Here is a 60,948-nt window from a genome sequence, read left to right on the forward strand (position 1 = left end):
CATCTACAAGTGGATCACGGACAACTTCTGCTACTTCCGCCACGCTGATCCCACCTGGCAGGTAGGGAGTCACTCCCTCCCACCCTCCGCATGCCCGCGCAGACTCGACTCACATCCCAGATCCGCAGGCCAAGTAGGCGCGGTACGGCCAGGTGCCCGAGAGAGGAAGGCCGTCCAGGAAGGACCTCAAGGGAGCCCAGTGCTTGGAGTGCTGCCCCTTTGACTTCAGAGACGGAGGAGGGAGGATGTTCAGAGGGCTGTAGGGGTGCCGACATAGAGGTTCAAGTGGAAAGAACTTGTCACTCATCCGGCAGGCTCAGCCCAAAGACCAGGGCTGAACTATGCGTGGACACAGCCCCCCAGGGTAGGTTGATGGACTGAGGGACACATTGGTGTCCCAAGTCCTGGAATTCCTCGACACTACCCTCCTCAAGGTCAGTTTGTCAGGGCCTGACTGGAGGCAGAGCATCGTTGCTGCCAGGCTCTGCATCCCGCCTGCTTTCAGTTGGCTGGAGGGGTTCTGGGAGGGGAGAGGGGCATGCTGCGGGGTGTGAACGCCACCTGTGTCCCAGTGGAAGGGCTCCGGGGCCTTCCGAAAGCTGCTGTGCCAGCCCCCACCCCAAGCCCTCCCTAGTTTCCTGCCTACACTCCTCCCCATCTTCTCATCAAACTCCCTGGGGGGACAATTACCTCAGCCACGTGCTTTCCACAGGGGCTCTTTCCTCCCACACTGGCTTCATGTTCCAAGTCTCCGGAACCTGGCACAGAGCAGCCAAGGGGCCCAGGCCAGCATGTAAACATCCCAGTCTTGCCAGGGGGCACTACTCACCTGCCGGCCCCACCCACCAGGCCCCAGACACCTGTGCCCCCGCGTGGTTTGGACTGTGCACCCAGGCATGAACAAAGCAGCATGGTTGTTCAGGCTGGGCACACACTGCCCTGAGCATCTTTGACCATCAGGATCAGGGGCTACTTGGGGACAGAGACCCTGAGGACGCACAGATCCTTCCCTGTGGCACAGGTCACAGGATCACAGTTGCTGTGATCACAGCTATTCCACGTTTGCTTGGGCCCTCAACCTGGGGCAGGTACCATTTGTAACCTTGGTGAGAAAGCAGAGACCCTCCACCACCCTCCACCCTACCCGAAGCCTGAGAGGCCCCAGGAATGAGCGCTCTGCTCTTGGCTGGGTAATAATCAACTGAGGCCTCAGAGCCTGTGGTGGGAGGAGGGGCACATGGTGGGTGAGCGCCCAGGCCAGCAGCCAGCTCTACAAACAAGGAAAGTCATCAGATCCTCCCACACTTCATCCGCCCCCACAAACCCCCTCACACACACTCACTCATTTCACAGAGAAGGCCAGCCAGGCCCAGGCAGAGGGAGATGGCCGTCTAGGCCCTAGGGGAGCCAAGGCCTTTGGTCAGAGGCTGCAAGCGGTGGGGTAAGGGAGGGAGGGCAGGACAGGGTGGCACTGAGAGCCACCCTGCGTCTCAGGGCTCGGATGACTGAGCAGGCAGATATTCTGGCAAAAGGGAACAAAAGACCCCGACAGCACTCCCAGCTCCTGGTGCCCCGTGGCTGGTGTCCCAGAGCCTCCCGGTTGGAGCAGCGCCTCTGTCTCCCTGCCCCCATCAGAGAGAAGGTGGTGGTGGTGCTAGGAACCCCACATCACTGACTCCACCCACTCACCCAGCTGTCTTCCTTCTCTCCTATCTCCCTGTGTCCAGAACTCCATCCGCCACAACCTGTCCCTGAACAAGGGATTCATCAAGGTGCCTCAGGAGAAGGACGAGCCAGGCAAGGGGGGGCTTCTGGCACATCGACCCCCAGTACGCCGAGCGGCTGCTGAGTGGGGCCTTCAAGAAGCGGCGGCTGCCCCCAGTTCACATCCACCCGGCCTTTGCCCGCCAGGCCGCGCCGGAGCCCAGCGCCGCCCCATGGGCTGGGCCACTGACCGTGAACACTGAGGCCCAGCAGCTGCTGCGGGAGTTCAAGGAGGCCACTGGGGAGCCGGGCTGGGTTGCAGGCGAGGGCAGGCTGGGGCATAAGCGTAAACAGTCACTGCCCAAGCAGGTGGCCAAGGTCCCGCGGCCCTCCAGCCCCCTGCTGCGGACCCAGGAGGAGCAGGGTGAGCTAGAACCCCTCAAGGGCAAGTTTGACTGGGAGGCCGTCTTGGACGCTGGCACGCTGGACGGGGAGCTGGGCACGCTGGAGACCTCGGAGCTGAGCCCACCGCTGAGCCCTGCCTCACACGGGGACGTGGACCTCACCATCCATGGCCACCACATCGACTGCCCTGTTACCTGGGGGCCTCCAGTGGAGCAGGCTACCAACAGCCTGGACTCTGATGAGACCTTCCTGGCCACAGCCTTCCTGCAGTACCCCTGGGACGAGAGCACCCATAGCTCCCTGCCCCCCAAGCCCCTCTTTGAGGCCGGGGATGCCACACTGGCCTCTGACCTGCATGACTGGGCCAGCCTGTGTGCCTTCTTGTAAGAATCCAGGCCCTGCCCCACCTCCAGACAGCACCAAAGTCTGGGCCCAGACTGCTCCCCTCCCCACCAGTGCAGGCCCATGGACACCCTACCGCCCAGGCAGGGGCTGGGCCAGGTCACCCCACCAGGCCACACGGCCCCCAGCCCAGGCCATCCTCAGATTCTAGTCCAGGAGGCTGAGAATTGGGGCCCAGGACAAAAATTGCTGCCTCCGCTCCCCAGCCCCCCATACACACAGTGTTTCATTGATCCACTTCTTCCCTGCCCCAGAGACACGCTAAGGGCCCTGCACTATGAGAGATGTGGCTTGGAGGTGTCCTGGCCAAGCTGGAAACATCAGTACAGGGCACGCACCAGAACATCTTAGCTTCGAAGCTTCTCTCTCTCCCGCTCTCCTCCCCAGGTTTCTATCCAGAGAAAGTTCCCAGGTACAACAAATGCTGATTAGGTGACTGCAAATTAACACCCTAGAGGCCTCTCCTGGCAGAGCTTCCCTGGGGCTGGGGCCGGCAGTCTGTGAGGAGCTAGGCGGAGGGGCGAAGAGAGAGGAGACAGAAAGGAGGCCGGGGTGCCGGGTGGAGCCAGGAGATTTTCTAAGGCCTCTGGGATCTTCTGGCTTCATCCCTAGAGGTGGGGCAGAGGGTATGTGTCCCTAATCTTTGAGCCCATCTTGAGGCTGAGAGTAGCGGGGAGTTGGGGATCTGGGGGTTAGGGGTTGGGGCAGCCAAGCTCCAGAAGGAAAGGGGACAGACAGACTAATGTAGTGAGTGTAGCTACAGCTGAGGCTTAACTGGGAGGGACGCAGTGCTTGCTAGAACCACTGGGACCAGGAAGGGGGGATGGCCCCGTGCCCTTGCTTGCACTCCTGCGGGGGAGTGTCTTGCTCCACCTGAGGCTTCCTCCATGGTTGCAGAAGTTTCAGCTTCTCCAAAAGTCTCTGAAAGCTGAGCTGGGGTCTCCTGCTTGCTTGTGGCAGGTATAACTTCTTCTCCAGGATGCTCTGGATACTGAGCTGGGGTCTCCTCTTTTACTGAAGGTTTATTATGTGAACTGGCTTCTGGAGTTTGGGCTGGAGCCTCCTGTTGAACTGGCAAAGGTTCAACCTCCTCAGATGGCTGTGAAGGCAGCGTGCGGGCCTCATGCTGGGTTGTAGAAAATTCTGCATTAGTAAGGGGCACTGAGGGCTGAGCTGAAGGCTTGTGCTGATTTGGACAAGGTCCCACCTCTGGAGTGGGTTCTTCTGTGATGGTAAGCTCCACATCTGCAGGTTTGACAGCGACACTGGATAACTTTGAATGCTGAGCATGAGGGTGACTTGGAGGTGAAACTGTCATTTCCTGATGCTCTGGAGCTTGAGCTGGCTGTTCCTGTTGAGTTGGAGAAGGTTCCACCTCCCCTGAAGAAGGCTCTGGAGGCTGAGCTGGTTGCTCCTGCAGGGTTGCAGAAGGTCCTATCTCCAGAGGAGACAGAGCTGGGATCTCCTGCTGGGTTGGAGAAGATTCTGCCTCATTAGGAGGCTCTAGAGACAGGGCTGAGGTTTCCTCCTTGGTTGCAGAAGTGTCAGCTTCTCCAAAAGACTCTGAAAGCTGAGCTGGGGTCTCCTGCTGGGTTGCTGCTTTCACCTTCTCAGGAGGCTCTGTAGGCTCAGAAGGCTGAGTCGGTTGTTCCTGTTCCCTTGGAGAAGGCTCAGCTTCCACAAGAGGCTCTGGAGGCTGACCTGTGGGCTCCTGCTGGGTTGGAGAAGGTTCAACTTCCCCAGGAGGCTCAGAAGGCTGAGCTGGCTGCTACTGCTCCCTTGAAGTCTCATCCTCTCCAGGAGGCTCTGGAGGCCTAGCTGTGGTCTCTTGTTGGGTTGTAGAAGATTCTGTTTCCTCAGGATGCTCAAGAGGTGGAGCCAGGGCCTCCTGCTGAGCTGTAGGAAACTCAGCTTCCGTAGTGGCCTCTGGATTCATGGTAAATTCCAAATCCAGAGGTTGCAGTGGAACACGGGGCAAGTTTGAAGGAGCATGACGCTGAACGCCAGGTAGAGACGCTACCTCATCAGTCACTGGAATTTGAAGTACATACTCAGTAGGGAAAGCTGGAGCCGCACTTGGGGCCTCTTGGTGGAGTAGAGAAGGATCAATCTCCTCAGGGTGCTCTGGAGGCTGAGATGGGGCCTCCTGCTGGACGGGAGAAGGTTCAACCTCCTCGGGGCTCTCTGGAGCCTGAGTTGGGCCCTATTGTTGGAATAGAGAAGGTTCAATCTCCTCAGGGCACTCTGGAGGCTGAGATGGGGTCTCCTCCTGGACTGGAGAAGGTTCAACCTCTTTAGTGACCTGTGGATTTATGGGAAGTGCCAGAGCCAGAGATTTAACAGTGCCATTGTACAAGTTTGACTGCTGAGCTTCATTTACCCCATGATGTGCTTCTAGTAGAACTACAACATCCTTAAGTGTCTCCAAAGGCCGGGCGAGGGCCTCCTGAGGACTTGAAGTTTCTAGTTCCTCAGGGGCCTCTGAAGGCTGAGATGGATCCTCCTGCGGAAGTGGAGGTGGTTCTACCACTTCAGAGGGCTCTGGATGCTGAGCCTGGGCCTCTGCCTGGGGTGAAAAAGATTCAACGTCCTCAGGGGTCTGTGGATGCTGAGCAGGGGCCTCTTGATGAGGTAAAGATTCAGCCTCCTCAGTGAGCTCTGGATGATGAGTTTGGGCCTCCTGCTGGGATGCAGAAATATCTCATCCTCATCAGAAGACTCCCTGTCGTGTAGCTTTTGGGCCATGTTTTCCTTGTGTGTGGCGCTGAGAGGCCTATACATATCCCTAAGCCAAAGTGGCCGCCTTCTCCCGAAAAAGCCCTCCTAGAACACAGAAAGGGAAATATTAATTCTGCTTCTCCCCTGCTTTCTCTGGCCACAGCACTTTATCCTCCTCACATCTACCTGACTCTCACTTTCCCCTGAGCTTCTCTTATGCAGCAGAAATCGCAAAAAGCCCTTTGGATGAAAACACACACAGTTAGTGTTACATGTCACTTTTCATCTCTCTCACAATGTGTTCTCTCTGCTTTCATTAGGACTAAATGGGGACCTCAGTCCATAATCACAATGAGCAAAATCACCACAGACCCGGGATCATGAAAAGCATTGCATGCATGCTGGCCTTCCAGAAGTTCTCTGTGTCTGTCCAAAATGGACCCCAAGTGTCTCTGGGGAGATGTTTGTATGTGGCTTAGCATGGAGCATAGGCAGGATTTACGGCCCCGTTCACCTTTCTTTACCCATGGCCAACTGCCCTCGTGCAGTGCAAACACTGCACAACGGCACTGGGCAGAAACTTGTTACTCTCTTAGACGCGCTTCACACCAGTCCGCTTCGGACTTAGTCGCACATGCAGCATTTGCTGGGGGTGTGGGTGTGGGGAGAAGGTGATTTTATTTTCCTGGCTGCTCTATCCTATAAGTTGAATCACACCAAGTAAACACCTGAACCCAATGAGCAAAGTCACCTATAGCTCTCTGACTTTCACTCTGCAGGCTGTCACTCAGGTGTCAGTGAATTGTGGAATCCGTTTAAAGGCCATGACCAGCAGGGAAGCACAAAATACTCTTTTGGAATACAAATAGAATAGAAAAAAATCAGAGTGCACAATAAGTTTGTTTCAGAAACTACTTATGTCCATATATGTGTGTCTACTGAACTGTGACATAAACGTAGCTCACAGCCCAAGCACAGTGTGATCAGCAGAGAAGTCCTCAGTGGAAAGGGATCAACTTCTTCTTGGTAATCACTAGCAGTATGACCATGGGGCAAGATAGTTTTCCTTTCTCTTTCTCCAGTTCCTTATTACAAAAGGAAGAGACAAACTACTGTCTAAAGTTTCTCCCGGTTAAAATTCTATGAGGTTTGGAGAAAGGGAATAGAGAGTAGGGGCCTGAAAAACAGTAGGATGAGAAGGGAAGTTTTCTTGCCACTTTCCAGAAGGGACTCATATGTTCTACCTTTCATCAGCTTTGAGTGAGGCCAGCCCCTAAATCCCCAACCATGTGGCCCTCCCTACCCCAGAGCCTCCTAGAAGGCCTCTGGCCTGGCCTGATGCCTAGGAACCAGGCATCAGCCCAGCAGGAAAAGGTACAACCAAAACCTCTGCCCATCCACCCTCTTTCCTGAAAAGACTAGTGAAAGCAGATGAATGTGTGCCAGTCCTGTTCTAACTCAGCTTGGGCTGGGGAGCTAATTCTGCTGATACATAAATTAGGGTAAACCATTAGGGTAATTAAACATGAGGAAATTGAAATAGATGAGCTCTAAGTTCTCCTCTAGTTGTAAAATTCTGCTTTCAAAGACCAATATTTACCTTCTGCTTCTTTTTCTATCTACCTCTTTTGCAATTCTATGAGAATAAATCTGTTTTGAAAGAAATCATGATCATGATTATCCATTACAACTATTTCCAAATACTTATTCATTCCTTTTTACTTTAAATCTTATCTATCCAGGGCTTCCCTGGTGGTGCAGTGGTTGAGAATCTGCCTGCTAATGCAGGGGACACAGGTTCGAGCCCTGGTCTGGGAGGAACCCGCATGCTGCGGAGCGACTGGGCCCGTGAGCCACAACTACTGAGCCTGCGCGTCTGGAGCCTGTGCTCCGCAACAGGAGAGGCCGCGATAGTGAGAGGCCCATGCACCGCGATGAAGAGTGGCCCCCACTTGCCACAACTAGAGAAAGCCCTCGCTCAGAAATGAAGACCCAACACAGCCCTAAATAAATAAATGAATTTTAAAAAATCTTATCTATCCAGTAAGATGATAACTCTTTCAAGGAAAGGAATTCTACACTGTTTAATAATCCTTTGACTCCTCCACAGTGCCTAACTTAGGGTATTGCATGCAGCTGGTGATATATTTTATTGACTGTTTCAGATAATGTTCAACAGATAATTCCTAATAAATACTCTTAGAAGTAGGAAAAGAAAATAAAAGTATCTGGCAGAAACCTAAACATGGTTTTAAAGTCAAGAACAAGAGTAGGATGCCCAATCATTACTGCTACTATAGAGCATTGTGGAGGAGGTCTTAATCAGCACGATAAGAAAAACGAAGTATTGGAAAGAAGAGACAAACATATCTGCATATGAAACAAGGACCTAAAAAGACCAAAACAGTCAACTGAAATTTTATTGGAAGTAACATGAGTAAGATGGCTCCATACAAAATCAAGAGATCAACATATTAGCCTCAATAGCTTTCCCATATAACACAACTAACTAACTAAGAAACAGAAGAAACATCCCATTTACTATATCAATAAAAATGCATAAGGTACCTAGGAATAAATTTAAACACAAATTTGTAAGACCTATGTGATGAAAATATTAAAACGTTTCTGAAGGACATTAAGAAGTACTTACATGGCATGAGATACCATCCTCCTAGAATCTTGTAAAGAGGTCAATTCTCCTCAAATGAAACTAAAAATTCAATGCAATCCATTTATAGCCAAAATAATTTCTAAATAAAACCTGGCCTGCTGACATTTGATAGAGAATATATGTTAGAATAGTTATGAAAGAAGGTCAAAGAGTAGGACCTTGCCCTACCAGATATAAAATATGTTATAGAGCAACTGGAATTAAGCAGTGTGATATCAGTACTGGTACAGGACAAGATAACTGGATCACAGAACAGCATCCAGATGAAGATAGCATATTAGACCAGGGAAGAAAGAATAAACCATTCAGTGAAAGATTTGAAAAGAATCAGATCTTCATGTAGGGGGAAAAAGTTAGATCCCCTACCTCAACCACACGAACAAACAAATACAACAAATTCTGGACAGATTATAAAAGTACTTGAAGAAAATATTAGAGATGATTTTTACGTCACGAGGTGACAAAGGCCTGGCTAACAAAACCCACCCCACATGAGCCATGAGGAGACGACAGGCAGATATGGTGGCAGACTGTCAACACACCTCCTACTCTTCACAGCCCTTGCCCCCTTTTCCCCTGGACTGTTTGTCTTCTTCTTGTTGACTTATAAAACTCTTGGGAGTTCCCTGGTGGTCCACTGGTTAGGGCGTGGCTCTTTCACTGCTGTGGCCCGAGGTTCAATCCCTTGTCAAGGAACTAAGATCCTGCAAGCTGCACAGCATGGCCAAACCCCACCACTTCGAAACAAACAAACAAAAACTCTTTATGGTAAAGAAATACTGGCTTTCATTGAATTTCAGTGTTTCGAATATTTCCAGTGTTTTTGTCTCTAAGGAGACAAGACAAAAGAGTGGAGTAGGGAGCACCAGCTTTGCAGTCGGGTGAAACTGCCTTCTGCTTTTGGTTTGGCCGCTGGGGCCTTACACTGATCTCCTTCATCTATGAGGGAGGGATAGTAATATCATCCTCACAGGACTGTGGGCTTTAAATCAGACAATATATGGAAAACTCTTCATCTTATGCTTGGCATGAATCAGTGCTAAGCTGGTGTCACAGACAAGATGGTGGAATATATCAAAGGCTCTGCTTGTGGCATCAGCCTCTGAAGGCTCTTTCCCACCAGAAGATTATAGAAATATTGCTTTTATTTTCTTCTAATACCTTTATGTGGTCTTTTTTCACATTTATGGATATATGTTTATTTAACATGGGGATCTGCTATTTACCCCCCAAATACTTAGGCAGCTATTCTATCACCATTTATTCATTTTCTTCCCCTGATTGCAATATTAAAACATGACATTTCAAAAGTCTTAAAAGTCTTAAGAACACAGGGGTCTATTGCTGGACTCTATCCTACTTCAAATAAATATTCAGTTGCATTATTCTTCACTGTGGAATTGACATAACGCCTCATCTCTCTTCCGTTGAACACCATTATTGTCTACCATAGGAAGAACACTGCATGGCCCCTGTCCTCCAAAAGTATATGTGGGGAGAGGAAATAACGGTTAGGACTCCTCGCTTTCACTGCCGAGGGAACAGGTCCAATCCCTGCTTGGGAAACTAAGATCACACAGGCCCAAACAAAACAAAACAAAACAAAACAAATGCAAGAAGTTAAAAACAATAAAAAGGGGACTTTACAGAAATTCTAAAAATGCCAAAGGCCATATGCCACCTGAGATGTAGAGGGTACAGTCTGGGCAATGGCCAACGACTAGCAAGCTAGTCCCCAGCCTCCTAGGCTCAGAAATCATACTCTTCCTCACCAAGAGAGAACTCACGTCTTCCTGTTGTGGCAGTCTCACTTTATCAATATCACAGGATTGATCAAACATCAGAATGCCAAATTATTACTTGACAATGAGAAATACATCTGTTCTACACACAGGGCATCTGTGTCTACACAATCAGAGAATTACCTTCCGTGGGCACAGGCCTCTGTGGCACACTGAAGCACAATCACAGAATCGAAGGCTACTTGGTGACAACAGAATTAGAAAAGGAATCAGCTGAATCCAGAATTTAATGGGAAAGCCTGAGGTAACTGGATCCATCCATCTCCTCAACAGGCAGCCTGGCTAGTGGGCCTGACTCTTCAGTTATGCTGCCTAAGGTGCCATCTCTACTCTTGGGCAATGTGAGGATGGGCACTGCCCATGTTGGTCTCTCCTCACCTTTTCTATGCTTTCACTAGTGACCAACCCTCCTGCAGATAGACACATTTCTCTTTAGAAGTTAGTACATCATGCCAGGTTTGATTCAAGTGTGATAGGCCAGGAAGCCATTGGTCCTTACACGTCTCTGCTCAGCTCCATGATGTGCTAACCTTGGTGGCTCTCTCCTGGGGGCCTGCCTTTCAAAACACTGCTTACCACTTTTGTGAGTTCTGAGGGGAGGGGACTGCTTTGCTCTGGCCCCTAAGAAATGGTGACAAACCTCACAGGACTAGGATCAGGAGGGCTGGAGTATTCAGGGAAGGCTTTACGAAGAAAGATATCTGAACTTGAGTTGGCTTTTCAGAGATTCATAGGAGCTCCACAGGCAAAGCAAAATAAAGGAATTTTAGATGGGCAAAGGCACAGACAAAAGTAGGAATGGGGGCTTCCCTGGTGGCGCAGTGTTTGGGATTCCGCCTGCCGATGCAGGGGACACGGGTTCGTGCCCCGGTCCGGGAGGATCCCACATGCCGCGGAGTGGCTGGGCCCGTGAGCCATGGCCGCTGAGCCTGTGCCTCCGGAACCTGCGCTCCGCAGCGGGAGAGGCCACAGCAGTGAGAGGCCCGCAAACCGCTAAAAAAAAATAAAAATAAAAAAAGTAGGAATGGGTATGGTGTAACTAGCGTATAGTGAGGAGCTGCTTTGGCTGGAATGGGGGGCTGCCATTACAGGAGAAAAGATAACTAAAGTAATGTGGAGTGGTAGGGTAGAATCAAGACTGTCAGCCTATTAAAATCACTCTTTTAATGTTAGCAACTGCCTGCTGGGAAAAGTAATCAACCACTATGTAACTGAACAAAAGGTAAACAGGCTAGCTCCAGGAATGGGCTACTATAAATATTTGAGGGTAGCCTGCTGCAAGATTTTACTTGCAGTGTTTTAATGGAACCTATCTACACAATTCCTAATACACTGGAGAAGAAAGCTGCTAAGTAAACCTGAGGAATTGACGAGATCACACTTGTGTCTTTCAGGCATGTCCTTTTAGCCCTCCCAGGGTGACTGATAGCTCCTTGAGTATGGAGATCCTATATCTCTCATCACTTCAGCCAAGAAGGAAAGGAATCAACGGTAGAATGAGAGTGACTGGTGAGGACCTCAAATCAGCATACTTTGTTGAGTTGAAGAAAATTTATTATCATGTCAACTCTGGCCTTCTTATAAACTTCACTTGTCAAAAGAGTCCAATAGCTTGTTATCAGGGATCCAATTCCATAGGGATCTCCTGGGAGTGAAGTTCCTTTTAAAAGTCCTGTGGGGACTTCCCTGGTGGTGCAATGGTTAAGGATCCGCCTGCCAGCACAGGGCACACAGGTTCGATCCCTGGTCTGGGGAGGTCCCACATGCCGCGGAGCAACTAAATCAGTGTGCCACAACTCCTGAGCCCGCGCGTCTAGAGCCCGTACTCCACAACAAGAGATTCCACCTCAATAAGAAGCCCGTGAAACGCAATGAAGACCCAACACAGCCAAACAAACAAACAAAAAAACCACAAAAAAACATCCTGGGTATATACTTTTCAGTAAAAGAACAAAGTGTATGTCAGTCCTCATGGCTAAAGGGAAGAATGAAGTAGTAGTAGGTGGAAAGGTGGATTTGATTCTCAGTTTCTGGGTTCTGAATCTGAATTAATTATTGTCCTTACCTCAATGAGACAGAGAATTGTAACACAAATCATCACTACTACAGGTACAGATACTGCCACGATGAGTTTGTTGTTATAGCCATACCCTGGAACTTCTTTTGTGAGCTAAAAAAATATATAACAATTTTTAAAAACAAGGAGATAGAAGGGATGAAAACTGACGATTCTTAAGCCTATTCTACACGATAGCTAACTATTTTTAAACTACTATGAAACCCAATCCTTTCAGGTGAGTAGCTTCTATAAGAACAAGACAAATTTAATTTTATTAATCATATTATTAGCATTTTCTTCTACAATTTATTTACAACTTATTTATCTTGTGTTATGTCCTTTTTGCGTCTACCCTAGGAATAGTGACACACTCTCTGAATGAGCAAAGTTGGAGATCACTGTCTTAGCACGTTTCATGGCTGAAGATAAGATACTGACTAGGAGCCCGTGGTATTCCCGCTTGGGCACGTTAATGGCATGTCCTAAACTGAGTAAATGTCCAAGTCCCATGTGTCAGGGGTTATCCTCACCTCACTTGACTCCTGCTCTTTCTGCTCACTCTGGGCTTCTGTGCTCTCACTGATATAGTTGTCAGCTTTCCACTGGTCCATATCCCATTCCGCTTTGGACACATTTACTTCTTGCTGCTTGCTGAGAAGCTTCATCAGGAGGCCTGTTCTAGAGATGAGGTTGGCACAGGCCAGCTGCACGTGGGTGTCCGAGCAGTCTATTTTCAAAGTCTGGATAACATGAGAAATGAGCCTTTGCATGTCATTGTTGGGGATGAGGGACCAGAGCTGCTGGTTTAGCTGAGTTTCAACTTGATCACCCGGGGATGCGAGCCCTGGGAAAGTGAAGCCTGTGGGCTTAGAGGATAATTCAGTGACCATGTTGTGGTGCTCCCATTGTGTTTTGTTGGTGTGTTGAACAGCTGGCATACTGTTGTCTGCAGCAACAGTAGAATGTGCAGTGGAGACGTTCCTATGGCTAGTGTTTCCAGGGCCGGTTCCTCCTGGCAGAGTAGCGTTTCCTGTAGAAATAATTGCTTCAGAAACATTTTCTGCAGTATTGTTTTCTGAAGTAGTGTTTTCTGCAGAAGGGTCTGAAAGAGAAAATAATTCTGGAAAAGGATTTTCCTGAGAAGTCACTTCTCCTGAAGATGAAAGAGCCTCTCGTGGAGGGGAATTTATGAGACTCCTCACGACAGAGAACGGAGGGCTTGCAAGCATCATTCTATCAAGTGAACTTTTCTTTCTGAACTTTCGACTCCTTTTTTTTTTTTTTTTGCGGTACACAGGCCTCTCACCTTTGTGGCCTCTCCCGTTGCGGAGCACAGGCTCCGGACGCGCAGGCTCAGCAGCCATGGCTCAAGGGCCCAGCCGCCCCACAGCATGTGGGATCTTCCCGGACCAGGACACGAACCCGTGTCTCCTGCATCGGCAGGCAGACTCCCAACCACTGTGCCACCAGGGAAGCCCCTCGACTCCTTTTAACTTTGGGTTTTCTGTGGACCTGATGAGACCTAATTTTATGGAAGATGCATTTTTTTTCCAGAATGTGAGATTAATGCGAAGTCCTTAATATTTCTAACTCTTGCCTTTGCATCTTCGGAAACATGTATAGCATTGGATAAGTCTTTTGATTTGCTTTTAACCTCAGATGGGGATTTTGGCGGGATGGAGGCACAAGGCCTGCCCTTGAAGTACGGTTTCAGGGAAGAGAAGCCTGCGGCCTTGTGTTCCTTTATGAATGAAGACTCTGCATTGGAGGACTTTCCCACCAGCTTCCTGGGCCTCTGCACCATGAGAAGCTGTTTCAGCTTTCTTAGGGATGGCCTCCTGAGCTTTCATTCTTTGGCAGTGTTCGCCACAGATGGCTGGGCATTCTGTTTCCTCCTGACGCTCTCATCTCCCACTGCTTTGAGGTGCATTTTCTGTATGCCCCTTGAGGACCTTGTTCACTCTCAGCAGCTTTTCCTCTGTACTCTCAATCTTTGCTAGGCTGTCTTTCTGTGGTTGGGCAGTTTCTAATTTCTTTTGAAAGATGTAGCGTGTAAACATGGCACTTAAAAGGTTGGAACGTGTACACGTGGCAGGTTTTTCTTCCTTTTTAACCTCATCAATTTTTTCTTGAGTTTCTGCATCTAACAAATTTTCCACAAAATGGAGTTCCCTCAATTTGTTTTTATTAGTTGAATTGTTGGGTACAGGTTTAACAGAAGGGCTCCTTGTATTGTTTTTCAGAAGGCCCAGCGGCATATCTCCATCTTGTGTATTTGAAAAAAGAAGTTGAATGAATGGTAATAATGTTGATTCCACATCTCCTAGATTTCCCTCTGAGATATAAGGCAGTATGTAACTTAGTGCACTGATAATATCACTTTTATTATTAGAGTCCAGCTGCTCATTCATGAAGCCTGACAAGCTGACAGCACTGTTAGGTGAGGACATCCTCTCTGACGCAATAGTCCGCTCGGTGCTGTTGTTCTTCTTCTGGGCTTGTAACACCTTCATCAACGATCCTCCTGCATTCTCTATAGATGTTTCTTCATCTGTCAAAAGAGAAGGGACTGTTTTTCATCATTGAAGACTGATGGGACAGCCTTTTGTCAGTCCACAGCCAAAGAAATTAGGAATCAGTCAAAGTTTGAGTGCCACTTAGGAGAAAAAGAAACCCACACTTAAGCCTATGACTGGCAACAACAAAATGTGAGAAAGGTCTCTCTTGAAAAAGGGGCTATCTACTCAGAAAATTCTGTAGCGTGAAATATAGGAACTATATTCAGGATTACTCCACTGGTTCCCAGGGGCCAGTACTCAAGAAAAGCCAAGGCTGCAAGACAAATATTCTCCTAATCAGCTGGACTCTCTGCAGATCTACTGTGACTCCTCACATTCATATACCCCATCCTGTCCTGCCTCAGAAGCACAGGAGTGTGAGGCTTCCTCTCTCCACCTCTTCAGTGTGCTTGTGTTCTTGCTGCTATCACAGATCTCCACGACAACCACCACCGCTAACAGGTCGTCATCTGGACATGTCCTTCTCCAACTACCCACTCTGTCCATTGCTTAGTCCCTGCTTCTATATATCCCAGTCCCCATAACAGAAGGCTCTATACAGAAAAAAACACTATGTCCGCCCTGGCTCTTTGCTAAAATTTGGGCAGGAATCTCGGGTATAAGTTTAGAGATTTGCCAGATTGTATGCCCATTGGAATGTTCAACAAATCAATGGAATAATACTTGAGGCCCTAAAATGTAGATGAGAAAAAGCAACTTCTGTCAGATGGCTACTTTGCTTTCAATTCATTTTACTTCTAATGTTTCCAGCACTACTTGGGGAACCATCCAAATCTTCTGACTGTGTGAAGGTAATGTGTACCATTGTGTAGCTGGGCTTGTCTTCCAAAAGGATTAAAAGTATTTTTGGTGAGGGTCAAAGGAGGAGGGAAGGGTCATGAGAAAGGAGGAGCAGAGGCTAGCAGAGAGCCCCAAACTGGGGACAGGAGATCGGGGCACTAGGGTCATAGCACTTAACACCTCTGATCTTGTTTTTCCTCACCTGTAAAAGGAGATTAAAAATGCCTTTTCTGCCCACTTCTGGGGGAGAAGGGAGTAATATAATTAGTAAAAAAAATGTTTGGGGGAGTTCCCAGGTGGTCTAGTGGTTAGGACCCGGCACTTTCCCTGCTGTGGCCCGGGTTCAATCCCTGGTGGGGGAACTAAGATCCCACCAGCTTTGTGGCCAAAGGAAAAAAAAACTGTGTTGAAAAATCAGCAATATTGTCTTTATATAAGTGGCAAAGTGTTATTATTTATGATGTGCTCTAGATCAGTGAAAGAGACCTGTATTCAAGCTACCTGGGCATGAAAGCACATTTTGGAAGTCATCAAGTTAGTGCCCAGAAATCTAATATATAGAAAAATAGTTGAAAGGCCCTGAGTGTTTTGTGGATAGAAAAACTTGCGATTCAGAGCAAGTTCAGAGCTGGACAGTCAGAGAAATAACTAGCTCTCCCATGCATTAGAAGGGCTTGGTAGCAGCTTCTGGTTATGGAACCAGAAACTCTCAGGCTCCAGATAGGACATAAAACAGCATCACTTGTACTCTTTATAAAATTGCAGAAACAAACAAAATAAACAAAAATATATTTACACCTGTCTTATAAGACAAAGGGTACTTGAGACCTAATGTATATAAAATCAGTTTACAAACTGTGATGTACTATGTGAATAAGTTCTCGTTTGCAGAGAGCACAGCATAGGATATGTGGCCATTAATGTGAATTCCCTTCCCCCTTCCATTCCTTTCTCTTGTTCCTTTATATATACAGATCAGTTACATTATGAAGCTAATAATGTAACTGAGCTATTCTTAGATTAATAATGTAACCAAGAATCTGATTTTTAGCAAGGGGGTAATTCTTAGAAATTTAGGGAGCTGGAACTCTGAATGAATGTATTAAAATAATGTAGGGCTTCCCTGATGGCACAGTGATTGAGCGTCCACCTGCCAATGCAGGGGACATGGGTTCGTGCCCCGGTCCGGGAAGATCCCACATGCTACGGAGCGGCTGGGCCCGTGAGCCATGGCCGCTGAGCCTGTGCGTCTGGAGCCTGTGCTCTGCAACGGGAGAGGCCACAACAGTGAGAGTCCCGTGTACCGCAAAAAAATAAAAAAATAAAAAAAATAAAATAATGTAATTACATCATTAGTTTTAAAATGTATAATCCTTGATTAAAAATAAAAAATTAAATTAAAAATTAAAAATGTATTATCCCGCAATTGAGACTCACCACAACGTGTGACGACCCTCAGGCGTTCACTGTCACAACGCAGCTTGACTGTCTCACAGACAACCTCAATAGTATTTTTAAATTGGCAGAGGCAGCAGGCCCTATGGCTGGGTAAGATCCTATAAATGGAAACACAGGTAATTAAATTCGTGGTAAAAGAGTTACCTGAGTAGGTAGAAGAGGTAGGCCAAGGTCACCACAGACCAGTGCAAAAAGGAGTTCTTGGGGCATATGGACTATAGAACTGGATAGGGGCCGGTTGGCCAATTGCTGCCCTAGACTGTTGGAAATAAATATAGAGGAGGAGAGAGGTGCCCAACAGAAGGATTTGGATGGCAGTAGGTATGATATGCCTAGAAAAAAGGGAATAGGGATTAGAATTGGGTGACATTGATCTGTAGTTTAATTCAGAAGTATCTCCTTCCAACCTGAAAGCCTCACTTTGGGTTGAGAGTACACAGGAAGAAGGCAGACTTCTAAGAAGAGTGTGAATAAGACTGCACATTCTGGAGTCACTTTCTCAGTTCCTATTTGTGAGGAGTAATATATTAGAAATTATTCTAGTAATAAAAAAGAATCATGTGCCTAAACAATAACAGAGATCGCATTGACCAAATCTGAACAAAAGGAACATTCCAAAGAATAACATTATCATTATAATAAGGTATAACATAGTTAATTGAAAAAAAAGCATGTGAGTTCATAATGATACTCCAAATGAAAAGTGGGGGAGCTCTTCTTTATAGAATAATGTCAGCTAATAAATGCAAAAGGAAGGATAGAATTAGGAAAGTGTTATTTTGCAACTATCAATGTAATAATCGATTCAGACAAGGATTATCATTGATGCACAGTTGGGTGAAGAGTTGTTTGAAAGTAGGATCTTCACTGATCCCAAGGATCACCCCACATAGTTTTTATCAATTGCCAAGGGGAAAAATAACTTTACAATGGAGAGATATGGAATAGACCACCTTAATCAAGTGATCAAACTTAGCACTGGGCCACCTGAAGTGATGATGTATGAAGAATACATCACCTATATAGTATTCTTCCCCAAAATGTTTACTTTGAATCTAATGAGGAAACAGACAAATACAGATTGTGGGGCAATTTACAAGACAACTGGCTTAGACTCTTCAAAAAAGCCAATGTCATAAAAGACCAAAAAATATAGTAGGGAAAAATTCTAGATTAATGGAAACACAGACATGACATGCAATGCCTAATCTTTAATTGGATCCTGTATCAAAACAAAACAGACTTAAAGAATGTTATTGGCTTCTGGCCAAGATGAAGTACAAGGGCCAACTTAACCTCCCACCTGAAACAAGGAAAAAATCAGATGGAACATATGAAACAACAGTTTTCAAGAAACTGAACCTCACGCAATACATTTCAGTGATTCCCGAGGAGATGGGAAATAAATGAAGTGATCCCTATAATTGCCCTTACTTCTCTGAGAGAGTATCCACGTCATGGTACAGGGAAGAGAAGTCCAGACAGAGACTAGTGGGCTCCCTGACAGACAAAATGGAGATAAGAGTCTGGGAAAACCAAGGTAACTAGAGTTCACAAAGCAGAGTATCAGAGAGAAAAGAAGTGCACAGACAAAGAACTCTGGAGATATGCAGAGGGATCTCTTGAGAATTCAACAAAGTATTGGTCAGTACATTTGTGTGAGGAATAACTTGATGCCAGGAGAAGAACCACATGAAAGGATTAATAAGAAGAATAACTGGATATCACACAGGGTTGTAGGAATAGTACCTGTTCCTACAAGTCAGACTGGAAAACCTCATGATACTCAGAAAGGACTTGTCTCAGTAGTTGCAAATAATGAGCTCCAGACTAAAGGCTACTTGGACTCCTACCCAACGAAACTTAAAAGCTAGACCTAAAAGAATAAAATTGTTTTGAGTAACCTAATTTCACCCAAAACAAAGCCCAGGCATTTTACAGGAATATAAATATACATAGCACAAAATAAACTAAAACTCACAATATCTGGGATCATATGAAAAATTGCATGCAAGCATGCAAAGAAGTAGGACAATATGACCCATACTGAGGAGAAAAGGCAATCAATCAACAATAACCCATAATCTATACAGATGTTAGAATTGGCAGAAAAGAACTTTTAAAAAGTTATTATACATGAAGAAAAGCTATTATAACTGTTATTTCATATGTTGAAAAACCCAGACTAAACACTGAAAATGTTAAGTACAGGCATGGAAAATGTAAAACAGACCTAAATTGAGCTTCTAGAGATTAAAAACAATGTCTAAATGAAAAAGATATTGCAGGAGGTTAAAGGCTAATTAGACACGGCAGAAGGTCAGTGAACATTAAGGCATAGCAACAGAAACTATCCAAAATGAAACAAAAGGAGTAACAAAACAACAACAAAATGAATAGAGCCTCAGTGACTTGTGCAATAACTTCAAGTGGCATAATACATGTGTACTTAGAGTCCATGAAGGAGAGGAGAAATATAAAAATTTGAAGAAATAATAGCCAAAATTTTTCCAAATTGGTAAACACTATAAACCCACAAAGTCAAGAAGATCAATGAACTTTAAGCAGAAGAAACATGGACAAAACTACACCAAGGCACAGAAAATAATCGAATTGCTCAAAACCAGCAATAAAGAGAAGAATTTAAAAGGAGCCAGAGGAAAAAATTATACACTACCTACAGAGGAACAAAGATAACAATGACAGCAGAATTCTTGCTTGAACAATCGTAAATGAGAACTCAGTGGAATAACATCTTTAAAGTAGGGAATTGAATTCTATCAAGCTATAATTTTATACCCAGATCTGTCAAAACAAAAGCAAAATAAAGACTATCTCAGACATACAGAAGCTGAAAGAATTCATTACTAGTAGACTTTCACAATAAGAAATGTTAAAAGAAGTATTTTTAAGCAGAAGGAAAAGGACACCGGATTAGGAATATGGATCTATATAAAAGGTTAAGAATACTGGATACATACAACAATGAAGACCCAATTCAACCAAAAATAAATAAACAAATTAAGAAAAGAAGGGAAAAAGCATATAATCATTGCAATAGATGCAGGAAAAGAATGAAAACATCTAACATACATTCCTGATTAAAGAAAAAACAACAGCCCTCAGTAGACTAGGAATGGAAGGAGACTTCCTCAACTTGATAAATGACTTCTACAAAAAACCTAACATCATACTTAATGGTGAAGGACAAAGTACTTTCTCACCAGGATCAGGAACAAGGCAAGGATATCTGCTCTCATTGCTTCTATTTGACATTGCACTGAAGGTTCTAGCCAGTGCAATAGGGCAACAAAAAGAAAAGACATATTCAGAATGGAAAGGAAGAAGTAAAACTATCTTTATTTGCAGATAACATGATTATGTAGAAAACCTGATAGAAGCTACGAAAATGCTACTGCAACTAATAAATGAGTTTATCAAGTTTGCAGGGTACAAGATCAACATACAAAAAGATGAATTTGTCTCAACAAACAATCAGAGATCAAAGTTTTAAAATGCTACTTATAAAAGAGTCAAATATACAAAATACTTAGAATAAATCTGACAAAAGACTTGCACACTGAAAACTGTAAAATATTGTCAGGGGAAATTAAGAAAGACCTAAATAAATGGAGAGATATAAAGTATTCATGGATCAGAAGATTCAATATTGTTGAGACATCAGTTCTCCCCAAATCGATTTATACATCAAAACCCCAGTAGGCTTTTCTATAGACATTGACAAGCTAATTCTAAAATTCATATGGAAATAAAATTTAGAATAACTAAAACAACTTTGAGAAAGAACAAAGTTGAAGAACTAACAGTAACTGATTTCAAGGATTATGAAGCTACACCTTCAAGGCATTGTGATAGTAGTGTAAAGATAGGCAAAAAGACCAAAGGAACAGAATACAAAGTTCTGAAGTACAGAGATGTGGAGAACTGACTTTCAGGTTCAAAGGCATTTCAGTGGAGAAATGATAGTCTTTTCAACAAATGATGCTGGAACAACTGGATATCCAGGTGCAAAAAGAAAAAAAAAAGAACTTCCATCTAAACCATATACAGAAATGAACTCAAATTGGTTCAAAGATCTAAATGTAAAACATAAAACTATAAAACGTCTAGAACAAAACAGGTGAAAAATTTTATGACCTTGAGTTCGGCAAGATTTCTTAGATACAACACCAAAAGCATAATGCATAAAAGAAAAAAATAGATAAATTAGACACTATCGAAATTAAGAATTTCTGCCCTGCAAAAGACACTCCTGAGAGAACGAAAAGATGAGTCACAGAGTGGGAGAAAATACTTAGCAACTTACATATTGGATAAAGGACTAATTTCCAGAATATATAAAGAACTCTCAAAACTCCAGAAAAATATACATAAACGATTCAAAGATATACAGATGGAAAATAAGCATATGAAAAGATGTTTGACATGATTAATCATTAGGGATGCTACAGTGAGATACAACTACACACCTATTAAACTATCTAAACTTAAAAATACTGAGCATAGCAAATGTTGGCCGCAACGTGAAGAAAATGCAGCTCTCATACACTGCTGGTAGAGATGTAAAATGATCAAACCACTAGGGAAAATAGGTATTTCTTAAAAACTTAAACATACACTTACCAATGATGCAGCCATTCTACAGGCAGGCATTTACCCAGGAGAAATGGAAGTATACATCCATACAAGACTTGTACACAAATATTCATAGCAACTTTATCTGTAATAGACAAAGACTCAAACAACTCAAATGTCCATCAATGGTCAATACATAAATGGTGGTACATCCATATAAAGGAATGCTATTCAGCAATAAACAGAAATGAATTACTGATATATACAACAATATGGATGAAGATTAAAATAATCATGCTGAGTTAGAAGCCAGTTAGAAAAAAGTATACACTGTATGATTCCATTTACATAAAATTCTAGAAAATGCAAACAGAAAGCAGATCAATGGTTGCATGGCGATTGGGAAGTGCAAGGAACGATGGGAAGGAAGAATTACAAAGAGACATTAAGAAACTTTCTGAGGTGATGGACATTTTGATTTCCGTGATGTCTTCATGGTGTGTATGTATGTGTGTGTGTGAACACAGATTATTGCATGTCAATTATACCTCAAAATGCTGTTAAAAGAAATGATATTAATAAGAGAGACAATTGGGGAAATTTGAATAGCAACACTTTATTAGGTAATATTATTGTGTAGGAATTTAATTTCTTCAATACTGTGTATTAACAGTATCATCGTTACACAGGGAAATAATTTTTAATATCCAGAGAGGAGGGCATCTAGCTGACAAGAGAGGGATCGCAATTGTGGCAGATGCTGTGGGACGCTGAGGAAGATGAGGCTAGAGCAGTGACCAATGCGTGACGGCACGGTGAAGACAGTCATTTGTCAGGTGACCTGACAAAGACGGTTGGAACAGACTGCTAAATGCAGGGCCGTTTCCACATACTAATCTCACGCAATCCCCTCAACTAGCCTTGGCGTAACAGAAAGTTTCTATTAGCTTGCCATATTGGAGGGGGGATGGCACAATTTAAGGTGCAGTAAGTTGTGTAATAAACTGTCACAATAGGGTCCTACAGAAATAGTTTTTTAAACTGCAAACAATAAAGCTTGACCCTTCCCTCACAACATATATGAAAATTAACTCAAAATGAATCATAGACCTAAATGTAGATATACAACATCTGGAAGAAAACGTAGGAGAAAATCTTTGTGATTTGGGGTTAGACAGTGGGGTCTCAGAGAAAGATTTCTTAGATTAAGACACAAAAAAAGCAGAAACCATCTAAGAAAAATTGCTAAGGGACTCCCCTGGTGGTTAAGACACCGAGTTACCAATGCTGGGGGCCCGGGTTCGATCCCTGGTCAGGGAACTAGGTCCCACATGCATGCCTCAACTATGAGTTTGCATGCCACATCTAAGAAGCCCATGAGCTGCAACTAAGGGGCCCATCTGCCACAACTAAGACCCAGCACAACCAAATAAATAAATTAAATAAATATGAAAAATTAAGAAAAATTGCTAAATTAGAGTTCATCAAAAATTTAACACTTCTAGTTTTCAGAGACACTTTAATATAATGAAGGTAAGTCACAATCTGGGAGAAGATATTTACTAAACACATATCTGAGAGCAAGGACTTTTTCCATTGCTTTTTATATAAAGCACTCTTAAATCTCAATATAAATATCCAACTAAAAATGGATTTGAACAGACACTTCATTTAAAAAGATATTTGCACATGAATAGACACTCAACATCATCAGCTATTACCGAAATGCACAATGTGGCAAAAACCACGAGATTCAACTACACACCTACTAGAAAGGCTAAAATGTTTTTTAAAAAACAAATATAAGGATCAGGTGAAGATGTAGAGCATCTGCAACTCTCATAGACTGCTTGTGGGAAAGCAACATGGCACAGGCACTTTAGAAAACAGTTCAGCAGTTTCTTAAAAAGTTCAATAGGCACTTAGCATATGATGAAGCAATCCCACCCTGAGGTATTTTACCCCAAAGAAATGAAAACATATGCTCACACAAGACATATGTTCACACACACATGTGAGGGTTTTCAGAGGCTTTGTTCATGACAGCCAAAAAACTAGAAGAAACTCAAATGTTCATCAAACGATGAATGCGTAAACAAACTGTGTATCCACACAACTAGAATACTGCTCAGCGCTCAAAAGGAATGAGCTACTACTGACAGGTGCAACAAAACAGATGAATCTCCAAAGAGACTGGCTAAGTGAAAGAAGCCAAAAACAAAAAGCTACATACCACATGATTTCATTTATCAAATATTCTGGAAAAGGCAACATTATATGGACAAAAATCAGATTGGTGGTTGCCAGGGGCTGGTAGTGACAGGAGGATGGATTGACTACAGAGGGACAGGAGGAGTCTTTTGGGAGTGCAGAAGTTTTCTTTACCTCAAATGTGGTGGTGGCTATAGAACTATACGTTTGTCAAAACACATCACACTGTATATTTGAAAAGAGTGAATTTTGTTAAATGAAAATTATACATAAATAAACCTGACTTAAGAATATAATCAAACAAACCTAAAAATACATTTGAGTGAAAATCAATGTAAGAAAAATCAACTTACAGTGTTTCCAATTCAAGGGTCATCATGAGGATGCTTTCAATTGCTGTGACACTTGTGCTGTTCCCATGTCTCTGAAGGAGAAGCCCAAACATGCATGATATAAAACCCAAAGACAAAATTTCTAAACTGAAAAAGATACTTAACATGTGATTACTTCCACTTTGGCTTCTTACTTGCCATAGATGATAATTCCAAAGAGCTCTTTTTGAAGAAATTTAAATTTGCATCATCAAATTAATGACCTTGGTGCTGAACAGTACAATCATTTTCTATTATCCTCACTTCTCATTTTCAATTGCATCTACCTCTTTTGATCACTCTTTTTAAAAAGAATAATGTACCCCTTATTCCTTTTTGCTTTCTTGGATAAATACTATTCCTATATGCATCTTCATGTTCCCTATCTATATGTGTTCTTCGACACTGTTCTCATCCTCTGCTGGCTCTCTTACCCATATATATTCTTTCTTAATCCTTTTCTTTGCCAGTAACTCTTATTTTCAATAACCCAGTTAAAATCCAAAATATGACTGTTTAGCCAAAGTACTCAATTTTTGACGAAAGTAAAAAGGAGCAGAAATTATCTCATGAGCCATGAAACTGTTACAATACTTACAAATAGTTTAATGCTGGCACTTTAAAAAGACAAGAATCTTCAACTGTCGGCAAAGGATTACGATTGAGAATTCTGAAAAATGGAATGGAATTAAAATTATCTGCATTTTCAATTACTTCCATGAAAGTTTATAGTCATTTTTTTGGTATGGAACTTGAAGGTTAAAAAAATCATTTTCTGTCTTTACCTACAAATCACCCTTAGAATCTGTAAAACACTCTTTCACTGGGAGCTACCCAGGTCTCTAGATGATAAAGTGGAGAAGAGAAACAAACAAACAAACAATAAAATAGAAAAAAAAGTGGCTAGCAAAGAAAAAATATGCCAGAGTACTTTTCACATTAAAAACCCTCGAAGTGACTATGCTGGTAGGAAGCCCTTGCTCTGTAAAAATGTACTATTTCTAGTGTCCTCCATAATTCAAGGTGTTTTTCTTTCATCTCTACAAATTTTGAAAAAATTCATGATTTAAACTACCCAGCTAAAGACAAAAATAAGGCTAATTCCTTGGTTCTGGAGCCAAAGAAGAGATAAATCCAAGAGGAACTGGTGAAAGCCATACTCCCATCACATAGTCCCGTGTGTATTCTTGTGCCATAGCCTTTGTTACTGTGTACGTAATCAACTGTTTACTTGTCACTCTCCTAGATTGTCAGCAACTTGAGAGCAGGGACCACACTTTATTGTCATTATTATTCCTGTGCCTGACATAGTGCCTAATATTTACTAGGCATTTAATAAATGTTTGCTGAATAAATAAATAACATTTTGTTTATATATCAATAAAATAAACAAATTAATTTTGGGGAACAAAATTTTATTCCAAAATGTTGGAAGAGATTTTCTTCATAGTTCTTTCTTTCTTTATTTTTTTCCCCCTTAGTTCTTTAAAACAAATAAGGGGGAAAAACCTGAAAAGAAACAGGAAGAAAGAAAAGAATATCTGACTTTAGGTTAACTCTACTCAAGAATTATTAGTGTACTTTTGCAGAATATTATAAAGATAATTATCAAAACTAATATCTTTTGAGTTGCCATGCATATGTGATCAGCATTTAACATTTCATCTTCACAGTAACCTTATGTGACATATATATTACAGAATTGAACAAATGAGGAAACTGTGGCACAGAGAAGTTACATAACTTGTCTTAAGTCATCAAGCTCGTAAGAAGCAGAGCTGGAATTTGAACTCAGTTCTGACTGTAAAGCCTGTGTTTAACCTGAATGAAAAAAAGGGGGAGGGGTTTAAAACATCTGTTACTTTAATTTTTTTAAAAAAATTATTTATTTATTTATTTATTTATGGCTGTGTTGACTCTTCGTTTCTGTGCGAGGGCTTTCTCTAGTTGCGGCAAGTGGGGGCCCCTCCTCATCGCGGTGCGCAGGCCTCTGACTATCGCTGCCTTTCTTGTTGCGGAGCACAGGCTCCAAACGCGCAGGCTCAGTAATTGTGGCTCACGGGGCTAGTTGCTCCGCAGCATGTGGGATCTTCCCAGACCAGGGCTCGAACCCGTGTCCCCTGCATTGGCAGGCAGATTCTCAACCACTGCCCCACCAGGGAAGCACCTAACCTTAATTTTGACAGCACTAAATATAGAAATACCTTTTCAAACTTCATCTACCCATCTGGGAAAGCCTCTATGTGAATTATATTTTCTTTCTTTCTTTATTTATTTCTCTTTTTATTTATTTTTTCCTTAGTCATCTCTCGTGATAAATATTTAATTAGCCTATGGCCATTGAGACTTTATAGATTTTTTAAAAAAATTGCAGGAAAATCAGTAAAAATGATGGAGGAAGGATATCTGAAAATTCATCCCTGCACAGAAGCAACAATAACAACAACAACAAAACTGGCAAAAATGGTCAGAATCAACTTCTTCTGAACTCTGGAAATTTAACCAACATGCTGGCAGTCAATGGGGGAGCTATTTATTCAAGGAAAACAAATTAATTTCTGTAAGAACAATGAGATCTGTGTTGCTTTAACTTGCCCTTGACCTTTGGTCTCCATGCCAGTGGTAGCGTTGAAAAACAGCCCACATCCCTGGTACCAGAATGAGCAGTATAGACTGGGAGGTCCTTCAAAGCCTCATTCCCAAAGTACTGTCATTGTTTTACATGTCTGGTGGTCCCCTGGAAGACCTCACACTTGAAAGTCTTGCCTTTGACCTGACTGAGGGCTGTCTAGTGAGAAAAGCCTCTGCTCAGGTGGCATTTCTGGAAAACATTTTCAAGCAAATATTTTAACATGGCGGTGGCATGAGGCAATGGATAACAGTTTGGGGCAAAAAACAACCCAACCGCAAAGCTTTAAAAGAAAAGCTGAGGAATGAGATGTCCACAGAGACTTTGAAATGTTCCAATGTATTCCTGGGAAACTGGAAGACCATAAGACATATTCCTGGGCATCTAGGAAAATAACTGTTAGCATTAATATATGAGTTCAGCAAGGTTGTAGGATATAAGATCAATATTATTTCTACACACCAGCAATGAGTAATCGAAAAATAGAATTTAGAAAACAATTCCATGTGGAACAGCATCAAAACAAATATAATACTTAGGGGAATATTTTACCAAGTAAGTGCAAGATTCACACTGAAAAGTACAAAACTGTTGAAAGAAATTGAAGAAGATCTAAATAAATATAAAGACATGCTGGATTCATGGACTGGAAGATAATCTTATTAAAATTTCACTACTTCCCAAATCGACCTATGGTTCCATTGCAATTCCTATCAGAATCCCAGCTGACTTCTTTCCAGAAATTGCCGAGCTGTTTCTAAAATTCATATGGCAATTCAAGGAAACAGAATAACCAAAACAATACTGGTAAAGAACAAAGTGGGAGGACTCACACATCCTGGTTTCAAAACTCAGTTCAAAGCTACTGCAATCACAGTGTGGTACTGGAATAAGAACAGACATGGAAATCAATGGAACAGAAATGACAATGTAGAAATAAACCCTCATATTTATGGTCTACTGATTTTCAACAAGGGTGCCAAAACAATTCAATGTGGAAAGAACAGTCTTTTCAAATGATGCTGGGACAACTGTACATCCACACACAAAATAATGAAGCTGAACTCCTACACTTCACACCGTATATGAAAATTAACTCCAAATGGATCAAATATCCAAATGTAAGAGCTAAGGCTATAAAACTCTTAGAAGAAAACACAGGAGTAAATCTTTATGACCTTGCTTTAGACAACAGTTTCTTAGATATGATACCAGAAGCACAAACAACCAAAGGAAAAATAGATGAATTGGATTTTATAAAAACTAAAAAGTTTGTGCTTCAAAGGACACTATCAAGAAAGTGAATAAACATATGGAATGGGAGAAAATACTACAGGTGGGAAGAATAAGATGCAGTTGGGAGAAGAAAAGTATAGTAGTTGCTAGGTGTGACAATCTCAAAATTTTGAACTATTACAAATGAAACAGCCACCCTGAATCACCCCAAAGGGCAGACCCAAGTTATTTTTGCTTTTAGTGTTTATGCCTTTCTAAATCTGAGAAGCTGCCAGGATTCTAGTACATAGCAAAAAGTGAGGACAACACCCTCAAGTGTGTAAGCTTTTGTGTGTACATAGCTATGTAAAGGAAACCAATGCTAGCTGACTGGGGGAGCATTAGGGCGGCTCTGTGACTGCAGCTCAATTTGCCTTCATAGTGTGGCCACACCTCCCACACTGATATTCTCAACAATGGGGTAAATAATTCAATAGGGATAAGGCTTTGATTTTCCTCTTATTCTCTCTTCGTGCTTATGTTCTTGGTACAATATTGATATACCACGGACAAGCCAGCATGTGAATGTGCTCTGTCTGGTTAAGTTATATAGCCTTTCTACATTGTAGAGTCCTTCAGTTTCTAAAATCATGGAGCTTGTATTGTTAGATCCAATGAAGTGACTAAAGGAATTTTTAAAAATAAGCCATCAGTCTGGACCTGCATAGGTGAATGAAGGGGAAACACTTTACAGTCAGAAAAAAAAAAGCATACTTAACATTTAGGATTATCAACCACTGCCGGTTTTCCATAGTATATTTCATTCCTGATTTTATCTGAAAGAGATATGATTACTACCACCATTCAAAAAGTGGTACTTTATTAATTAATAAGCTCTTGGCTCATCTTTGAGGTAGATTTCGGATTTAAAATAGACTACCACACTGCTAACTACTTCACCTGATATTTCTCAATAACACAGAGGCTTCATTCAAGAAACCTACTGACTTATAATTACCTGACACCTGGTGATGAATCAAGGTTTTGTGGGGCCTGAACCTCATCTACTTTGGGAAATCCTATCTAATAAAAACATGCAAAGTTATAAATAGAAAAATCGCTAGGACCCCTCTCAAGACCTTGGAAGGGACCTATGCAAGTGAGGAGCCCTGAAGCCTAAGGTTCACTGAATTCATGATAAATCCACCTCAGCTGGGGCCCTTTTCCAAACTTATTTAATGCAGGCAACTTATAAACACCCCAGTAATATGTCATTATAGGTAGTAAAATGATTTAACTCCAGGGTGGCATCTTCCCTTGGTGGCTTGCCTTTGGTAAGAGATGCAATAAAGTTTAGATCTCACCATGGCAAATGTTTCCTGAAGCAAATTAGCTTTGTCTATTAGAAAGACTTAGTCCAAAACAAAGACTTACTATACTGTGACAATCTTTTGAAAGTAACTGTGAATGAGTTTTCGGAGTACAGTACTAATTTATTTACAACACCAGGTAGTTCTGATTCTTTCACTACCTTTTTCTGTCATTTAAGAGGAGCACAAATTCCAAAGGAACAACTTGGTGCCTCTTCCATTACAAATCTTTTCTAACCTACCACCCATTTTCTACTTCATCACCCCCTCCCTCACCTTGTTACCCTGCTGCATAGATGCTAGAATGGCTCTCATATATGTTTTCCCATCGACATCCATATTTCTCCTTCCAGTATGAAAGCTTCTTGGGGACAAAGTCTCTGTCCTATGAGTCTTTGTATCCCCAGCACTTAGTACAGTGCTGACAGACAGTGGGCATGGCACTCAGTGAATGTTTTGGAATGAATTCATTAATTTTTAAACTGTGATTTATTTATTTCCACAATGTATTTTCCTGTGTTGCCTACATAACTATAGTGAAACTCTAATTCTTATAAGGAACTCTTAGTGTTATAGGATGTTTAGGAAAGGTGGTGAGTTTAAGACGTTGTACTGACGCTACTAAAACCTCCTGGTGAAGGGACCTCACGAGCCTGCTCTCCGGTGTGCTAACAAAAGAAAAACCGACCCTTGGTGCTCTCTCCCCAAGGTATGCATCAGCAAACTAACAAGGGAAAGGAAGGAGGCCACTAAAGATAGGCATCTGCAGGAATTGTTAATCCAGCTCCAGACACAGCCTCAATGCCTTCATTAACCCAAAATGTATGAACTGTGTGAAACTGGATTTCTGAACCACAAGACAGGTAAGAGAGTCTTTTCCAAAGCCAGGTGTAGAAGAGCTCTTTACCTTGAGTCTAAAATCGCCTTCAGGCCGTTGAACGTACCCACTATCATTTCCTTGTGTCATGAGAAATCAGAGAAGTTTTGAGTTGAAGGGGTGTAAAACCCACACTTCTTATTGAAGAGTAGTCAGCAAAGAAAATATATTGAATTAGGCCACAGCAAAGTATTTTCTTTATATTTTTCACACTACAGCTGAACACAAACAACATCTTTTTCCATACCTCAAAGGTTCCTACTGGCCACAGATAATTCACTTCAGCAATATATGCTTTTTTGAAAAATAATATTCTGGGTGGCTGGGGAGAGCCCTGTGGTGGGTGTTCAGGAATTCTTTCTGCTTTACCATTTAAAAGAGCTAATAATGGTTGGGGAAGCACCCACACTTTTGCTCCCTGAAGCATACCCTGCTAAACTTAGTTCTCTGCAGCTCTGTGTTGCATACATTTTAAGCAGTTAGGAACTTTGCACATGAGCAGGAATCAAAGTGAAATTCAAAAGTGGAACTTCCTGGACCATTCGCATATTGGAGAGGCATCAGTGGGATTCCATGACAATGCTAATCTTGAGTGTTTTTGTTTGGTGCCTTTTATTGACCGTGCCAAAGATCAGTACTATGGAAAGCAGAGCCTTTCAAATATATGAGTTAAACAAGTCTCTTGGCCTCTTTGTACCTTAGTTTCCTCATTTGAAAAAAAAATAAATGGCTCTCAAGACATACTTTCCAGAATTCATACTCGGCTTACTTACACCCAGCTAACCAATAACTGCATGATTGTTTTTACACACAGTTGTTTACATGTATTCATCTTCTATTTCACTTACAACTTGTGTAAAAACTGCGTTCCATGCCAGGCCTGAAACGTTCCAAAGCTCAGTTCTGGGAGTAAATTGCAACCAAGATTTCTACAAAAAAAGACACGAGCAAAAGAATTAGAAAGATAGATATTCTTTCAGAACATTTATCCTTTGGCAATAATTCTAATTTATATATGATGAAACATAACATCACTACTCCCTCCATACACTAAAGAAATCTCACTGTGGGAGATATTATGATTTATACTTTCATGATTATACATGTGCTGCATTAGATACCAAATACTAAATGCTCATTCAATACTTGTGTTAAGTGATCTTTATTTCTCTAGCTAGGCAGCACTATTGACACTTTGGGCTGGATAATTCTTTGCTGTGGGAGGCTCTCCTGTACACTGTTGGATGTTTAGTAGCATCTCTGGTCTCTGTCCACTAGATGCCAGTAGCATATACAGTTCTGACAAGCAAAACTGTCTCCAGACGCTACCAAATGTCACCTGTGTGCACAATCACCCTGGGTGAGAACCACTGCTCTTGATACTGGCTGATGTTGGATGCTCAGCATGGTCCTGCTCTGTGCTGGATCTGTCACCTCGGGATACAATGGAGACTGAGCTACAACTTCCGTAAGGAGCTCTGGAGGCCGAGATGGGGGCTTCTGCTGGACTGGAGAACGTTCAACCTCTTTAGTGACCTGTGGATTTATGGGAAGTGCCAGAGCCAGAGATTTAACAGTGACATTGTACAAGTGTGACTGCTGAGCTTCATTTACCCCATGATGAACACGTGGTCAAACTACAACCTCCTTAAGTGTCTCCAAAGGCCGGGCGAGGGCCTCCTGAGGACTGGAAGTTTCTAGTTCCTCAGGGGCCTCTGAAGGCTGAGATGGAGCCCCCTGCGGAAGTGGAGGTGGTTCTACCTCTTCAGTGGGCTCTGCATGCTGAGCCTGGGCCTCTGCCTGGGGTGAAAAAGATTCAACGTCCTCAGGGGTCTGTGGATGCTGAGCAGGGGCCTCTTGATGAGGTAAAGATTCAGCCTCCTCAGTGAGCTCTGGATGACGAGTTTGGGCCTCCTGCTGGGATGCAGACATTTCAGCTTCCTCAGGGGACTCTGGAGGTTCATCTGGGCTCCCCAGAAAATCCCTAGGTATGCTCTCCTCAGGATAAAAGGCATCCATACTGGGATGTAAATAATCACCCTGCAACTGTTGTTCTAGATCCTGAGTGTTTTTTTTCAAATTGGCCTATAGTTCCAACAACAACTTTGGCAAGCTGTCGATGCTGAACTAGATCTTTCTTCAGGTTTGGGGGTGAAACAATAAAGCTCATTGGTTTTGAGCTCTTACTACCTAGAGGTGGAACAAGTATTTCAAATGATTAGTGACCTTCAGCCTGATCTAGACCTATGTGTTTAGTCTTACTTTTGTGTCGAGGAGGCAGAACCAAGGGCTGATTCTGATCCCACTCTAGCACTGGAACCGCCTCTGGGAGCTTTTGATGTTGGATTTGCTCGTTATTCAGATACTGATGTGGAACAGCAAACTGATCTGGCCCTGTAGGGAGCTCTCCAACGGAACCCATGTCCGGGTATGGAGCCTCAGTCTCAGTCAACTCCTGATGAGGTGGGGCCAACATCTGGACTGGAGACGAGGACGTCAAGTAATTAAAGCCCCCGCCTTCTGCCAGGGGTGTAAGGGCATGGGGCATTTTGGGAGGGCTGTGTCAGGCGTATGAAGACCAAGACTCGGTGAGCCGCGGGGGGTAGGGGGTCACCTGGATGGGGCCCAGGGCCCACTCCAGAGGCTGAACTGCCTGGACTAGAAGCCACAGTCGTTGCCATGTGAGGAGGAGCCGTGGGGCGCAGCAGGGACACAGAGGCACAGCCAGGACATAACATACGGCCGCTCCCAGGCACAGTGACCCAGGCCAGTGAGGAGCCAGAGCCATATCGTCCTTCAGAGCCGAACTGAACCGTTATGCCAGCGCTGCAACGTGAGGGCTCACCGTTAGCAACCGTTAGCAACCGCGTGTCCCTCCCCCACCTAATGTCCCACCCGTTATTTATGACATCTGTAGTTACTCCACCTTTATTAGGCTCCTGCGGAGATCCAATGCACACCACCAGAGTGAGCCTTTTTCCCAGAGTCCCCAGGGCACAAGCTACCCTTCCCCTTGCAAAGGTGACAATTACCTCCTTCCGGGCCCCCTTCCCAACCCCGCCCTGCCCTCCCAGGGCCCAAACAATGAGGCGGGATTTGGGCTGCAGACCCCAGTGGCCACAACCTCCAGCAGCCCAGGGGTGGAGGGGAGTTGGGAAGGATGCAGAGCTTCCCGAGGAAACCACAGGATGTGGCATTCTGGGAAATTCAAAAGTGCTAGTCCAGTTCTGGCAATCTGAACTCTTCCTCCTCGAAGCTGAAGTCTGAGAGACATTCTTCCTCCCTTTGGCTACAGGGCTGACAAGAAAAGTAGCTGACCTGCAAAGTGCGCACCAGTCAGGGTGGCGGCAGGGGAACACACCTTACAATTATTCTAAAATGTTGCCATTTCCTCCAAACTCTCAGTATTCACGTCTCATTATCAATTCACCACTCTGTTATCAGAGGTTACCACTGAATCAGTGATGACTCCAGAACATCTATAGGAGGGGTTTGGGGCAGGTGAGCAATTCATCCTGGGAAAGAGTGTCTAAAACCAAGTGAATGGCCCTTTATATTAGCATGGGAAGACTTCCCCCATCCCACGTTGTCTCAACAGAGCCATTAATCTAGAAAAAGCTACTGTGTCACTTTTCAGAGGTCTACCCTGTGTGCAGACATGGAGAAGACACTTAGAATGTTAAAGTCAGCATGTTAAGTAATTTTCTTCAAATACTATAACTAGCACCCAGTTTACTTTCTTCACAGTCCTTTTCATATTCTATTTAATTTTAGTCCTTTTTAATTGTCTGGTACACCTGTAACACCTAAACTCCAAGAGAGAAGGAGCTTCATCTTATTTCCAGTGCCTAGCACATAATGGTTTCTCAATGGAACTGATTCCAAGATTGGCCTCATTTAGGAATGGATCTGTTGTTATAATCAGGTTTCCGAAATCTTTACTATCAATACGGAGTCCTTTCCTCTCACATTTCACAGGAAGCTAGACTTCTTAAAGTCCAAAACATGGATACGTTTGAAGTTTCCTTGACTGATTTAAATTGAATTAAAATAATTATTTCGTACAGGAAAAACTTTCAAAATTTTTACATTTTTCAGAACATAACCACCTTTCCTTTCTCTACTTTCTTCCCTTCAAAACAAATTTTGCAACGTTGGGGTGAGTTAAATAATCAGAAAACTAGCCCCAAAATAAGCTCTCAATGACATGAAACACATTTTTTTGCTCCTTTTAAATAAAAATCCTATATACAGTACATTAATGTTTTCTTTTAGAAATTAAGTTGACAACTTAATCCCTAATTCGAGGCATCCATATAACTGGTTTACAGAAAGGTTCTTCAGCAAAATATTTAACACAAGATATATGCTGAGATCTGGGTAATATACCTTACTTGAAAGGCATGAATAGTTTTAAAACACTGTAGCATAATCACACTTAAGGCCATAGTTACTTTGTTCCCAAATCCCTGCAATTCTATTTGAGGGGAGTTCTAAAAGGCCTGTGTCTTCTCCTGTGTCCACAACTGTAGACGTACACTGATGGCCCTCAATCCTGCTCTCCAAACTTCAAATAATGGGCCAGAGGCAAGGCTCGGGACTTGGAAAAGTCCTAGAAATTCCCTGCCTCAAAAGCAGTTTCAGAGTTTCACATTTTCCTAAGGAAGACAGAGCTGAGTAGACATGCCAAAGTCTTCCAAATCCTGCTGCTTGTTTTGAATTATGGCTACACTGGCTGTGTTGAGTTTGTATCTCCATATACTTGAATTAAATCCTGTAGTTCCTCTTCAGTTCTAGCATCTGTGACCTCTTCACAGGGTCTATAGGCCACAGCTATTTTACCACTTTCTGAAATAAAGTTAACAAGGATCAATTCAGAAGTTTTCTTGTTCTAAAACTTCCTGTATACAATGGTAGCACCCAATAATTAGACATTCTTTTGATTTCTAAAAGCAGAAAATAAGAGCATTTTCCTAGAAGTTCCCTCATCTGACACTCCAGTTTTTATCATAATTATTTGTGAAAAAATATATAAGAAGTATCAACTTTGGTTCAAAAACCTTTATGATCTTAGAAATAAGAACTAAGGAATAATGACATAGAAATTAAAAGCTGTGGAAACAAAAATGTTCAATCACAATACAATGAAATAGGAAGGCATTAGGTGGGGGTCAAAATGAGTTCAAACCTGGAGAGATACCACTGGACTATAATAGATACTTCATATTAGAAGCAAGGCAAGGGCCTACTCCTTGGGACCAAACTTCTACCAGATACAGTGAACAAAGCTTTGGAGACAGAGACAGAGAGAGACAGCATTTGAACACTCTACTGGCAGAAACTGGCCCATGTACCTTTTGGACAATACAGCTTTCCTCAAGGCAAGCTAGAGCCACCAGGCTTTTTGTCTAAGGAGTTTGGAGTACATATAAGGAATACCTTGGCATTATTAGGAACAAACAACCCAGATATTTAGTTTGGTTCTTAAAGGTTGTTACCCAGAGTTGACAGCTGATGGAGATTCTGCCTGATGACCAGGGAAGTCAAACTTCACTGGAAGGACTGCCCAGGCTGGAAGGCCAAGACCAAACCAGGGTCAACTCTTACAAGCAAATAAGGTCTCTGACAACTTAGCTCGGATTTTCTCTAAGCCTGAAGGGCTGTGAAGCAGGGGAGCAATTCTGTTCCGGGAATCTACTCATCATGAAGTTTCCTTTGGGCACAGGCTGTGACATTCTCACCGCTGTATAACTCGATAGGGAACACAATCAACACTATTCAATAGCATGAACACTTTCAAGGCCCACAAAAACATAGCCAATTATTATATAAGAATCATATTCACCCAATATATCAGAAATGAAAACTGAAATTAAACTGATTTCAAAAACATAATCTAATAAACTCTTCAACAAGAAAAAAACGATAATAATAATAGTCAATATATTTTCTCTGCTTACTATGTTTCAGGCATAGTTCTAAGCTTTTTACATTCATCATCTCATTTACTCTTACAATATCCTCCATGAGGTGATAAGCTGTATTACTAGTCCTATTTGCAGATAAAGAAATTGCAGCTTAGAGATATTAAATACCTTCAAATGTCTCTGGCTAGAAAAACCTAAAATTGCAACAACAACAACAACAACAAAATCTAAGAGACAAAGTTAGGACTCAAACACAGGTGCCCAAGGCTTATAATCACTGCACTATTCTGTATGATAAGCAAGCAATTGGGGAAGAACTGGATCAAACACTTTCTGTATGAACTGAGGCAAGTCACTCTACATCTAAACACTGGGGACAATAATATTTGCTGTCATTTTTCTCATAAATGCCACAGAGAACACATTTAAGACTGCTGCTGTGAAAGCATCTGGTGAGCGAAAGAATATGTAATGTTTTAGACAACCATTATTTTCATCCAATTAACTTTTCAAGTAACTTTATTTGCTCACTGAAACTGAAGTACTTCAAGGACAATCAAAAAGGTCTTACCTAAGGCCACAATCAGCAGTTTCTGGAATGCGTCTCTCATAGCCTTCTGAATAGCAAGCTTCTGGGTTACCTTCCTTTCCATAAGGAATGATAATGACCCTAAATCCAACCAAAACAGATGAGTTTAAAATGCCTGTCTGCATAACTGATTTCTAGGTTATGTGTGTAAAACTAAAAATGCATCTGTGATTCTTAGATCATTATCTTAGTGATTAAGGGCAGGCACAACACTGGGGTACGGGTGAATGTCTCTGTTGTAGGTATACCCTGGCATGGCACATTTTTACTGCTCAGATCTATTCTGGAAGTTCCTAAAACACTCAATGGGAAATGCAAACCAAGAACGTGCACAAATCTCATACTACTCACAGATTTCAAATGGACAAGCTGAGGCTGCACTGCTACAGACCCTGCTCTCCTGTGCGTAAAGGGCTGGATTCATACAGTGAGATAGATTTGGTGGTAGTGCAGATGATCTGGCCTCTCCTCAACCATCACCCACTCAGGTGGATGGTGGAGCCTCCTCCACTCCATTCGCTAACAGCTCTGCCTCTGAGTTAAAACCCTAAGCCCAAGTGCCATGGATTCTAGGAAAAAACTCAGTACCAATCGGAATCCCCTTTCTAGGGATCTACATTAACTTTTTCTGCTCAGGCCCTTCTATAGGAGGCAAAGGACTGAATATTTACACAAGAGTTTATTTCAATCTTTAGACAATGATTTTCTTGGGATAACTGAAGGCCAGAAGACATCTGTATTTGAAGGAATATTTTAGCACATAACAAATTATTAACAACAACAACAACAAAAACTCACTCATTTTCCTTCCTCCTAAGCTTCTTGGCAGGCGGTCAGTTCTAAAATTCTAAAGTTTAAGGTGCTGTCAGGTATTGCCTAAGATAAAAACCTATATTGTCAGGCAGAAAAAATCTGCCCAGGGCTTTAGTGGCTTAGAAAAGTGATGATGTATCTGAAAAGGTGAGTTTCAGAAAGAAAGGAAAAAAGAGAAATCCCACTCCCTCACCTCCCCACACACAAACATACTGGAAAACAGACCTTCCTCCAACTTATGCAAAGGTTCCTCAGCCATGACAACTCCGGGACTCCTGCACTCATGGGAGGGCAACACCACCTCTAAAGCACAGAAAAACTTCAGGCTTTGCTTCTGAATTGGTGTCACAATAGCTTCATTTTCCCTTTCTTCAAGGTTAGAAAGATCCTGAAGCTCTTAGGATTATGAATTAAAGGCTAGACTTCAAAATATCCTGTTGTTAGAAATAAAAACAAAACTCCAGCAATCCCAGGTAATAGTTTAGGTATGCAATAGCTTCAAAATCAAGTTGGGACTTGCAAATGAATGACCAGATATGGACAACTATTTTTTATCATATACCATACAAATACTGGCGAAAATTATGGACACCGCCATCCAAGTCATTGAGATTATCACTAATTCTAGGTGGCAGGCCAATGCTCACATACTTCCATGTGGAAGGCTCTCACATCTCCTCCCCATAGCCCTGTTCTATTCTTCTCTCTAAAGTCTAGGAGTTCAATGTTGAAAGGAGTCTGGTTAGTCAAAGAAAATCTACAGAGTTCACCTTGATGATCCTTCTTGACCACCCATTGAAACCAAAGTAGTGATTTGCCAATTCTTGGCATCTGGAGCTGTTTAGGGCCAGCGTATTATGTTGAACCGCCTTATGTCTGGTGCCAAGACGAACCTAAAGACATAAAAGTCCTAAAAATATCACAATCCTACATAGAGACTTGTTTTGGATATACCTGAGATTTATCAATACCAATTTCCTAGAGTGGTTGTGAAGATTAAGTAGGACATTTTAAGCAATGAGCTCACAGTCAGCCCTAAATAAATGTTATTTATTATTTTCAAGTCAGTACTTTTCTGCATCATTTCCAGGGCCCCTGATTAACCGGAAGGTTCCCTGACCTCTGGTGGTGAAAGTGATGATGAAAACAACCAAGGAAGCCCAGCAGAAGCCTATCATGGGGCTGGGGGTAAGCAAAGGAAGTGAACTGTTTTACTCGTCTCATCCTGTAGCTCCTGCTTGAGAATATGACCTGAAGAGGAGGTAAGATGGACCTGCCACTGAATCAGGACCTTAATCTGTAGCACCCCCTCCCCAAGTTACTAACCCCTGTTAGAAGAGGGAATACCTATACCTCTATAAATGTAAATAAAGCAACCAAAAGAAGTAGGGGTTCATCTGCATGAACAAGCTTCTTGGAGAGTGCAAATATTTCCAGTCTTAACTCTCTAAATAACTTACATATTACTGTGGATTTTTTACATCACTAGTTCTTTCTTAAATATCTCTTTCCACTTTGAACAGGGTGTAGTATATAAATATACTCATAAAAATTCAAATAATACAAATAAAGTCAAAGCATTGTTAATTCTTTATTGATTGGTTTGTGCATCTTCCTCTGTCACTAGTTTATGAGCTCCTTAAGTGCTTGAAGGAACCATATATTATTCTTTCCTTGTTACCAGAAGCAAGCATAGATCTTGGCATATAATAGAGGAGTGATGGTCTGTTGACTGAGTGAATGAACGAGTACATAAGAAAATGAAATTACTTTCTCCAACTGAAGCTGCCTGCTGGGAAGGAGAAATGAAGACTAATTTTTAAATGTTGAGTGTCGCATGAGAGGCTAGGCCCTGTATGGTGAGTCATAATGGAGCTGTCCTGGACAATTAGGAAGCTTCAGAAGGGCTCTGAGCCCCTGGTAGTAGAGACAGTTGACATCTGGGATAACCTTGCCACAGTTCTTGCTGGCAAACATTTCCCTTCGTGCTACTGAGAAAAACTCAGATACATTAGGCCTTTCCTTCATTTTATTTTAAGATGTTATTCACTTTTCTGTATTTATAAAAATACAGGGGGAAAATGATAAGAATTATGTATACATGCCAATGAATAAAGGAACACATAACTGGAACTTCCCTGCTGGTGCAGTGGTTAAGACTCTGTGCTCCCAATGCAGGGAGCCCGGGTTCGATCCCTGGTCAGGGAACTAGGTCTCACATGCATGCTGCAACTAAGAGTTCACACGCCACAGTTCAGGAACCTGCGAGCCGCACCTAAAGGAGCCTGCCTGCTGCAACTGGGGAGCCCTTGAGCCGCAACTAAGGAGCCAACCTGCTGCAACTAAGACCCAGTGCAACCAAATAAATAAATAATTAAAATTTAAAAAGAACACATAATTAAAGTAGGTAACAATATCGGGGGTGTGGGTTGTAAACTCAGGCTCTGCATTAACAAAAGAAATCTAGGGCTTCCCTGGTGGCACGGTGTTTGAGAGTCCGCCTGCCGATGCAGGGGACACGGGTTTGTGTCCCGGTTCAGGAAGATCCCACATGCCGCAGAGTGGCTGGGCCCATGAGCCATGGCTGCTGTGCCTGCGCGTCCAGAGTCTGTGCTGCGCAACGGGAGAGGCCACAACAGTGAGAGGCCCGCGTACCGCAAAAAAAAAAAAAACAGAAGGTGCAAAACTGTTTCCTATCCCAGACTCCTATCTTCCGTCGTACAATACTGTAACTGACACTTCAGAGAATCAAAGTCCACACCGTGTAGGATTTTTCCCACCAGTACAAAACACTGGCTCAAGGGCAAGTTTGAACTGGCTATTAATTCAGTTCAGCAAACATTTCCTGAGGCCAGGCCCTGTGTTAGCAGCACTATACGCAAAGAGGAAGCATGCCATCACTGCTTTCAAGAAACTCAGATTCTAGCAAGACAGGCAAAGCACAAATGGAAAATAGCAAGAAATACCTTCCATCTGCCGAAAGGCATGAGCTGCCCTCAAAAGAAGAACACAAGTTCACTGTGCAGAGATGATAGGGAGAGCACAGGGGAGTTTATCAGAGAGAATGCACAAGAAGTCACCAAGACAAGAAAAAGCACATGATACACTCCAGGTGTGTCAGAGAAAGAGGGAAAGGAGCTAAGAATGCCCTCCAATGCCACAAGAAGTGAGGGCTTTATTCCATAGCAATGGAGCATGATGGGAGGTGTTTAAATAAGGGAGGAACCTATCGGGCAGTGCAGTGGTTGGGACTCCGCGCTTCCTCCACAGCGGAAAGGGGCGGGGAGAGGGTTTGATCCCTGGTCGGGGAACTAAGATCCCGCAGGCGGCATGGTGTGGTCAAAAAAAAAAAAAAAAAAAAAAGAAGGAACCTATCATGTAGAAGTCCTGTGAACAACTGGTGATAAGCAGGCATTGCCATTAATAACAGACCACTAAGCAGTCCAAGTAATAGAGATTGAGAATTCAAGCGCAGCCTCTCCTGAGCTATACCACTCATGATGCAGGAAGCAGCAATCCTGGGCAAAGAAGACCTAAGATCCTCTGACCTGACAGTCACAACACTGCTCCGGCGGACCACGCTTGCAGACCTCCCACCACCATCTCTGTTGGTTCCGAGACTGCTCTTCTTGCCTCTTCCCACCCTCGCTCACTCTCCCCACTTTCTACCTCACCAAACGGCCCCAAGGTACAGGTCTCCTCCATCCTTCCAAAGCTCAATTTATGCCACTTCGCTTTTAAGAAAGACCCACGTTAGTGCCTGTTTTCCCAACCAAAAGAAATCCAAGGAGGTATCTATTTTCACAAAAAAGGGTGGAAAATGAGAACAGTGCCCGGCACGTGTTGTGCAGCAGCCCGTACAGAGGCAATTCGCACTGTGCGCTGCAAAAGCGGGTGCAAGGGGCACCACCCAGCTCCTTCCTGGGAACCACACTCAGCACCTCAGCATCAAGCCACCATAGCTTTGAACTGTCACTGAGCTTCTGTACTTTAGCTCAATTTATTTTGCGCATCCGTTAGCAAGATGTGTCCTATGGTCACTGCTTCTTCGCTTTACGCCACTTCGGCTTATGAAAGGTTTCATGGGAACGCTTTGCTTTCAGTCATTGGGGGGAACCCATACTTATTGTCCTCCCGCCTCCCTCCAGCCTACGCATCCACTCTCGGCCTGGCCTTTCCAGCTTTGAAAAGACAACCTGGCTCCGCCCTCTACCGCCTATATACTGCAGTGAAAGATGAGGGGAGAAGCTGACAGGCAGACAAAAGGCAGCAGCAGTGAGTGAGGCCTGACGACACACAACGGAAGAGTTCCAGGCCCCTTCAACTTTTGAGATGTTTGGTATAACAAAAAATGTAGAAACACCTAAGGGATGGGATGAGAAAGAGCTCAAAATGCACTTCAGTATTTGTTAGCATTTGTTAAATATGGGTGGTACATACACGGGCTACAATGTAATATTCTCCACTTTTCTCAGTATGAAATTTTTAATTAAAAAAATACCAAATCACGGTTTTAAAAATTACAGGATATTTAAAATGTTTATACATTTGACAAGTTAATACAACACAGAAAATGAAATCTAATTGTGTAATTCACAAGGTAATCCAACAAATATTTAGAGTATTGTATCCTCAGGCATTACATGGCCTCCCTTTAAACTTCCTCAGCTCTCCCTCAGTGGGCTATAATTCCCAGTTTACTTTAAGGGAACTTCAATATTTAAGTTATGGTTGGTGTTTATGTCCCTTATACAAACATGCATTAAGTTGGGGAAATCAATTATCAAACAAACATCAAAAGTAATCATTTCTACATTACTAATGTGACTTTGCCCATTAGAGATCAGAATGGCATTACAAGATCATCAGTCACTTATTCTATAGGCCAGAGTTGATGCTATTGACATTTTGGGCTGAACAATTCTTTGTTGCGGAAGGCTGTCCTGTGCTTCATAAATGTTTCAGCAGCATCCTGGCCTCTGACCACTAGGTGCCAGGAGCACGTCTCCTGACTTACGACAACTAAAGATGTCTGTCTCCAGACATCAGCAAATGTCCCCTGGGGGGCAAAATCATTCCTGGTTGACACCTACTGATATAAACAAGCATATAGTGTTTGCTTGCCAAATAACAGCAACAGAAGATGGATAAATCCATGGATTCCAAAGGTCCTAGAATTAGCAAATCTTCTCTATAAAACTCCTAGCCCACATCTAGAGAATATTACAAAAAGAAGCAAAATGAAAAGAAAAACTAACAACACATGAGCTAAAATCTTTACTAGGGACAGAACACAGCATAGTGATCCAAAGCACAGACTTGGAGCCAGAGGACTTACATTCAGAACTCACCAGCTGTCACTCACCAACTGTGTCACTCACCAGCTGTGTGACCTGGAGCAAATGACTTAGCCTCAAGTATCTCAACTTGCTCACCTCTAAAATGGCAAGCAGACAACTAATACCTACCTCCTATGGTTATTTATTTTCACTTAAGAATTAAGCGAAATAATACGTGTAAAGTGCTTAAAAGAATGCCTGGCATACAGTGAGTGCTCAGTAAGTGTTAGCTATTGTTATTTCACTAAAATTCCATATTTTCAATTTATACAAAGTGGAAATCACTTTACAGATTTCAACATACAACACTCTATTTTTAGAAAATAAAATATCATGCTATGTAACTACTTTATCTACTTGACAGAGGAATTATTTTCACCCATTTTCACCATCTCGGTAAAATAATAATGGTTATGATTATGCAATCATAAGAATGATTATGCTCTCCAATAGCCATTGGAGAAACAAGTGTACTTGTACATCGCTGACAAACACAAGCTAACCCCTAAAACTGGCTCTGAGGGAAGATCACAAAGCCTACCGTCAACATTAATCACCAAACATATTAGCCAGGGATATCTCAATAAAAGTAACACAGAAGTAGAGATTAGGGACAGAATTACTAACTCCGGGAGCTATGGGGGGAAGTGACTTAATTTCAAGAGTTAATGTCTCTGATATGTAGGCTCAGGTGCCCACCTCAGCACTGGATATGAAGATGCCTACCACAATTAATCAGGTCCCAACAGTTCATTTCTAACTGCAGTCTCCCTGAACCTCACTGCGGGTACTTCTGTAGCGTAGCTCTCCATACAAGGCAGGTCTCTGGTAACTGCCTTCTCTGGTTCTTCAGAAAACAGCATGACCTGGCTACACATAATCCTGAAGAAGTTCAAGCGTCTTCTTGAAAAACATAAAATAGAAACTGCCAGCCGAAGTCAAAGTGAGACAATGTCTCAAGCCACACTAAAATGGACTATAAAAAATACAGAGATCTAGAAACGACCTCTAAACGACGCCAGCACCAGACACACCTCACCATGTAGCCAACACTCTTGGCCAGGATACACGGATACACCCGTGTCTACAGCACGCAACCCTGCCATGTAGCGGACAGACACTGACCAAGCTGGGTCTTGTACAGCCTCTGCCACGGGGACAGAAAGGCCCAGAGAAGGGCGCTGAGTCGCTTAAACCCACCAGTGTGGGAAGAAGCACCACGTCCACCCATTGAGAAGGCCACCCCTATTTGCCTTGACTCTTTCTCTTCCTGTTAAAAATTATCCAACTTTCACCAAAAGAATACACAACACTAACTTTCTGCAAACTCCTGCCCCTGTGGGGAACGGCATTCCTGGAGACAAAAAAGCTGGAATCAGTAACCAAGGTTCTAATTCAAATCCGCTCTAATTCAAATCCATTAACCCCTGTGATCTGTTGCCGATCTACAAAAAGAGCCTAACAGCACATTAGTCGTTTGACCAGCCAGCGTCCATCCCTTTTTCTGGTAATAAAAGCCCACAAATTCCCTCAGAGTAGGTACCTCTCCCCGCCTCTCAGTCAGCGTGGCTCCGGTGGGCTCGACTCCGCCAAAGAGCCACGGGTGACACGTGACCAGAACTGGCCAATCCCAGTCTCACAGCCTCAAACAGCGATTGGCTCCAGGTCAGACATGTGACCCCATAAGAGCCAATGAGACATCATGAGACTTTTGCTGAGGCTTCTGGGAAAGAGACAGGTGCTCTTTCCGGCTGAATCTAAACACTGACAGGCTACAGGGGGTGAATATGCTACAGCCAAGTTTCTCACATACAGTTCCTACAACTGAAGTCCATACAGGAAAAGGCAGAGTTGACTCGTGGGGAGAACCTGAGTCCTGATGACTTTACTTGAGCCCTGAATCCAGCTAGCTGTGCCTGACTTTGCAGTTAGGTGAGCCTAACTCAAATTTCTTTCCAGCTTAAGCCAATTTAGTTTGATATTTCAGGCAGCTGAAGCAAACTGATGTATATGTGTATATCTGATTAGTACCTCACAAGATGTGAAAAATGGAATGAACTGATAGCTGGCTTGTAAAACAGTGTATATATACATGATTATTAAAAACACTGGTCACAGGTATTGATTAATAATAACAAGTGCAAAGAGAAAAAAGTGGGCATGGGAGAGAAATGACTTAGTGTGATATGTGGTTATTCTGACTCTTGAAAATATTCCAAAACATTTGTTTAAACAATTTTATCATAAAGCTATTTCAGCAATAATAAGAAGAAGAATAACAAGAGCCATTTGCTGAATGCTTCCTGTGGGCCAGAGGCCCTTGAAATGACTATATTATGTAATCTGCTTGAGTCCTCATAATGACCTTACAAGGTGGATGTTATTATTATCATTCCCACTAACAGATAAGAAACCTGAAGCACAGACAAGTTAAGTTACTCACCCACAGTTACACTATAAATAAAAGGCAGGATTCAAATGCAGACATTCTGATGCAGCTCGTGCTTTTAGCCATGACACTGAATCTGAACCTACACTCAGAGTTCTAATGCTGTTCCAGTGAAGCAGAAACTCAAACTCAGGCACTCCCCAAAGCATCAAATGGGAATGTAATATACCACTATTTTAACCCTGGAAGAGTCTTAAGGACTAATTCCTACATAGTTCTGCATTATGAAAGTATACATATTTAACCACATTAGTGATTATCATTTTTTTAAAAAGTGTGAAAACCCTCACAAACCTCAACCAATTGCATCCTTTGGTTAAACAAAAGTCCTAGATGTTCCCAAGACTAAGAGGTATATTAATTAGTACTACCTTTCCAGAAAATAACATTTGCACCTTCCACAAAGTCAACTTTATGAGGACATTCCCATCACTAAGTTACTTTTCACCGCTTTTATAGAACAGAAACTTATTTTAAAATCTACCCATCTTAGTATAATATAAAAAAGAAAAAAATTTATGAACTGGACTTTCTCAAAATTAAACCTTTTTCCTCTTTGAAAGACACTATTATGTTAGAAGGATACGAAGCCAAGCTAAAGACTGAGAAAAAACCAACGGCAAATCACATACCTGAAAAAGGATTTGTATCCAAATATATAAAGAATTCTCAAAACTCAACAGTAAGAAAACAACCCAATTAAAAGCTAGGCAAAAGATTTCAACGGCACTCCACTAAGAGGATCTAATGATGGCAAATAAGCACATGAAAAGATGTCCAATGGCATTAGTCATCAGAGAAATGCAAATTAAAACCATGATAAGATATTACCACATACCTATTAGAATGGCTAAATTAAAATCACTGATAGTGTCAGTGATGTGGAATAGGTGGAATTCTCGTACATTGCTAGTGGGAGAATATAAAATGGTACAGACACTCTGGAAAAAGGGTTGACAGTTTCTTATAAAGTTAAAAATATACTCACTATATCACCCAGCAATCCCCTCTCCCCAGAGACAGCTACCCTAGAGATAGAGAAATGAAAACTATGTTTGCACAAAAGTCTGTACACAAATGTTTACAGCAGCTCTATTCTTAAATGTTAAAAATTGGGAACAATGCAAATGTCCTTTAATGAGTGACAATGGAAAACTACTCAGTAATAAAAAGGAATAAACTTTCAATACATGCAATAACTTAGATGAATCTCAAAGACAGAGTAAAAGAACCCAGTCTCAAAAGCTTACATGTATGATTCCATGTATAGGACATTCTCAAAAAGACAAAACTATAGGGATGGAGAAAAGGTCAGTGGTTGCAGAGGTTATAGGATGGGGACAGTTAACTATAAAAGGATAGCATCAGGGAATTCTGGGGGGTGATAATATTATTCTGTATTCTGATTGTAGTGATGGTTGCACAAACTACACGTGTTAAATTAACAGGATAAAAGAAAAAAGTTAGTTTTACTGTATGATAATTTTAAGAATAAAATTTTAAAATTATTTTCAAATATGAATCTCAATGTCACAATGGACACGGTTTTTAAAAACTGCAAGGAAATAAAGAAGGATAAGTTTGTTAATAAAAGGAAAACCTGGGCTTCCCTGGTGGCGCAGTGGTTGAGAGTCTGCCTGCCGATGGGGGGGACACGGGTTGGAGACCTGGAATGGGAGGATCCCACATGCCACGGGGCAACTGGGCCCATGAGCCACAACTACTGCACATGCGCGTCTAGAGCCTGTGCTCCGCAACAAGAGGGGCCACGGCAGTGAGAGGCCCACGCACCATGATGAGGAGTGGCCCCGCTCGCCACAACTAGAGAATGCCCTTTCACAGAAACGAAGACCCAACACAGACAAAAATAAATAAAAAATAAATAAAAATAAATATATTTAAAAGGAAAACCTATACATTTCCCTTTCTGCAAATGTAGGTTTTCGAGGCAAGAGTAGAGCCTCAGAAAGAATGTCTGCAAACAGAACAATCACTAGTTCACTAAGTACAAAATGTAGGATACTTTTGAAGAATCCCATCACAGCTAGATAACTGGTCCAGAACCAAAAGTAAATACTGGAAGAAAAAGGAAATCAACAGTGTTCCACAGAGGTGGTAGGCAGACTGGCCTGGACTAAGACATGTTCAGTCATAGATAATAAGGGTGCTGATTTGTAAGCATCATTCTCGTCCCACTGTGGACTTCCTTCTGCGACAGTATAAGGATACCACCAGATCATCTTGAAATCAAGTCATGAAATGTACTTTTATATTTTTAAAAATCAATTCTTGTCCTTAAATTAACTTTTCTTATTAGTTTAGTCATGGTCCTCTATTACTTCTAAAACATTAAATCTTATTTGATTAGAGACAGACTTCAAAAAATAAAAATAAACTGTGATCAAATAGCAGGAACAAAGAGTAGTAACTAAAATTTCTTCAATCTAAACTGAAGATGATTTCTGTATCTCTGTCTTTTACATTTGCCTCCATTAAGGGAAACAAATGATGTGCCTCATAACTAACTTGGCTGGAATGAATCAGACTGCATTTGTAAAGGTTTCAGAAGACCAATGAGCTGTGCTAAACAGTACCACTATCCACCTGAGCAGAAATTACTATCCATAAGTTTCTTTACATAACTAATGAAACAAAAATTTAAACAAAAGAAGAACTACTAGAAAAATATTAGAGATGCATTTTTTAAGTCAATAATTTGCCTCATACTTTATTATTTTCCCTGTGGAAACCCAATTATTACCCTGAAAACAAGACCACGTTAGAAAGTAAATGCATTGTGACAAAAGAAAGAAAAGGCAGATTGATACATTATTAAAATAACTCACACGCCATACCCTGAGGAGTAAGGAAGCCATGGCAGAGCAGGCCCCTTTCTCCTCAATGGACAGCACAGCCGTGGGGAAGACACTGCAGCTAGCACAAGCGTGTCACACTTCTTCAGGGAGGAAGCAAGTTACACACCGCTCTAGAGAGGGCGCCCATAAACTGACGGCCACGCTCATTACCCAACGTCCAGGCCACCCACAGGCTGACTGCAACCCAACTTTCCCACCATTCCCACACAGGCCCCAGGAACCGTCAGGCCTCTGAGGCTCTGCCAATGCCCTTCCCTCTACCCAAATATCCTTTCCCTCCTCTCTCCGGACCTCAATCCTGCCCAGCTCTAAATGAACACTTCAAGGCCTCTTTCCCTAAGAATGCCTCTCTCAAAACCAAAATTACTTCCTAGACAATGATCTGCCTCTTACCCATCCATTATCTTGGATTAAATACATCATGTAAGATGCCTTATCTGACCAACAGAACTATTTTATAAATAGGAGTCATGTTTTATATCATCTATGACATGACATGACATCCAATCAGCTCACTAAAACCATTCAATAAATACTCTAATTGAATTTCCCAAAGAGTTGACCTAAAATAACCTAAATGCTAAGCATTTCAAGAACTGTCCTGAACCAAATTCACTTCTCATTTGAATGCCAATGTCATAGATAGGGATGTTGTATTGTCTTTAATGTACTTGCCTTTATCCAAAACTAGAATCTCTGATGAATCTATGGGACACACATGTAAAATATTCTGCAAAGGAAAAAAGCTTTATTTATTGTACTCTGCTTAATATTCAGCCAGACTTGCATTTTTCTCTAAAACTTATACAATTACTGAGTATGCAAGAAGCATTAGAAGAGAGACTAAGTCTATTGAGAAGAAAACTGGAAGCGAAGGTCATCAATCATTTTCTACTTTGAATAATCTCTTTCATAAAGAGGTAAATTCTCCTAAATTCCAGAATGAATGGAATTCAATACAGCAAAGTAAAATGCTTTAAATACATAAAATAAATATCTTGATGGACCTTCCACCATCTGTTTTAGTAACTTAAATTATAAAAAAGAACCCTAAATTTAAGAAAAGTTATATCAAGAGCTAAAATTGAGATTTTTTTTCCATCTATTACTTTGATTTTCCTGACCCATTTTTGAGAACTGTCAGCATTCTGGATCAATAATTCCAAATTATTTCTTGAAGAGAGTGAGATTCCTCCCAAGTCATTTAATATGCTTACTAATCAATAAAGATATGAAAAAACAAAAAATCCGTATTTATGAAGCAAGTAAATTATATTAAAAGACTGACTTTGAGAAAATGTTGCTGCTTGCCAAGAAAATTTTATTATTATAAAATATTTTCTGTCATTTGTATTTCTTCATTTTCCCTTCCAGATTATCTGTGTAGCCTTGTAAACACATCATAATCCAAAGCAGTGGAGCTTTATAAATAAAATGTAAATCAACGCAAGAGAGCCAACTGCATAATTAAAACAAAAGTGTACCGGGCTTCCCTGGTGGCGCAGTGGTTGAGAGTCTGCCTGCCGATGCAGGGGACACGGGTTCGTGCCCCAGTCCGGGAAGATCCCACATGCCGTGGATCGGCTGGGCCCATGAGCCATGGCCGTTGAGCCTGCGCGTCCGGCGCCTGTGCTCCACAACAGGAGAGGCCACAACAGTGAGAGGACCGCGTACCGCAAAAAAATAAAAAATGGGCATCCCTGGTGGCGCAGTGGTTGAGAGTCCGCCTGCCGATGCAGGGGACACGGGTTTGTGCCCCGGTCCGGGAAGATCCCACATGTCGCAGAGCGGCCTGGCCCGTGAGCCATGGCCACTGAACCTGCGCGTCCGGAGCCTGTGCTCCGCAACGGGAGAGGCCACAACAGTGAGAAGCCGCGTACTGAAAAAAAAAAAAATAGCATACCACCATCATCCCAACCAGATTACAAAATAGCAAGCAGATTATAAAATAATAGTCTACAAGCATGCTTTTTAAAATATATATCTATATGCACTGAATATCTTATATAAAAAGCCAAGAGAGAGAGATGAAACAAAATATTAAAAGTAAACATCTCCGGGGCTTCCCTGGTGGCGCAGTGGTTGAGAGTCTGCCTGCTAATGCAGGGGACAGGGGTTCGAGCTCTGGTCTGGGAGGATCCCACATGTCACGGAGCAACTAGGCCTGTGAGCCACAACTACTGAGCCTGCACATCTGGAGCTTGTGCTCCGCAGTAAGAGAGGCCGCGATAGTGAGAGGCCCGCGCACCACGATGAAGAGTGGCCCCCGCTTGCCACAACTAGAGAAAGCCCTCATGCAGAAACGAAGACCCAACACAGCAAAAATAAATAAATTAATTAATAAACTCCTACCCACCCACCCACCCCCCCAAAAAAAGAAAAAGACCCTGTCTAGTTCTTTAAAAAAAAAAAAAAAAGTAAACATCTCCTTCCCCAAAACCCTAACTCCATTCCAGTCATGAGGAGAACATCACACAAACCCAAGTTGAGGGACAGTCTATGAAATACATGAACCAGGACTCTTCCAAATTTTCATTAAAAAAAGGAACGTCTGGGACTTTCCTGGTGGTGCAGTGGTTAAGAATCCATCTGCCAATGCAGGGGACACGGGTTCCAGCCCTGATCCGAGAAGATCCCACATGCCGCAGAGCAACTAAGCCCGTACGTCACAACTACTGAGCCTGCGCTCTACGGCCTGCGAGCCACAACTACTGAGGCCACACGCCGCAACTACTGAAGCCCACGCACTCTAGGGCCTGTGTGCCGCAACTACTGAGCCTGGGTGCTGCAATTACTGAAGCCCGCGCACTTAGAGCCCGTGCTCCGCAACAAGAGAAGCCACCACAATGAGAATTCTGCGCACCACAATAGAGTAGCCCCCACTTGCCACAACTAGAGAAAGCCTGCACGCAGCAACAAAGACCCAACACAGCCAAAAATAAACAATAATAAAAATAAATAAATAAAGGCATCATCACATAAAAACAAATGAGGAAATAATTTTTTTATAAAAGAATAACTGGTGGGGCAGTGGTAAAGAATCCGCCTGCCAGTGCAGGGGACACGGGTTTGAGCCCTGGTCCGGGAAGATCCCACATGCTGCAGAGCAACTAAGCCCGTGCGCAACAACTGCTGAAGCCCACACGCCTAGAGCCCGTGCTCCACAACAAGGGAAGCCAACACAGTGAGAAGCGCGTGCACCGCAATGAAGAGTAGCCCCTGCTCGCCGCAACTAGAGAAAGCCCACACACCGCAACGAAGACCCAACGCAGCCAAAAATAAATACATTAAATAAATTAATTTTATAAAAAGAAACTAAAGAGTCAAAAACAAACTAAAGAAATAAAATATATTTTGGGAAGAAATAGGAAAAAATTATACATGGACTTGATATCTGATAGTATAACTATTAGTATTACTGAATTATCTTCTTAGGTGTGATAATGGTATTATGTTTATGAAGAAATATGTCCTCATTCTTAGGAGACACATGATGAAGTATGAATGAAATGCCATGTAAGATGTCTGCCACTTACTTTCAGCTGGCTCAGGAAAAAAAAAATTCTATCTATTTGACAGAGAAAGGGAGACAAGGCAAATTATGACATAACGCTAACAATTGGGTATTGATTATACTATTCTTACAACTTTGCTGTAGGCGTAAAGATTTTCATAATATAAATTAAACTAACAGTTTTCTTTAACTTAAAAATGATTCAAAACCCAAACTAATCCAGAAGTTATAATCTTCTCGTAAATATAAAATATATTTTATTTTATGCTGCTTAACTCATCTCCTCCAAATTAAAAAAAAAATTGAAAAGGGGTGACTTATTTTCCATAGTAAGGAATTATAGCTAACATCCAGGAGTAATATTTAGGTTTCCTTCAAATTGATATTGAATAGAGTCTTTTAATCATCTGAGCAGTTTATACTGATCTTGGGCTCATTAATTGCTAACTTACCTAGTTTTTTTAAATACAAATGTTTATTTGAATACAATTACCTTATCCCTTAAAGAAGCTGGAAAGAAGATTAAATAACCCAGAAGACACAGTTGGAAACTGTAAGGAAGTATAAGAAAGAGAGTCACTGGCAGAAGAGAAGAGCAGATCTCTGGCAAAGCTGCATTCCATGTACCCTGCCTGGGTCAGACATAGTTCATCTTGAGCCGAAGATCCAGTAGAGACCCATCTGCCCAAAATGCCTTTCTCCAACTGAGAAAGAAGTGAAAATGCTAAGACATATGAGAACATTTGTTGCTGTCTACAGCTAATTGAACCAGAAATCTTTAATACCATTTCCAGTCCTGAAATTCTATTATTCTACATAAAACACCTTTAAAAACAAGTATGTATTATCATTTCACACCCATTAGGATGGCTACTATCCAAAAAATAGAAAATAACTGTTTGCGAGGATGTGGAGAAAGTGGAACCCTTTTACATTTCTGGTGGACATCAAACGGTGCTACTGCTATGGAATACAATATGGGGATTCCTCAAAAAATTAAACACAGAATTACCATATGATCTAACAATTCTTCAGGGTATTTCCTGAAAGAACTGAAAGTAGGGACTTGAACAGATATGTATACACCCAAGTTCACAGCAACATTATTCACAACAGCCAAAAGGTGGAAGCAACCTGAGTGTCTATCAAAAACTGGATGGATTTTAAAAAATGTGGTATTTACATACAATGGCATAGTATTTAGCCTTAAAAAGGAAGAAAATGCTGCCACATGCTACAATATGGATGAACCTTGAAGACAGGCTAAGTGAAATTAGCCAGTCACAAAAAGACAAATATTGTATCAGTGCACTTATATGAGGTACCTATGGTATGAATGGACCCTATTCAAATTCTGAGAAACAGAAAGTAGAATGATGTTTGCCAGGTGCTTGAGGGAGAGGGGGATGGAGGGTTAGTGTTTAATGAGTACAGACTTCAATTTGGGAAGATGAAGTTCTGGAGATGGATGGTGGTGATGGTTGTACAACAATGTGAATGCACTTAATGACACTGAATTGTATGCTAAAATGATTAAAATGGTAAATTTTATGTTATGTATATTTTAACAATATTCCAAAAAAACCCCACAGGTATGCAAGCCATAATACCCTCCTAACCGTCCTTAAAAGGAGTGAGGCCCATGTCCTAATCCTGATGCAAACTTAAGGAATGCTCACTGCCCATTTCCCCATCTTCCCTGCCCAGGAAGAAGAACCACGAGCTGGCAAGGCAGAGCCAGAGCCAGAGGCGGGAAATTGGTCCTGACGTTAGTCCCGCTGAAGAAACTCAGAAGAGCCACAACAGAGGGTAAGGCCCAAGAAGACAGACAGAGGCAGGCTAGGGAAGAGAAGGCAAAAGCAGAAGGAAGGAAATCCCTGAGAACATGGGCAGCTGATGACACTGGGAAGGGACACCACAGCTGTGAGGAAAAGGAGGATCAGACAACAGGGGAAATCAGAGAAGGGAACTGCCCCAAGGTAAGGAAAGAGAGGAGTAGGAGAAAAAAGAAGAATAGTAAGCAAGAAGGAGATTCATTCAAGAAGAGACTCTTCCCAAGTACCAGCAGGAAAATGACTTCGTTCCACTGAGGTGGCCATTTGTATCTAAAGAAACCAAGAAAGTTGCTGAAGCCTATAAAAAGTTAGGAAGAAACATTCTTTTCTGTGTAAGAATACTAATACACCCCCATGCACAGAGAACTGTGTACTGCCATTTTTTTCATTTGGTTTTGTCTTTTTTTCTCCCTCAAGAAGAGAACACTTACTTGTTTAGGAATAATTTCAATCAGGGCCTACCTTTTTTATTTGTACCAAACACTAGTACGCCATGAATGAGCTAAAGCGTTTTAATGGCACAGGGGTAAGAGTACAGGCTTGAAGCCAGCTCTGCCTGAATCTGAATCCTGGCATTGTGACCTGAGGCAATCTGCTTAAAAATCTGCTTTGATTTCCAAATCTGCAAAATGGGAATAATAACAGGGCTACACTTCAAGGCATTACTGCAAGAATTAAATAGGGTAAAATATGAAAGCACTTAGAACAGTGTCTGGCCCACACTAATCACTATTAAGGTATTAGCTTCCTATTATACTCCAGACCTAGAACATGAGTTCCAGGAGAGCTGAGATTTTGTCTGTTTTGTTCCCTGTTGAAGCCTCAGGTACCTCACATAATTCTTTGTTGAATAATAAAAATGTATTGAATGCCAGCAACACAGAAGCCTGGAGGAATAGCACTACCTTTCTGTTATTACCAACAACTAAAATCTGCATAACACTTCAGGCTCACAGTTCACAGAGGGTTTTCTATACCTTATCTCAGGTGATTCTCTGACGCTGCCATTATTACCTCCGTCTCACAGACAAACGAAGGCTCAGAAGACGTAAGTGACTTGCCCAGGAATTCTGGCAATTAATGCTACTTCTGTTCACTCTAGACCCCCACCCAGAAAGCTCAGAACATACCCTACTGAACTGTTCAATTCTCCTTAACTACAGATACCCAGAGTTCAAGTTCACCAAAACACTTTATCCGATTTGCTTCAATAGAATTGATGGAGAGGGAGGAAACAGATGAAACAACATTACTAACTATTAAAGTTGAACAACGGGTACAGTGGGATTGATTATACCCTTTCCACTTCTATACATCTGAAATTTTCCATAATAAAAAATGTAATTAAAAAATAAACTCTTCACTCCCAACATAAGCTCTGCCACTTCCAACTTCCTATTGAGCACACCTGGGTGCGAGGAAAACACCACAGCAGAGAAGTTTCTCAGTCTGAGGCACTGAAGAGAGTGCTGCACTGGGAATCAGGAAGCTTCAGTCTTCACTCTGCTTTATCTAACTGTGAGACCTCACTGGTCCCTCTAGCTCCTCTGGGCCCTGAACTTCCTCATCTGTTCCTTCCAGGGTTAAGATGCTGATTTCACCTTTCTACTAGTTCCTTAAACTCAACACACAAAACCAAAATCATCTTTTCTCTATTCTAAACCCCTAAGACCTGCTCTTCCTCCTGACTTCTGTATTCCTGCTGTCCCATTCTGCCAGCCATCCAACCACAAACACCTCAGCATCATCTCTGACTTAAGACACAGAACTGAGTGTTCCTTCCCCTCCTACCTAATCAGTCACCACATCTCTCTGTTCAACCTCCAAAGTACCTCTTGACTCCACCACCTCCTTTCATTCCCAAGCACACTAACTCAGGCACTCATCATCCCTCACCTGGAGTAGTGCCATGAACTCGACTGAAAACCCTGTCTCTAGTTTCTCCTCACTCACAATCCATCATATGCATTCTCCAAAACCCAGTCATGACCTCTCAACAGCCTCACTGTCCACTATGTTCTTTCATGTAACCCAGGGTCCGGGTAATTTGGATACTCAGTTTCCGGACATCCACCTCATTTCCAACACCACCCCTCAGCCTTTGCTCAAGCTACCCTTCCCTCCAGAATGCCCTCTTCTTGCCCTGGCGCCTCAATTTCACAGTGGTGCAATTTAAATGCCACCTCCTCAGGTGAAGTGTTCCCTTACATCCGCAAGGGGGCAGTATCACTCCCTCCACTGAACCCCTAAGCACCTTGTCTGAACCCCTCTTACAACACCCTTCAAATTCCTATTAGTCCTTTCTTGTTTTGGTGCCCCTACTCTCTCTACTAGATGATTCGCTCCTTGTCAGAGGAAATGATGCTTTATTCGTCTTTGTATCCTTCAGAACAGAGCTTCTCAAAGACTGTGCCGTGGCACTGTGGTATGCCATGAATGAGCTAAAGAGGTTCTAGTCAGTCATCCCCTCAGCCCTCCACAAAGAGACTTCAGCAGCCAAAGTCCCACAAGTCAAGCCTCAAGCAGCCTCAAGCAGCCTCCTCCTTCAGCCAAGTATACACCACGATGACTTGAGAAGCACTAAGAGGACGCAACACGTGGTACACAATGCATGCACACTAAACATGTGCTGAGCTGAACCTTGGAATAACTCACCCGTTCCCCTTCAACCACTATGTTCTCAAGAAAACTTACCATCCAGACTAGACTCTCTCTGAACACTCTCCCCGAACAGGTTCTGATCATCTTTTTAATAATCACCTGTTTATTAGCTGGTTATACTTGCCTTACCATCCAAAGCCCACATCGATAGTTTACTGATTAAAATAGCAAAGGATATGAACAAACAATTCACCATGAAGAGACTCAAAGAGAAAAATTCAACATTATAGAACAAAGAAGTACAAATGCCACTTTACACTATTAAATAAGCAAAAACTTTTAAGGAAACAATGTATTTATATCCAGTTATGGCGAAACAGGTACATCTGTATATCTCTTAGTAGTACAAACTGGTATAACATTCTTGAAAAACAGTATGGCGATATATATATCAAAAGCCATAAAAACATTCATACCATTTAACACAATAATGCATTCAAAAATTTATCCTAGAGATATAATTAGCCAGAAGAAAAGTACAATAATATCTACAATAATGTACATTAAAGTATTAACTGAAAACGAGCCAGCAACATAAATAACTAACATAAAAAGAGTTAAGTAAATTATTGACGGCATGACTTGGTGAAATATTTTGCAGCCTCTCAAAGTGTAATCATGTCAATTAAAATTGTGACAACTATAACATGGAAATGTTTCATAATCTAATAAGTAGGAAAAATTCAAATTATATACATTATAATTAAAAAGGAGTACAATAATCTATGTGTGTGTGTATGTATATATATATAGATCTAGAGAGATATATATCTCTCTCTCTCTCTATATATATATATATATATATATTTTTTTTTTTTTTTTTTTTTTTTTTTTTGCGGTATGCGGGCCTCTCACTGTTGTGGCCTCTCCCCGCTGCGGAGCACAGGCTCCGGACGCGCAGGCCCAGCGGCCATGGCTCACGAGCCCAGCCGCTCCGTGGCATATGGGATCCTCCCAGACCGGGGCACGAACCCGTATCCCCTGCATCGGCAGGCGGACTCTCAACCACTGCGCCACCAGGGAGGCCCCTCTCTCTATATATTTTTAACAGAATGCCAAAAATAAAATCAACTGTTTTAGGGGTAGTAACCCAAATATTTAACAATTTACTTAATAACAATTCTTAAATTATTTTATAATTTAAGAGAGAAAGTTCTACCATACTGAGCAAACTTAGGGGTCCCAGGATGCAAACTCGATATAGTCTCAGGAAGAGGTCCACACCTCTCTTTTATTGCTCACTTTGGCCTTAACTGAGAACGCTCATGTACTTCTTATCACAATGACCAATGACAACCCAGACCCCAGCTTTCCAAGGACCAAGAAACCAGCTCAGCTAGCCTTCTGATCATCCCCATGAACCTGTGGGGGATGAATCGTGCAAACTGCCCTAACTCAAGAAACAAAGAACCCCTACAACAATGTTTTACTTTAGCAATCAATAAGTAGCCAAGCCTAAGTTTAATTATAAACCCTAAAAGTATATAGCATTGTCTCATTAAAGTCTCTGGGACTAGCATTAAAAATACATCCAAAAATAATTTTAGCACTGATGCCCCACAAGGACAATATTAGAACAGTCTTCTAATTGTTTTTCTGTAGTATTACCATTTTCTTAGTTTAATACTGAATGGCCAAGATACTATAATGGACCAAGAAGATTAATTACTGTGAAAGAATAAATACTCAAGACTAAAATGTCATTCTTAGGGCATTTCAGCAATAAACAAATAATTTGAAGGACTAATACAACCATTAGGAAAAAAGTTTAACCTTCTGTTTCCATTGATATGTTCCTGGTATCCAGATCCTCAGAAATGCAGATATATAGTCATTCATGACAATGCACACATAGTAGATAACAGGAAAAACAGACAATTTAACACTTAACCTGTTCATCAGAGCACTGGGCGATCAACACTCAAGAATGTTGACACAAAAACTGAAGGACCTCTGAAGATCCAATCATATGCAGATAGGTTGAACCCCTGTGCAGTTACTCATTCAAAACAGAAGTGGAAAATTAACCTACCCTCCCTTCTCTTCAAACAAACTGACAAAGCATCAGGCAGTCTGTTTGGAGTAGGTTCACCATCATCCAGTCGGCCCCAGAAGTAGCCAATTCAGTCAGGTCACCGCTGCTGCAACAGGGCCCTACTTCCTCCACCTTGTCCCAGCTCATCTTGCTGACCAGACACCCTGCTCTAGATTAAGTCCCTTTTGTCTTTTCCTCAGGCATTACCAAGTCCTTGCTTTGTAAAGAAGGCTCTCCCAGACCTTACTCACCTGCAGTTCACTGCACTGGGTATCACCCAAAGAGCCCATCAGAGCTCTTTATAATTTCTGAAAGAGAGAGAAGGAACCTTTTAATACATACTAGAAAACACCACTGCTGATGTATCAGTTCTGAAGCATTTGTATCCAGTGGTCACAGCATATGGTCCTTTGGTCCACAGTACTTCAGTAAAATGTAGCATAACCAGCCAGGACCAAGAGTCCTGAGATAAGGGTCCAGAGATAAAAGTTTGGTTTAATGTTACTACTAATCAGCTGTATGACCTTGGGAAAGTCACTTGACTTCTCCAGGCCTCAATTTCCTCATCTGGAAAATAAGACAGACTAGATAGAAGCAGCAGAGCATACTGCAGTGGAAAGAGAACACCCTTTCCAAGGCACAACGCCAGCACCACTACTTACTGGTCTTGCGACATTATGTTCGTTAATTCACATTTAACCTAAATTTCCTCTGCAAAGCAGAAATAACAGCTATCTTGGAGTTGTTCTGAAAACTAAAGGAAACATAATGAGTTATAAAAAGCCTAGAGTAAGTATACTGTGCATCTCATCATAAAATTCCACAAATGATAATTACCAACATTACTCCCAGCCCTAAGGTTACGTGAATTCAATTTCCAAATAGTTATTTCCTTACAAGATCAACAAATCAAAACTTTACCAACCTGACAATGCAATTAACTGTTTGAGTGTTTCACTAACAATTCAATTACAGTTATCTTAAACTAATGGAAGTTTTAGATTATCAATATTAATTAACATCACAGGAAATAAGGGTGGAATACCTGCCTAACATCTAACCGGGTTCCGTGGCCATGCCTTCCATGACTTCTCCCTCTGCTTTCACTACTGCCCGCGCACCGAGTCAAGAGAGGTCTTCCAAACACCAAGTAACACCAACTGCTTTCTACGGTCAGATTAGGGGGACATGGCTAACGATGGAGGAAGGAGAGCAGAGGCTTTTTATCTTTTTTCCTATATACACTTAGCACTGTTTGGATTTGTTTACCATAGCATGCATCAGTTTTACATAAAAATAAATAATTTTTAAACTATATTAGTTACACATATTGCCTACTGAAAGGAAGCTCGCCTCACAGGAATATTTTCACCACCAGGAGAATATCGACAGAAGAAAGCAAAAAGGCAAATTCAGATGTTCTGAGAACACCTAAAATATGGCACAGAAATAACAAAAATCACAAACATTCACACGTCACAATGGTTTACTCAAAAAAATGTGCCTGCATTCTTTGAAGAACCTAATGATGAATCAGGGTTTCTGGGGGTCAAAACAAGTTGAACACACAAATTCTGGCTTTACCAGACAACCTCCTGCCCTTGGAGAAACTGACCCAGTACAATTTACACCGGTAAACAAGTTGGTATGACTCTCTAGTAGTATGCTGAGAAACGTTCAATTTGCTTTAGACAATTGGTAGCTTTTAAAATAAAGATAGATGCGTATATAAATATGTATGCACACACACACATATAGACATATAAATTAAAAATCTCCATGTTATGTCTACTATTTCTTCTTGAAAGAGGAATATGAACCTTATCGAATTCAGGAAGGCTCAGAAGCATAATCCCAGCCACCGGTTAAGTGACAGACCACTACGCTTTACGCGGCTCCGAGCCAGGGCTACCGACGTCACCCTGACTCCAGCCAGCAATCCGAATGGACTACAAGCTGCTGCGGCCACACCCTCCACACATATCATACTTCTCTCCTAGAAAACAACTCAAACTATTATTTAGAAATCAAATTATATTGGCACGTATACTTATCTAAGTTGATGGAAATAAACAGCCATAACACTTCGTTTATAATTTTTAAGTAGCTCCTCCCCATCTCTTGTTTATTGACAAGTTGATAAACTTGGCCCCAAATCTACTATGCATTTAAAACTGCTAAGCATTTAAAACAACAGGCAAAGGACCTTACTTCTTGTGCTGGGCCTGTATTTAGAATCTTAAATAGAGTCTGACAGATAATTATAGACTAATTTGCATTTAATATCAATACCATGCCTACTTCTTAAACAGAGGACAAAAGTGCATGTGTAAGATCTGGTCTACTTAGTTGTACGTCCCTCTGCAATATTCTTAGCCTTTCATGAATATGCTCTATATTTTTAAACTACACAAGGTCCTTTGCAAGTAGAAATGATTTCCCCTGTTATTTTGGCATCACTCCCTGCTCCAGTAAAACACTGGACTGTCCATAAATGTATACAGACTTTAAAACAATGTCGATTGAATACTTATGGTATTAGAAATGAAACTTCTTGCTAACAACTGCAAAAATCAAGCACACCAGCTGATAGAGAGGCACTTACTGACTCTCCAAAACTCCCGCCTTACCTAAAAATAGTGTCCCAGCTTCCCAGCCAAAAGGACAGACTAAAAAAGCTATGTGTTCAAAGACACAGACCCTCGCTTCACCACAAACTTCAGTACTATGGCATTTCCCATTTTAGAATGCTTCGTGTGACAACCTGTTCGGTGGCCAACCACCAACTTCACTTTGAAGTGAATACTAACACTTCACATGGTAATATGTATTAAAAGTAATATGTATTAAAAAAGGTCCAGAGGCCCGCAGAACGGTCCCCCCCTCCCCCGTACTGGTTGCCTTTAAAACCGCCCCCCCGCCATGTTTAAAAACGTGGCTTTGGGTCTTTCCCGTCGCTCCTGCCCCGGCCTCCCTTCCCCCCACCCTTCGCCTCCACGCCGGTTCCCTCTACCCCGCCGCCCTCCTGTCCTGGCAGACACCCCGCGTCTGCATTTAATC

General features: G+C 42.2%; 1 protein-coding gene across 1 annotated transcript; it reads right to left on the reverse strand.

Annotated features, from left to right (window-relative positions):
* Nucleotides 1–32,962: 32,962 nt before the first annotated feature.
* Nucleotides 32,963–60,122, reverse strand: LOC308610104 (RAD52 motif-containing protein 1-like). Its single transcript, XM_081259357.1, has 7 exons — nucleotides 60,100–60,122; nucleotides 58,140–58,196; nucleotides 37,950–38,072; nucleotides 37,405–37,573; nucleotides 36,349–36,447; nucleotides 34,613–34,698; nucleotides 32,963–33,168 (listed from the first exon to the last, which is right to left on the reverse strand). Exons 2-7 carry the CDS (start codon nucleotides 58,176–58,178, stop codon nucleotides 33,067–33,069), a joined length of 618 nt encoding a protein of 205 aa, XP_081115483.1. The 5' UTR covers nucleotides 58,179–58,196; nucleotides 60,100–60,122; the 3' UTR covers nucleotides 32,963–33,066.
* Between the last annotated feature and the right edge of the window lie 826 nt (nucleotides 60,123–60,948).

Source organism: Mesoplodon bidens (assembly GCF_964165515.1).
Source record: "Mesoplodon bidens genome assembly, contig: HAP1_SCAFFOLD_150, whole genome shotgun sequence".
NCBI classification, from domain to species: domain Eukaryota; kingdom Metazoa; phylum Chordata; class Mammalia; order Artiodactyla; family Ziphiidae; genus Mesoplodon; species Mesoplodon bidens.

Excerpts from the sequence above, each read along its gene's own strand:
- LOC308610104 (XM_081259357.1), bottom strand. The coding sequence starts at position 58,178 with ATGGGCTCTTTGGGTGATACCCAGTGCAGTGAACTGCAG. Across the intron at positions 34,699-36,348 it reads ACTGCTGATTGTGGCCTTAG|AAAGTGGTAAAATAGCTGTG; the intron begins GTAAGACCTTTT and ends ACTTTATTTCAG. Across the intron at positions 33,169-34,612 it reads AACTACAGGATTTAATTCAA|GTCAGCTACTTTTCTTGTCA; the intron begins GTATATGGAGAT and ends CGCACTTTGCAG.